At 44.5% G+C, this 71,647-nt stretch overlaps 1 protein-coding gene across 2 annotated transcripts; it reads left to right on the top strand.

Moving 5' to 3' along the window:
* The first annotated feature begins 43,343 nt into the window (after positions 1-43,343).
* TMPRSS13 (transmembrane serine protease 13) lies at positions 43,344-70,148 on the top strand. Of its 2 annotated transcripts, XM_090266011.1 has the most exons (14): positions 43,344-43,515; positions 54,282-54,486; positions 54,804-54,908; positions 57,370-57,408; positions 57,507-57,629; positions 58,450-58,579; positions 60,409-60,501; positions 61,450-61,493; positions 62,807-62,969; positions 63,874-64,046; positions 66,210-66,308; positions 67,485-67,627; positions 67,780-67,932; positions 68,579-70,148. In XM_090266011.1, exons 1-14 carry the CDS (start codon positions 43,495-43,497, stop codon positions 68,603-68,605), a joined length of 1,518 nt encoding a protein of 505 aa, XP_090122137.1. In that variant the 5' UTR covers positions 43,344-43,494; the 3' UTR covers positions 68,606-70,148. The 2 variants fall into 2 exon arrangements, with proteins under 2 accessions (XP_090122137.1, XP_090122138.1); XM_090266012.1 differs by lacking the exon at positions 57,370-57,408.
* The last annotated feature ends 1,499 nt before the right edge of the window (positions 70,149-71,647 follow it).

Here is a 71,647-nt window from a genome sequence, read left to right as displayed (position 1 = left end):
TCAGATAGGGAGAAAAATATACAGTGTGAAGGAAAATCCTTGTCCTTCTAACATTCACTAGAATTGCATTCCCTTTTTTTATATTTTCTTTTTTTTTCCCCCACTAAAATTTTTTTTTGCTTGTTTTTCTATTACATTTGTCGCCCTTTTTTTTCCCTATTTCTTCCCTGCACCCTGCCTACTCTTTCTCCCACAGTCAGTCCCCACCCAGTTGTCCATGTCCATGGGTCATTTATACATGTTCTTTGGCTAGACCCTTCCCCTTCTTTCCCCCTTCTTGTCACTGTCAGTCTACACCTTGTTTACATACCTCTGGTTCAATTTTGCTCATTTGCTTGTGTTGTTCATTAGTCTCCTGTAATAGGTGATAGCATAAGGTATTTTTCTTTCATTGCCTGGCTTATTTCACTAAGCATAATTCTCTCTAGTTCCATCCATGTTGTTGCAAGTGGTAGAAGTTCCTTCTTTCTTTCTGCTATGTAGTATTCCATTGTGTAAATGTACCACAATTTTTTGATCCACTCATCTACAGACGGGCATTTAGGTTGTTTCCAGCACTTGGCTATTGTAAATAGTGCAGCTATGAACATAGGGGTGCATAGGTTGTTTTGAATTGGTGTTTCAGGATTCTTTGAATATAATCCTAGCAATGGAATTGCTGGTTCAAAAGGCAGTTCCATTTTTAGTTTTTTGAGGAAATTCCAAACTGTTTTCTGTAGGGAACTGCTCCTCGTGGTTTAGGAAATTGTAGCCCCAGCCTGAGCATGACTGCTGCCAGCATTCTGGCTGTGCTTGTCTTTAAGTCTCAACATAAGGCTGTGTATGAAACATGACTGAAAACCACTCAGAGGGTTGCCATGGGAATTGAATTTAAAGAATGCTTATTATGCTCTAGAACTTGCTCTGCTTTCTTTATCATTAATGTAGCATAAACAATCTCTAGCAAGGAATGTATGAAACCTTGCACCTACTTCCAGGATGGCATCAAGATGTTTGATAGATCCTGACACAGACTGGTCACTGTACCCTCTGTACTGGTACATGTAATCTGTTACTGTCAACTGTAATCCTAATGCCTCCAAACTATTGATAATTCATGAATCTTGACCTTGTATCTTTCATGTGTATCCTCCTCAATAAAAGGCATGAGGGAAGAAGGTCTAATTGCTGTTCTCCACTAGAGAGGCAGCCACCTTCCTTCCCCCAGACATAATGAAATGTCCTGGGTAAAAGTTTGTTCTGCCATGGTCACGAAGATTCTGCTGGACAGATCAGCTTCCAACTCATCCTAGAGTGTGTGAGGCACCTCTGCCTCATCTGGCACCCAGACAAGGGGCAGGCACTTAAGAGAAGTGACACCTGGAAAGGCTGTGGGGACAATAGCCAGACCACAGAAAACCACACTGCACGGATTGGAATTTTGGCGCCTCGCCCAGGGTAAGTGGTGCAGCCCTCAGGTTCTTTCTGGAAAAAGGTGCCTGTGTGGTTTAGTTTGGGAAGGGAGGATTTCTTTCTGCTACTCTCTCTGGCAGGGGTTTTTGGTTTTGCCTTTCTCTCCTCTCATTCAAAGGACCATTTTGGCTTCTCTTGTTCAATAAATTGCCACAAAATTGCGGGCACGGGTCGAGCAGTTAAAAGCCGATAAGGCGCTCACCGCTTGAAGTCTCCCATGACACGATAAGCTGGTACATGAACCGGGTTAGAGCACTAGGCACCTGCCAGTGCAAGTCAAAGTCCGTGCAACATCAGGAACATAGTCAGTCACAAGCACTCACTGTCCAACCCTGTGGCGTTTCCCACCAATTAGGATTTTATCAGAACAAGAAAAGCTTTAGGCCAGAAATAGGACTTATATGAGAGCTCTGGCAATGACCGAGCTCCAAAACTAAGAGGCACTTTCTCCCTCTGGCCTGAATTCTCGGGTGTCCCTACATGAGTTGGGACCTAGCAGAGGTGTCTGGGGTCATCCCCTGAGACATGTAGGGGCCTCATAGAAAATTCCCTTCACAGTAATACAATTCTTGGCTCGTCCGGGGACATGCAAAATAAGAACTGGTCATTCAACACTCTGAGTCCTTCCAGTTGTTTTAGACAACTGGGAGAAAAACTGAGACACATAAGAGAGGTTGGGATGACCAAGGCGTGACACCCTTGGGAGCCCTCCTCACCAGCAGCACACTTTGACCCACTACACAAATTAATCCCTAATTTATTTAGGAATATTACTGGTCCACTTTGAACAAGATGCAGAAAAAGGTGAAAATCAAAACCAACAAAAAAACACCCACTTGCCATGAAATAATGGGGTCAGGGCTAACTAAAGAACAAGAGCTTTATTTTCAGTTGTTACGGCAACTGGTAAAAGGAACTGAATGTCAAATTAAGGAAAACTATCTAATTAACTTAGTATATTTCACAAAAAAAAGGGAGGGGGAGTATGAAGTTCTCTCCAAAGAATCTAACTAATTTAGCAACCTAATTAGACTTAAGTTTTAAAAAACTTATTGTGTTTCTTGTAGAATGTTGAATCAAGAGAATTGTGTATGTTGCAGTAAGTCCAAGTAAGTCATAGATAGACTATGTAAGTTGAAAAAGAATTGTGTAGGGAAAAGGAAAGAAAAAATAAAGTGAGGAAAAAGAAAGAAAAAAGAAGGCATAAAGAAAGGAGATTGTGTATGACATGGAAAGAAAGGACATTCAAGTAGTAACTCAAGAATAGAGGTGAAAGTAAAAAAGAAATAAGAAGGAAAGTAAGCATATAAGCCTTTAAAACATTGTAAATTTTAAACCTAAAAGCTGCAGTCCCAAGAACAAGCTGTGCCAAGCTTGCTGCCTCCCCTGCCTTCTCTAGCCTCTATGAAAACTTTCAAGGTCATTAGATGCAGTAATCACCAAAATAAAATTGTTTCTCTTTCTCTAGCTTCAAAGCAGGAACAGGAGGGCACTCTACACTCCCAATACCCTCCCAGAATATAGCTGTCACTGTTTAACCCCTTAATTACAGAAATAGGCTTGTCTCTGCTTTACATGCAAAAAGTCCTAGGTTTATAACATCATCAAAAATGCTATCATTCCAACAAAGGCCCTGTGACTGGGTATCTCCACAGTCTTACAGACTCAGAGTCCAGTTTGTAAGTTATTATGTAAATTAACCATTTTGTACAAGTTTACTGATGACAGGTTTATCTATCTGCCTGACAAGCTCCTAGATCCACAACAACCAGGGGACCATATCTTACTGAAGACCTAGAAGACTCAAGGCCCTAAACAGCTGCTAACTAAACAATAGACTGGTCCCTATGACGTCCTGCTGCAAACCCATATTAATCAGGAAATCCTAGCCCAACTCTCAGTCATGAAATCAACCTTACTGTGACTGGGGGAATGACAAAATGCACTGGTCACCTGACAACAGCTTGCCTACTACCCTAGATTCTTAAGACTATATGTTACCCCCCTAAAATGGAACTCTAGTCAGCATTCTTGCGCTGACAATACAACATCATCTATAGAATACCTTTCCCACCATCCTAAAAAGCCAAATTGATTGGCTACAATTTGAACTTCATCAGCAATTTACATACACTAAACAGCTTGCTAAACAAAAAGTGTTTCAAACCCTAAGTGATAACCTCCAATAGCTTAACCCTAAGAATTGGTTTTAAGAACAAAACTTATGTATATAAATAATGGGAGCAGCTGAATGTTTCTTAATCATTGCTATACTCTGTGTCCTCCAATGTATCTGCAAGTTATTTACCCATAATCGTATCCAAGAAAAGCAAGTAGCAAGCTTCACAGGCCTATCTATTATAGGCATCACAAAAAACAAAAAAAGGGGGGGATGTAGGGAATCACTACTCGTGGTTTAGGGAATTATAGCCTATAATATAAATGAGGAATTATAGCATGACTTCTGCTGGCATTCCGGCTTTGCTTGTCTTTAAGTCTCAACATAAGGCTGTGTATGAAACATGACTGAAAACCACTCAGAGGGTTGCCATGGGAATTGAATTTAAAGAATGCTTATTATGCTCTAGAACTTGCTCTGCTTTCTTTATCATTAATGTAGCATAAACAATCTCTAGCAAGGAATGTATGAAACCTTGCACCTTCTGCCAGTGTGACATCAAGATGTTTGAGGGACCCTGACACAGACTGGTCATTGTACCCTCTGTACTAGTACATGTAATCTGTTACTGTCAACTGTAATCCTAATGCCTCCAAACTATTGATGATTCATGAATCTTGACCTTGTATCTCTCATGTGTATCCTCCTCAATAAAAGGCATGAGGGAAGAGGGTCTAATTTCTGTTCTCCACTAGAGAGGCAGCCACCTTCCTTCCCCCAGACATAATGAAATGTCCTGGGTAAAAGTTTGTTCATTGGTCATAATAAAGTGTCCTGGGTAAAAGTTTGTTCCGCCATGGTCACAAAGGCTCTGGTGGACAGAGCAGCTTCCAGCTGAGCCTAGAGTGTGTGAGGCACATCCACCTCAGTTTTCCATTCTGGCTGCACCAGTATGCATTCCCACCAGCAGTGCACCAGAGATCCCTTTTCTCCACATCCTCACCAGCAAAAGTTATTTGTTGATTTGTTGATGATGACTATTCTGACTGGTGTGAGGTGGTATCTCATTGTGGTTTTTATTTGCATCTCTCTGATGGCTAGTGATGTTGAGCATTCTTTAAAATGTCTATGGACCCTCTGTATGTCCTCTTTGGAGAAGTGTTTGTTCAGGTATTTTGCCCATTTTTTAATTGGGTTGTCTGTCTTCTTGGTGTTGAGTCATATATGTTCTTTGTATATTTTGGAGATCAATCCCTTGTCTGAGGTATCATTGGCAAATATATTTTCCCATATGGTTGGTTTCCTTTGCATCTTGCTGATGTTTTCTTTTGCTGAGCAGAAACTCTTTAGTTTGATGTAGTCCCATTTGTTTATTCTTTCCTTTATTTCCATTGCCTTAGGAGATATATCAGTGAAAATGTTGCTACGTGGGATATCTGAAATTTTCCTGCCTATGTTTTCCTCTAGAACTTTCATGGTGCCACAGCTTACATTTAAGTCTTTGATCCATCTTGAGTTTATTCTCATGTATGGTGTAAGTTGGTGATCTAGCTTCATTTTTTTGCATGTCCCTGTCCAGTTCTCCCAACACCGTTTGTTGAAGAGGCTCTTTTCACTCCATTTTATGTTTCTTCCCGCTTTGTCAAATATTAGTTGACGAATATTAGTTGTCAAATATTAGTTGATGATATAGACCTGGGTTTATTTCTGGGCTCTCTATTCTGTTCCATTGGTCTCTATGTCTGCTCTTATGCCAGTACCAGACTGTTCTGATTACCGTGGACTTGTAGTATAGTTTGATATCAGGTATTGTGATTCCTCCTATTGTGTTCTTCTTTCTCAAGATTGCTGTGGCTATTTGAGCTCTTTTTTGGTTCCATATGAATTTTTGGAGTATTTGTTCTAGGTGAAATATGTCATTGGTATTTAATAGGGATTGCATAGGATCTATAAATTGTTTTGGGTGATATGGACATTTTAGTGATGTAGATTCTTCCCATCCATGAACATGGTATACGTTTCCATTTATTTGTATCTTCCTTAATTTTTTTCTTTAGTTTTATGTAGTTTTCTGAGTACAGGTCTTTTACCTCCTTGGTTAAGTTTATTCCTAGGTACTTTATTTTTCTTGTTGCCATGGTAAATGGGATGTTTCTACCTCTGATATTTTATTGTTGGTGTAAAGAAATGCCTTCAATTTCTGAATATTGACATTGTACCCTGCTATTTTGCCGAATTCACTTATTAGGTCGAGTAGATTTTTCGTGGAGTCTATAGGGTTTTCTATGTACACTATCATGTCGTCTGCAAATAATGACAGTTTTACTTCCTCTTATCTAATTTGGATGCCTTTTATTTCTCTTTCTTGTCCGATTGCTGTGGCTAGAACTTCCAACACTATGTTGAATAGGAGTGGAGAGAGTGGACATCCTTGTCTTGTTCCTGGCCTCAGGGGGAGTGCTTTCAGTTTTTACCCTTTGAGTGTGATGATGGCTTCAGGTTTCTCATATATGGCCTTTATTATGTTGAGGTATGCTCCCTCTATTCCCATTTTGCTGAGTGTTTTCATCATAAATGGGTGTTGTACTTTATCAAATGCTTTTTCTGCATCTATTGATATTACCATGTGGTTATTTTCTTTCAATTTGTTTATGTGGTGTATTACATTTATGGATTTGCAAATATTAAACCATCCTTGCATCCCTGGAATGAATCACACTTGATCATGGTGTATAATCTTTCTAATGTGTTGTTGGATCTGGTTTGCCAATATTTTGTTGAGGATTTTAGCATCTATGTTCATCAGCGATATTGGCCAGTAGTTTTTTTTCTTTGTTGTATCTTCACCTGGTTTTGGACTTAGGGTAATACTGGCTTCATAGAAAGAGTTTGGGAGTTTGCCCTCTTCTTGGATTTCTTGGAATAGTCTGAGAAGGATAGGAGTTATTTCTTTCCTAAATGTTTTGTAAAATTCACCTGTGAAGCCATCTGGTCCAGGGCTTTTGTGTGCCAGGAGTTTTTTGATTACTGCTTCAATTTCACTGGTTGTTATTGGTTTATTCAGGCTTTCTGCTTCTTCTTGTTTCGGTTTTGGAAGATTATATGTTTCCAGAAATTTGTCCATTTCATCTAGGTTGTCAAATTTCTTGTGATACAGTTGTTCATAATAACTTCTTACAATCTTTTGTATTTCTGTGGTGTCAGTTGTGATTTCTCCTCTTTCATTTCTGATTTTATTTATTTGGGTCCTCTCTCTTTTTTTCTTGATGAGCCTGGTTAAAGGCTTGTCAATTTTGTTTATCTTTTCAAAGAACCAGCTCCTACTTTTGTTGATCTTTTGAATTGTTTGTTTGGTCTCTATGTCATTTAATTCTGCTCTGATCTTAATGATTTTTTTCCTTCTCGCTCTGGGCTTTGCTTATTGTTCTTCTTGTTCTTGTAGCTGTAGGGTTAAATTTTTCATTAGAGATTCTTGTATCTATTTTAGGTAGGCCTATATTTCTATGAACTTTCTTCTCAGGACTGCTTTCGCTGTATCTCATAGGTTTGGGGTTGTTGTGTGTTCATTATCATTAGTTTCCAGAAACTTTTTGATTTCTTCTTTGATGTCATTGTTAACCCATTCATTATTTAATAACATATTATTCATTCTCCATGAGTTTGAATGGTTTTTTTAGTTTTTTTCCTTGAAGTTAATTTCCAATTTTAAGCCATTGTGATCTAAGAAGATGCTTGATATAGTTTCAATTTTCTTGAATTTGTTGAGGCTTGTTTTGTGTCTGCCATGTGATCTATCTTTGAAAATGTTCCATGTGCACTTGAAAAGAATGTATATTTTGCTTCTTTGGGGTGAAAATTTCTATATATAGCAACTAAGTCCATTTCATCTAGAGTGTTTTTCATTACCTCAATATCTTTGGTGTTTCTTTGCTTTGAAGACCTGTCCATTGTTGACAATGGGGTGTTAAAGTCCCCTACTATGAGTGTGTTGTTGTCTATATCCTTCCTGAAGTCTTTCAGAATTGTCCTTACATGTTTGGGTGCTCCTATGTTGGGTGCATATATGTTTATAAGGGTTATATTTTGTTGGTGGATTTTTCCCTTAAGTATAATGTAATGTCCTTCTTTGTCTCTTTTTATGGCCCTTGCTGTGAAATCTGTTTTGTCTGGTATAAGTATTGCTACCCTAGCTTTTTTTAATGTTTATTTGCTTGATATACATTTTTCCATCCCTTCACTTTCAGTCTCTGTAAATCTTTTGTTTTGAGGTGTGTCTCTTGCAGACAGCATATATGTAGGTCATGTTTTTGTATCCATTCTGCTACCCTATGTCTTTTAATTGGAGCATTTAATCTGTTTACGTTTAAGGTTATTATTGATAGGTATTTATTCATTTCCCTTTGTACTTGTGTTCCTCTCCTTTTTTTTTTTTCTTTTTCTTAAAGCATTCCCTTTAGCATCCCTTGCAATGCTGGTTTGGTGGAGATGTATTCTTTTAGTCTTCCTTTGTCTGAGAAACTCCTTATTTCAACTTCCATTTTGAACGAGAGCCTTGCTGGGTAGAGTAGTCTTGGTTGTAGTCCTTTGTTTTTCATTGCTTGAAATATTTTTGACCATTCCCTTCTGGCTTGTAGTGTTTCTGTTGAGAAGTCAGTTGATAGCCTTATTGGAGCTCCATTGTATGTTATTTGCTGTTTTTCTCTTGCTGCTTTTAGGATTCTTGCTTTGTCTTTGAATGTTGCCATTTTAATAATGATGTGCCTTGGAGTGGGCCTTTTTGGGTTCATCTTCATTGAGACTCTCTGTGCCTCCTGGATTTGCATGATTTTTTCTCTCACCAGGTTAGGAAAATTTTCTGTCATTTTTCAATCAAGTTTTCTATCCCTTTTCCCTCTTCTTCTCCTTCTTGTATCCCTATGATTGTAATGTTGTTTTGTCTCTTATTGTCCTGCAGTTCTCTTAAACTCTCTTTGTTCTTTTTAAATCTGTTTTCATTTTGTTTATTGTCTGGGAATTTTTTTCTACATTGTCTTCTAACTCACTGATCTGATCTTCTTCTTCGTTTAGCCTGCTTTTGATTGATTCTAGTGTGTTCTTCAATTCAGAAATTGTATTCTGTATTTCTTCCTGGTTCTGATTAATAGTTTCTATGTCCTTTTTTATCCTGGTGTAGTTCTCCATAAGTTCCTTGTAGCTTCCCTGCAATTCTTTTTAGTTTCATTGGAGTTGTTGGTAATTTCTTTGGAGTGTGTTGTAGTTTTCTTTGCTAGGTCATTGAGCTTCTTTATAACCATTTTTTTGAATTCCATGTCTGATAGTTGGCTTATGTCTATCCCATCTATCTCTCTTTCTGGGGATTCCTCTTTTCCTTTCATTGGGAGGTTGTTTCTGTGTCTCCCCATGTTGAATTCTTCTTGTTTCTTTTTGTTTATTAGATCTGTCTGCTTTGATTTCCCGCTTTCGTGATATGAGATTCTTTATAGGAGACCTGGGGGATTCAGTGGTGTAGTCTCTTTGAGCTTCTGAGCCTGATGCTCTTGTGTTGCCCTTTATGCCATTTCTTTAAGCTGTCTGGTTGTATTTCGGTTACTCTTTGGTGGATCCTTTTCTCTAGTTAGTTGATTGAGAGTCACTCTGTCCACCTTGTCTTGAGTTCTTTTGTAGAGGTGCTGTTAAAACATAAGCACACAACCCAACAGGAAATCCACATTCTCCAAAATATTCCCCAACCTCAATCGCACTATCAGCAGCAAACAAGCCAGTATTAATATAAATGTAGAGAGATTAAGACTCTTATATTATAGGAGAAACAGATAGGAGTTGTTTTAAATGAAAGAAATATGATTTTTGAGAGGGAAGGTGATAGAATAATATTAGCAAATAGCGTCAAGGCTATGCAAGACAACAAGTAATATTTACACTCTATGTTTAAAAAGGAAGGGAAGAATGCAGAATTAAGTGAGAAAGTGGAAGTGTATAGTATTAGGTTTATATAGCAGTTATATGCTATATATTTAGTGTGAGAGGGATGATAAACAAAACAGACAAATAAACGAAAATTAAAGCAGAAGGATATGAGGGATAGAAGGTAGGAAACAAATTAAAGAAAGAGTTTTTAAAAAAATTTAAATAGAGAGAAAAGAAATAGAGAAAAAAAGGGGAAGGGAAGAAAAAAGGAAGGGGAAGAAAAAGAGAGAGGGGATAAATAAATAAATAATTTTTTTAAATTTTAAAAAATAGAAAGAAAGAAAGAAAGAAAGAAAGAAAGAAAGAAAGAAAGAAAGAAAGAGAAATGAAAGAGGGAGAGAAAGAAAAGAAGGGGAAGGGAGGAAAGAAAAAGAAAAAAAAGAAAGGAAAGGGAAGGAAAAGGGGGGGTGAGAAAGTTCTTATTTAGTTCAACTTTTAGGCGCAGTCTCCTTTTATTCTGGATCTGTCCCTGGTCAAAATTTCATGGGTTTCAAATCTTTTCTGGTTGGTTGGCTGGCTGTGGGAGATCCAGCTTGATTCTGGTGTTGCTAGTCTTTTACTCGTGGGCGTACCACTGCTCTGCTGCGAGCCGCGTTTAGTTGTCCCTTCCTGCAGCACCCTCAGCCCCCCTCAGGCTTGTCTAGCAATGTTTCTCTGCTGTTGGGCCAGTGTGTACCTGCCAGTAATCTCTGCTCTGCTTCCAGTCATGTCTCTATTCCCGAGCTACAGCATCCGCTTGCATCCCTGCCTATATGCCTACATGCCACCTGCCTGCCTGGGGTCCCCACTGAGTCTGCAGATCTGCAGCAGCTTTCCTGTATGGGCCCCTCTCCTTGCCTCAGAACTGCCCCTTTGTTCGGTAGGGCTCTGGGGCGATCACTCAAAGCACCAGGGCGTGCACCACCTGCCAACCTAGGAGTCCCCATCGATTCTGCAGTTCCGCCATAGCTTTCCCATGTGGGCCCCTCTCCTTGCCTCAGAACTGTCCCGTTGTTCAGTAGGGCCCTGGCGTGAGTGCTGCGTGTGCCCAGAGCTCAGAGCTTTCAGAGATGCAGCCAAGGAGGTCCCCACCTAGACTCAGTTCATACAGTTTCTCCCAGCCTGGGTTGTTCACTGTCCTCCCACACCTCCGGCCTTTTCAGCAAACCCTCTTGCTGACTCCCTGTGAGACTTCGTTGGTCTGTGCGCCCCTAGCAGGGGGAAGCTTCCAAGCAGCTCCTGGCTAAGGAGCCGGTCAGCAGCTGCCCACCTGGGGTGTGGTACGGCAGACACACCAGTCCTGGAGGCCCAGCAACTCAGCCTGGTGTGCGCAGCTGAACTTTCCTCCCTCCTTCCTGCTGCTCCCACACTTCCTTCCCTGTTTGCGCTGTCTGAAATCCACACTCACTCACTCCTCTCCATGTTTGCACCCGAAGTCCTTCCATGATGGGAGCGAGCAGATAAGACCGCTACCTATTCCGCTGCCATCTTCTCTCCTCCCTCATGACTTTTTAAGATGTGTGACTGTGCTTTCTGCCGGCCTGCTGCTGCCATCGCTGCTGCTGCTGCTGCCGCTGCCGCCACCACCACCACCACACCGTGTCTTCTCCGCCCCGGTTCCACCCCTCCTACCTATGTGGATGAGTATTTCTTCTTTATATTTTTATTTGTTGGACTTCCATGCAGCTCAGTTTTCTGGAACTTCTGGTTGTCTCTAGTTTTGAGGTAGTTGTATTTCTTTTTAGTTGTGGAGGGAGATGCAGTGTGTCTGTCTAGGCCTTCATCTTGGCCGGAAGTCTCCTCTTTACAATTTTTTATGTATGCATATATAGCTATAAACTTCCCACTTAGAACTGTTTTTGCTGCATTACACAAGTTTTGGTATATTGTGATTTTTCATTTTCATTCGTCTCAAGGTACTTTTTATTTTTATTTTTTTATTTTTATTTTTGATCCACTGGTTGTTTAGGAGTGTTAATTTTTATTTATTCATGAGTTTTCCTCTTGTTATTGATTACTAGTTTATACCATTGTGTCAGAGAAGATACTTGGTATAATCTTCCTGAATTTTCTAAGACATTCTTTGTGGTCTAACATATGGCCTATACTATAAAATGTTCCTTGTGCACTTGAGAAGAATAGGTATTCTTCAGTGTCAGAAAGGATGTTCCAGATATGGCTATCAGGTCCATTTGACCTCAAGTTTTGTTCAAATCCACTGTTTCCTTAATGATTCTCTGTCTGGATGATCTATTCATTGTTGAAAGTGGTGTAATAAAGTCCTTAATTATTATTGCATTGGTCTTTATTTCCCCTTTTAGTTCTGTTAGTGTTGGCTTTATATATTTAGGTGCTTTGATGCTGGATGCATGAATGTTTATAATTGTTATATCTTCTTGGTGGATTGACTCTTTTATCACTATTTAAGGACCTCCTTTGACTCTTTTAAAACCATTTTTAGTTTAAATTATATTTTTTCTGATATAAATATAGCTACAAAACCTTTATTTGGTGGCCACTGCTTGAATTAGATTTTCACATTCCTTCACACTTAGTCTGTGTGTATCTTTAAAGCTAAAGTCTCTTGTAGGCAGCATATTATTGAATCTTGTTCTTTAAATACGTTAAGCCATTCTAACTTTTTATTGGAGAATTTAATCCATTACATTTAAAGTATGCACAATTATTGATGAGCAAGGACTTACTATTGCCCTTTTGTTAGTTGTTTTATAAATTCATTATTTTTTGCTTCATGTTCTACTGTTTTCTTTTGTGATTGAATGACTTTTATTATCACTATGCTTTGACTTCTTTCATGTTTCTTTGTGTAACTACTACATGTTTTTCCCCTGTGGTTACCATGAGGCTAACATAAAATATTTTAAAATTATCATACCTTATTTTAAACTGATAACAACTTGACTTTCCAAAACTTTACACTTTTACTTCTCCTCCCTCTCAAATTTTAGGTTATTGATGTTACAATTTATATATTATTTACATTGTGTATCTAATAACAGATTACTGTGGTTATGGTTATTTTTAAATAATTTTTATTTTTCAATTAGTTATGGTTATTTAAGCTTTTTTCAGTTACAGTTGACATTTACTATTATGTTTGTTTCAGGTGTACAACATTGTGGTTATGATAGGGGAACTTGAGTGTTATATTTTAGCTTTAGTTATAGTTGATAGGCTTAAGTGATTGATGCATGTGGAAAGATGTTGTTCAAGGAACTGGAATTCATTACCTACATGACTGTAGGAGGCAGACAAGCAATTCAGTCCTTATGCCCCAGGTGTTCTGCAAGCAATGGAGATGGTATCTGGCCATTATGTTCTAGGAAGGGAACATCTGTGTGATGCAGATAAAGAATTGTTGATCAGTAGATAAAGAAATACTAGGAAAATCACTCAGATTGCAAGTCTTATCTCATTAAGGTTTTCCCAAACCCTTATCTACCATTTTCTTCTCTTTATAAAAAGGTCAGCTTGAGATGGGATTTTAAGATGTTTTTTAGGGTACATAACCTGCTGTCTTCTCAGATCTTTGGCGTCTGAATAAAGCACCCATAAAGATTCAATCCTTGTCTCTACTTATTGGTTCTGCATGAATGCCAACATTTCTGGTTTCAGTTAGACATTTACATAACTTATAAAGTGATCCCCTTGATGAATCTAGTACCCACTTGACACTATACATAGTTATTACAATATTATTGACTATGTTTCCAAAGTTGTATTTTATATTCCTGTGACTATTTTGTAACTGCCAATTTGTACTTAATTCTTTCATCTTTTTTACCCAGTCCCCCAAACTTTCTTCTACCTGGCAACCATCAGTTTGTTCTCTGTATCTATGAGTTTGTTTCTGTTTTGCTTAATCATTTATTATGTTTTTTTAGAGTCCTCATATAAGTGAAATCATGTGGTATTTGTCTTTTTATGTCTGACTTATTTCACTTAGCATAGTACCTACTAGGGCCATCCATGTTATCACAACTAGTAAGATTTTGTCCTTTTTTGGGTTTCAGTAATATTCTATTGTATATATGTACCATCTCTTATTTATCTCATTTGTCTAATTGTTAATTGATGGACACTTAAGTTGCTTCCATATTTTGGCTATTATAAATAATGCAACAATAAACATGGAGGTGCATACATGTGTTTTGAATTTCTTTGCATAAATAGCCAGAAGTAGGATTGCTGGATCATATGGTAGTTCTATTTTTAATTTTTTGAGGAACCTCCGTATTGTTTATTGTAGTGACTATACCAGTTTACACTCCCACTAACAGTGCACAAAGATTTTCTTTCCTCCACATCCTCACCAACACTTGTTTGTTGTTAGATGATAGTCATTCTACCAGGTGTAAGTTGATATCTTATTGTGGTTTTAACTTGCATTTTTCTGATGATTAGTGATGTAGAACAACTTTTCATGTCTATTGGCCATATGTATGTTTTCTTTGGTGAAGTGTCTATTCAGGTCCTTTACCATTTTTAAATTGGATTGTTTGCTTTTTTTGGTGTTGAGTTGTATGAGTTCTTTATATAATTTGGATTTTAACTCTTTGTTGGATGTATCATTGACAAATATCTTCTTCTATTCAGTTGGTTGTCTCTTCATTTTTTTGATGGTTTTCTTAGTGGTCTCATTTGTTTATTTTTCTTTGTTTCCCTTGCCCAAGGAGATATATCAAAAAAAAATTACTAAGAATGATGTTAAAGAGTTTACTGCCTATGTTTTCTTCTAGGAGTTTTACAGTTTCAGGTCTTACATTTAACTTTTTTAATTCATTTTGAGTTTATTCTTATATATGGTGTAGGAAGGTAGTCTAGTTTCATTTTTTTGCATGTATCTGTCCAATTTTACCAATACCATTTATTGAAGAGATTGTTTTTACCCCATGGTATATGCGTGCCTGTTTGTCATAATTAATTGACCATATAGGTGTTGGTTTATTTCCTCCAGTGTTGTTCTTTTTTTCTCAAGGTTGTTGTGGGTATTTGGAGTCTTTTGTGATGCATATAAATTTTTGGTTTATTTTCTCTTGTTCTGTAAAAAAATCCATTGGTGTGTTGATAGAGATTGCATTGAATCTATAGATTGCTTTGGGTAGTATGAACATTTTAATAATATTAATTGTTATTATCCATAAGCATAATACAAGCTTCCATTTATTTGCATATTCTTCATTTTTTTCAATGTCCTATAGTTTTCTGAGTACACATCTTTTACCTCCTTGGTTAAATTTATTTCTAGGTATTTTATTTATTTATTTATTTATTTATTTATTTATTTTTCTGCTTGAGCCTCTGTCTTGGCCTTTTTTTTTCTTCTGTATATTTTATTGATTATGCTGTTACAATTATCCCAATTTCTTTTTCCTTTGCTCCCCTCTACTCAGCAACCTCCCCTCCCTTCAGCAGTTACCCCCTACTTAGTCCATGTCCATGAATCATGCATAAAGCTCTTCTCAACACCCCCCCATCCATTATGCAACCTCCTACTATGCTTCTTCTTTTCTGTACCCCATTTCCCTTCCTCTCCCCCTTCCCCCTCCCAGCTGACCTCCCCCCAACACACTCCCCATACCTATGATTCTATTCCCACTTTGGTTGTCTGCTTAGTTTGCCTTTGTTTCCATTCCCTTGCTTCTGTTGTTGATAGTTGTGATACTGTTTTCACTTTAATGTTCATAGTTTTGATCTTTTTCTTAAATAAATCCCTTTAATATTTCATATAATAATGGTTTGGTGATGATGAACTCCTTCAGCTTTACTTTGTCTGGGAAGCACCTTCTCCGCCCTTCCATTGTGAATGATAACTTTGCTGGATAGAGTAATCTTGGTTGTAGGTTCTTGCTTTTCATCACTTTGAATATTTCCTGCCAGTCCCTTCTTGCCTGCAAAGTTTCTTTTGAGAAATCAGCTGACAGTCTTATAGGTATCCCTTTGTAGGTAATTCTCCTCTTCTCTCTTGCTGCTTTTAAGATTCTCTCTTTATCATTAACCTTTGGCATTTTGATTATGACATGTCTTGGTGTGGTCTTCCCTGGGTCTAGTTTGTTTGGGACTGTCTGTGCTTTCTGGACCCATATGTCCATTTCCTTTCCCAAATTAGGAAAGTTTTCCTTCATTATTTTTTTGCATAATTTTTCAATTTCTTGCTCTCCCTCTTCACCTTTTGGCAACCCTATGATTTGGATGTTGGCACATTTAAAGATATCCTAGAGGTTTCTAAGCCTTTCTCTCTCTCTCTCCTTTTTTTTTTTTTTTTGATTCTCGTTTCCTCCTTCTGTACTGGTTGACTGCTTGTTTCTTCCTTGTGTTCCAATTTGTTGATCTAAACCCTGGTTTCCCTTCCTTCACCACTTGTTACTTGTTTTGTATAGATTTTCTTTCATTTCAGCCAGGACAGCCTTCATTCTTTCCCTGTCCTGTATAACTTTTTCTGTCAAGTCTGTGAGCATATTTATCACCAGTGCCTTAAACTATGCATGTGTTAAGTTCTCTTATCTCCTCATCTGTTAGGTGCACTATCTGCTTGTTGCTTAGTTGTGTCACTGGTACCTTGATCTGCCCCCCCCCCTTTCTGGTCCATACTTCTTGTGTCCTCATCTTGACAGCTTTCTGTCTTTGCCTCTGATTTGGATATGGCTGTCACACCTGTTATGTTATAGGAGGCGGATCCTTAGGTATTCATTATTCATTAGTTCTGGATCCAGTTTCACCATGTTTTAGAGCTGTATGTGAGGGAGGGGTCTGAGAGGGAAGAGTGCTGGATGCTGCTGCTTTTCCAGGCACTTCCCCCCATTCCCATATTAAGCAAGCTGCCTCCTTTTCAAGACTGGTAGCTTCTTCCTCTGCACTAACCCCCACTGGCTTTCAAAGTCAGAAGCAATGTGGCTCTATTTTCCCTGGCGCTGGAACCACAAGCTATGTGGTCTGGTCTGGGGCTGGGATCTGCCTGGTTTGGGGCTGAAATCGCTTCTCAGGTTTAAACTGTATGACTGTGTTTTTCACTATGGCTACTGCTAGCTGCACCCACCAGCCTGCTCCTGCTAGCGCACCACCTCTAACCATGCTGCCTGCCAAGCACCACCCCTGCAACCACTGCTCCACTCCTCTTTCTCTCTGTCCTGGCTCCGCCCCTCCTGCCTTTCTGGCTGATTTTTTCTTCTTTATTTTTTGCATAACTTCCCTGGATTTTCTGGATTTTTCTGGGGTTTTTTAGTTTTTAAGTGGTTGTAAATTCCTTCTTAGTTGTGAGGAGACACAGTGTGTGTATTTACACCTCCATCTTGGCCGGAAGTCCTATTTTGTTATTTTTGATACAATTGTAAATGGGATCATTTTCTTAATTTCTTTTTCTTATAATTCATTATTTGTGTGTAAAAGTGCAATCTACTTCTGAATATTGATTTTGTATCCTGCTACTTTATGAAATTTATTTATCAGTTCTAATATGTTTTAGTTGGAATTCTGTAGGGTTCTCTATACATTCTATCATGTCATCTGCAAATAATGACAGTTTTACTTCTTCCTTTCCAGTTTGGATGCCTTCCTTTCTTTTTGTTTTCTAATTGTTGTGATTAGGACATCTGAAATTACGTTGAATAAAAGTGGTGATAGTGGATATCCTTGACTTACTTATCTTAAGGAAGATACCTTTAGCTTTTCCCCATTGAGTATGATGCTAGCTGTGAGTCTGTCATATATGGCCTTTATTATGTTGAGATATGTTCCCTCTAGTCCCACTTTGCTGAAAGTTTTTAACTTAAATGGATGCTGAATTTTGTCAAAGGCATGCAATTTTTTAAAACAGCTATTGATACATCACTGTTGTGTGTAAAGTTTTCTTCTTTTTAAGAGAATATCTTAGAGGAAATTTTCAGAACTAGGATTATTAAGGCATAAACATACTAATGGTCTTTAATGTGTATTAAGGCTAGGGTTTTACACCCTGACCAGGCCCTCCCTCCCTAGCTCACTTAACATATTTAATTATGTTGAAGACTAGTTTTACTTGGGATCATCAACTGAGGGTTACAATTATGTCCTTTCTATGGCCAGCCCCCACAAGGGAACAAATGGGTCTCAGTGGCCTCTCCCCAAGTCCTGGATGGGTAGCATATTTCTGGGACTCCTCTTTTATTTTTCTCCTCTCTTATAGTTAAACCATTGTCTGCCTTATTTAGTACTTGAAGGACACCTTGCAGAAAGGCAGTTCTTCCAATTCATCTTTGTGCTCCAGAAGCGAGCACAGAGCCTGGCACTTATTGGTACCCAATGAAGAGTTGTTGAATAAATAAAATGACCATCTGCTATGTAGGAGGTACTCCTCTAAGTTTGTTCACATACATTATCTAACCTAACAGCCCTAGCAATCCTGAGAGGTTGGCTTTATTATCCCTATTTTGCAGATGGGTAATTTGAGATTCAAAGAAGTAAGAAACTTGCCTGAAATCACACAGCTAATACAGTTGCAAAGTCAAGATTTGACTACGGACAAAATATTTGTTTTCATTAACATTGGAATGTTATACATTGCTCACACTATTGTTGTTGTTTTTAAAAAGTAAATAGTGCTGTCTGTGTTAGGGTTGAATAGAGACATTGAACTTCAAAGGGGAGGCATGTGGGAGACGGACAGGGCTCTCTCCCCCTTTCTCTCTCACTATCCCTGTCCCTATCTCTAGCTCAGTCTTTGAGTCTTATAGATGCCAGTGAGCTGCAAAAATAATGATTGCCCTTACAATACAAGAATTCTTAAAGAGAGGGGTTAGGGTTAGGGTCAGGTTTAGGGCTACAGATTATTGGCATCAGGATTCCCTGCACCATGTATGAAAATGCAGATTCCTTGGTATGCCCAGAGATATTAAAGTAGACTTTCAAAGAGTCAAATTCAGTTGAATCTGCATTTTAACAATTTCACTAGGTGAGTCTCATGATACCCTCAAGTTTGAGAACCATTGCCTTAGAAGGAAAGGGTCCATGGTCAGAGCTGCAGGCCCAGCAGGAAGGATTATAATCATGGACAGGTGTTCTCTGTTCATATTTGAGTCACTTAGGTGCACTGGGACTATCCAGCAAGACAGAGAGGGCTCTGGGCCTAACACATGTGGTGGTGTTACAACTCTGAAACACAGAGTCACTCTGCTATGATATGACCAAATCAGTAGTCCCATCTGGTACCAGTTACCAATCAGACTACCACTGGACAACATACCAGGGAAGTGGCCCTGAAGCACAAGTCTATTTCTTTGCTTTTTCTTCATGTTCATAGGAATGTTCTTTGAACTTCAGTTGGCTTTTCAGGCCAGAGGTTTTAAGGGTAGAAACAGAGGTAGAGTAGGAAGTAAGGGGATGATGGGGGAGGCACTTTATAACTTATTAAGAGAGAAACTAGGTGGGGCCCCATGTTTTATCAAGAAACCACTGAAGACGATGTCAACTGTGCTTTTCAGTTAAAAAGACCCTGGGGGTTGATTAATTTTTGCCTCCAACTTTTCTCTACTTTCAGATTTTCTTTAACAAACATGGAATAATAATAGCTATTATTATGTCATCACATGGCAGACATTGTTCTAAGCATTTATATGAATAAACTCCTCCTCACAATCACCTTATAATGGAGGTACTATTTTAAACCCCCCCTTTTACAGATGAGTAAACTGAGGCACGGAGATGTTAAGTAATTTTGCCAAGGCTACATAGCTAGTAAGTGACAGGGGCAGAATCCAACCTGGGCAGTTTGACATTTGACACTGTGTGCTTAGCCTTCATATCCTACTGCATATGAAGTTCGCCATGTAAAAAGACAAGCATTAAAAAATACCTTAACACCTAATTACTCAGAGTGCCATGGTGTGCTCCATTTCATGTGGTGAAGTGCTAACATCAGCATTAACCATGTACTTGCTTGGGACCAACTAACTTTCCTTCATTGATTCATTTAATTTTTATGACACTCTAGAGTTGTGCTACTCCCCACCAATGCTTACCAAGCACCTGAAATCTGGTTAGTCTGAATTGAGATGTGCTGTATTTATAGAACATATGCTAGGTTTCAAAAACTTTGTATTAAAAATATAAAACGTCCCCTTAATTTTTTTATTGATTACATGTCAAAATGATAATATTTTGGCTATCTTTGGTTAAATAAATACATTATTAAAACCAATTCCATCTGTTTCTTTTTGCTTTTTATATTGTGGGTACTGAATTTTAAAAAATTACATATATGTGGCTTGCATTTGTGGCTTATATTATATTTCTTTAATTTATTGGGTGGGTATTACAATTGTCTCACTTTTCCAATGAAGAAACTAAAGGTTAAGTAATTTGTCAGGATTATATAGTTAGAAAGTGGAGGAGACAGGATTGACATTTAGGATGCGGCTTCTCACTACACTGCCTTCCTTTCTGCCTCCCTAGGGTCTCTAACCTGTACTGATCAGATACCTATGGGACTTGCATGGATTCACTGTTTTCTTCCTTTTGCTTTTCAAGGTATATTGTAATAGCATCCATGAATAACTGAAAAGTTCTTGTTTATTTTGTTTTGGAGGTTCATCTGCTTAAAATATTTTTAAAAATTAGTTATTGTGCTTTTTTTGCTTGATGCAAATTATTTCTTCAGGACATTATCACCTCAGAGAATTCACAAAATCAAGGCTCTGGGTTATACAAGCTGAGAAACAGACCACTGACTGAGGTTAAATCACTAATATAATATGCTGACCAGCTAGCCACTTTCCTCAGTGGCATCTATATCAGTTTCTCAACCTTGGCACTGGTGACATTTTGGTCTGCACAATTCTTTGTTGTTGGGCCTGTCCTGTAGAATGTTTAGCAGGACCTTGGCCTTTACCCAGTGGATGCCAGTAGCACCCCACCCCCACATCAGTTGTGACAACCAGGAGTATCTCTAGAGATAGTCAAATGTGCAGCAGATGAGAACCACTGCAGCAGTTGAAGCTTATTTCAAATTCAACAGACAAACTGCTATAGGGGATTCAGAAGAGGGAGGAATTGCTTGTGTCTATGTGTGTCTGAATGTTGGGCACATGAGCAGGAGAAGCATTCATTTTTTAATTCATTCATGTGTGTCATGTTACAGGGTTAGTCAGACCTGAATTCAGATTCTGCCTCCCCCACTTATTAGTTGTGTCATCTTCAGCAAGTTACTCAGCTTCTCTTGCCTTAATTTCCTCATCTATTGTATAACGTGGAAATAGCAGTGGTACCCAGGTGCAAAGATAAACTGAGGTGTTGGAAGTAAATAATGGTGGGGTACGTGGTGCCGAGAAGCAGCTTATAAGTGTGCAATAAATGTTGGGAATTATATCCTCAAAGTCAGCCATGACCTCCCTGCCCCCTTGGGATGTAGTTAAGATAAGCTTGAGCCCCAGATCCCAGGCCTGGTCTGGTCAGCAAGAATTCCCAGGGGGACCTGTGAGCTCATCTCGTCTTTACCTCAGGGCTTCTGTTTTCAGACATTTGTTTTCTGTTCTGCTCCACGCTTGGCAATCTCAGTTCTTCCCTGATTTCCACCAAAACCAAAACAGAAACAAAAGCAAAAAGTGAAAAAAGTACCCTTGCAAAAAAAGTCTGAGTGTGATCAATTTACTGAAAACGAGGGGCCACAATTACCCTTCATTGCACACACAGCTGAACTTGTACATGGATATTCCTGTCCTTTGCAGTCACGTTGGTCACCTTGTTTTCAGGGTCCCTTTTTGATGCTTTGCCTCAACAGCAAAGGGCCATTTCTCTGACTCCTTTATTGCTGTCCTTCTCACTGTCCATACTCTGCTCCCTCTCTTTGTGTCTCCTCCTCACCATTTGGGTCTTGACTCACATGGCAGGTTCTTGGAGAAGTCACCCCCACACAATTTTATACAGGTCCCTCACTTCTTTTCCACCAGCCACTCCTTATTACTTCATATCACGTTATTTTCTAACACTCGTCTAGTTGTTTATTGCCTGTCTCTCTTCACTGGAATGTAAACTTCACAGGGGCAGGGCCCTTGTCTATGTGTCCACACAGTGCTCTTGTCCGGAACTGACCTTAGCTGTCCTGGAGCCTGTCATCCCTTGATAAGGTTTGGTCTGTAAATGGCATCAATTTAAACTTACCCCAACCCCCACCACCAAATCTCTTGCTCATGTTGTTATTGGCCAATGTAACTGCCCACTTGATTCCTCCCTACTGACTCTATATTTTCTGTAAAGTGTGCTACGTGCACAGCCTTTGGTAGGTGGCACTTTAAGCAGCAAAGAGACTGGGGTGTTTTCTGGTGGGGTACAAAAAGGAGCAGCACAAATAGGATGTAAAACCTAGAGTGGCGAGCGAGAGTTTTGACACTAGAAGAAGAAAGAATGCAGATCTAGAGGTAACACTGGGAAACATAAGTCTCCCTCCATAATCCTTGTAGGTGTGCAGAGTGACTCTGGTTCCCTCCATACAGGGGTGGGGAAGCACAGGGTAACCTCAGACAGCTGGATGCTTTCAGGACATCTGTGAAACTGACATGATAGTGACATTTTCCATTAAGAGGATGCTCAGCATGAAAGCCTTACAGGAGGAGTACGGGAGGAGGCTTGGGAGAGGGTTGATTCTATTATTTTGGGGAACTGGAAGCATGGGGTCCCAGCCTGGGGATTTTGAAGCCCGTCTGAGTGCAGCAGAGGTGGAGTGAGCAGGAGAGCCTTCCCTAGAGATGTCACCAGGTGGTGCCCTAAGCCAAATACTGGATGGCTAAGTGAGCAAAGTCAGAGGTTGTTCTCCAGGCCACGTCCCAGGAAATGACTCATCAGGATGACTTCATCAGTTGGGTGTTCTTTATTAGGTTCAGTGGGGTGGGACCCAGGACGACTATACCACCTCATTATATCTGAAGTGATAGGTGCAGTTGGGGGTGGTCTTCCTGATTCATTCGTTCATTCTACATTTATCAACATTCTAATGAGGACCTACAGGGCACAAGGCTTTTGAATCTGGTCCAAAAGGACATTGCAGGCATTTCCTCACAGATACCCTTGCCATGTTCCTTTTTGAGTTTGGGTAGTGAGACAGAGGATGGGAGTGAGGGCCAAAGGTTGGTATCTGATCATGAAAAATGGGGGCTGTGGATGACACAATAGAGGATATGCAGCCCAACCCAACCCACAGTTCTGTCTTATACTCTCCCTCCTCTGAAATTGGGCACCATTTATTGACTGTACCACATCTTTGGCATTTATTACAAACGACCTTATAGTCGGGTAAGCTTTTTCGAAGTATAAATGTCTTATCTGTCCAACAGCTGAATGGTAAAACATGCTAAGCCAGGAATTATGTCTTATTCATCTCTATTATCTCATCTACCCCCAGCCACTGTTCCCCCAGCACTCAGCACAATGACTGAAACAGAGGGATGTTCAATAGAGATCTGATGCTGATGATAAATCTATGAGCCATCTGCAGTGAGGTACTAGGAATGTGACAGAAGCCCTTCCTGGCAAACCCTGAATGTCACAGGTATTAATAAAATGTCAAAGGTCACCAGTTCTGGAAGGTGCATCGACTGGACATGAGGATGATCAGCAGCTCTGCTTTCAGAAGCATCATGTCTCAGGAAGCAGGTAGCAAGGAGAGGCCTATCAGCAAGGCTATCACCGCCCTGATTATTCCTATGCCTCTCTAGTTGACCCTTTGAACAACTCAGGTTTTAACTGCATGGGTCCACATATAAGCAGATTTTTTCAATAAATACCTTTTCTGTTTTTGATTGGGAGTCCATGGATGTGGAGGGCCAGCTGTGTGGATTGACCTATGCTGTTTTATATAGAGGACTTGAGCATCTGTGGATTTTGGTACCCACTGGAGGGAGGCCCCGGAACCAGTCTGCCACAGATACTGAAGGATAACTAGGTTTTTGTTGAGTCAAACATTATATGTGGATTTTTTTTATTGCAAAGTGGGTCAGTGCTTCTAACCCCCATGTTGTTCAAGGTTCAACTGTATATTTCAGATGAATATGGATTACATTTATCATAGTGTGGGCCCCACTAGGCAAGGATTTAACTTCTACTTGTTTGAAATCTCCTGGTGATGAAAGGATACAAGTCAGTGTTGTCCCCTGGGCACAATAATAGGTGATGATATTCAATATTCATTCATTCATTGATTCATGCACTTACTCATTTGTTGAACACCTACTATGTGCCAAATATAGGCTAGCTACTAAGTACTGAGATGCAATAATAAACTGAAAGAGATATGACCCTGTTTTCACTGAGTTTAAAATCTTGACAAATATCAGTCAACTTATCACACAAATACAAAATTACTACTGTGATAACTGCTCTAGAGCAAGGTAACTGGTGACCTGAAAGCTTGTCCTTGGGGAATTTAGTCAGGGAAGAAGCCCCCCCTTCACACCACAGAGGCAGGAAGCCAGCATGGAAACATGTCTGAGCAAAGTTAGATGTGGCCCCTATTGAGACCACCTGCTTCCACATGACTCTGTCCCCTCAGAGGCTAGTTGACTGACTGCTTTGTATTTGAACCTAGGGGAATGTCCTGTCCTGCGGGAGAGCTGGAAACAAAAGCTGTAACATATGGTAGGTTTGATCAAATAGCAAGATACCCAGCTGGTTATTCAAGATTCAGTGATCACATATGCTAGCACTTTAATTGTAAAGAGCTATTTAAAATAGGGAGATGAACATTTTAGTACGATAAGCAACTTATCTTGGTTTACCCAGGACTTTTCCAGTTTTGGCACTGAAAATCCCATGTTCTGGGACTGTCCTGAGTTTTCAACTGACAGTCCTACATCCTGGGAATCCCCAGAGTCCTGGCAAATGAGGATGGTCACTCATCCTAATTTTGGCCTCTGCCCAACTTTTCAGCTTCCCCCTCTGTAAGATGAAGAAGTTGTACTAAAACAGCAGTGCTCAGGCCTGGCTGCTAATTAGAATCATCAAGGATGCTCCTTAAAAATACCAATGTCCAAGCTCTAATTCAGAGGTTTTGTTGGGGTGAGACCCAGGTTCAGTGTTGCTGACATAAGACCTGGATTGAGAACCATTGCTCTAGACAGTTTAAAGTTTTTCTGGCGTTCTGATTCTCATCTATGGAGAATTAGTTATACTGGGGCTCATTATTTAATTTATCCCCAAGCTCCAAGTGCTGGCTCGTGTTGCTGTTATTCCTATTGATGACAGTAGACTACCTTCCTCTTCTGCCTTCCTCTTTCTCTCCTTTGCCACTCTTTTAGTCTTTCTACTTCTCACTGCCTGGGCTCCTAATTCTGTTCAACCTTGCTCCCTAGGCCTGCATATCCCTTCTTCTGTCCACCTCTGAAAAGCTGAAAGATATCTCTAGGTTTAAATGTCCCCTTCGCTGGGGCCAGAGCCAGGTGTTGTGCCCAGGAGACTCTCCTTCTCCCTCTTCTAAGTGAAGACCATTTTCAGTGTGTGCCTCCTTCCAGTTGGGTCCTAGGCATAACCCAGCCCAGGGGCCATGTGGCTGCCTTGAGGCCCTAATTTCTATTTGGGGGTCAGAGGCCAGTACATAACTTTCTGCTTCAGACATGAGCATACTCTGTGGGTACAGATATACACAGTCAATTGAGTTTTTGACCAAGGTGCTAAGCATTTGAGAGAGGTAAGATAGTCTTTTTAACAAATAATGCTAGAAAAATCAGACATCCACAATGAAAAAAAATGGACTTTGACCTAACTTACCTCACACAACATAAAAATATTAACTTGAAATGGATTATAGATCTAAATGTCAAAGCTAAAACTATAAGTATTCTAGAACAAAATAGAAAAATCCCTTGGGTTAGGCAAAGATTTTTAGATAAGTCATGAATAACACAAACCATAAAGGAAAAAATTGATGTATTAGATTCATCAAAAATAAAAACTTCTCCTCTTGAAAAGACACTGGTAAGAATATAAAAAGCTAAGATACAGATTAGAGAAAAAGTTTGAAAACATATTTAGAGTGTGCAAAATATATTCAGAGTATATAGAGAACTCTTACAGCCCAATAATAGACAAACAACTCGATAAAAATGTGAGGGAGACAAAAAGATTTGAACAAATATTTTATGGAACAAGATATGGAAATGGCCAATAAGTATATGAAGAGATGCTCAACATCAGTAGATACCAGAGAAATGCAACTTGAAACCACATTGAAATATCACAGCACCTCCACTAGAATAGCTATTAGGATAGCTAAAATTTAAAAAGACTGACAATAGCAAATGTTGGTGAGGATGCAGAGCAGCTGGAACTCTCATTCACTGCTGGTGGGGGTGCTAATAGTACAGCCACGTTGGGAAACAGTTTAGTATTTCTTATGTAGTTAAACATAAATTTACCATATAATCCAGCAATTCCACTCTTATATAGTTCCTCAAAAGAAATGTAAACATATCCATACAAAATGTACATGAATATTCATAGAAGCTTTTAATTCGTAGTAGACCCAAATTGAAAATAATCAAATGTCAATCATCTGGTAAAGGGACAAATTGTGGCATATCATACAGGGTAGGGCAAAAGTAGGTTTATGGTTGTGAATATGTGAAACACAGAGTTTTTTCTTGTATTATTTATTAATTGTTGTATTATTTTTCCCATGAACAACCACAAACCTACTTTTGCCCCACCCTGAATGAGGTTGTCAGGGGATGGGGACATGGACAGAGAATTGACTGAGAAAAGGCATAAGCGAAACTTTGGGGAGATGGAAATATTGTATATTTTCATTACAGCCATGGCTATGAAACGATAATAACTTTAAAAAGGTAAAGTTTATTGTATATAAATTATACTTCACTAAATCTATTTTTTAAAGAAGAATCAGATCATGCCACTACTCCCAGCATTTACTTAAGAGGACCCAATGGCTTTTCAGTGCACTTAGAATAAAATTCAGACCCCTGTCTGTGGTCTACAGAGCCCTAGGACCACTCCTCCTTGCTCATTCTGCACCCACAATGCTGCCGCCTTTTCTGTTCTTGAAACTTGCTTAGCTCTTCAACCTAGAATACTTTCTCTGATTCTTTGCCTGAGTAGCTCTTTCTCATTATCCAGGGCCTTCCCTTTCTGCCCCATCCAAAGCCACCCTTCATCTTGCCCCCTTTCATTGCCATGTGTAATAACTTTGCTCACTTACTTTTATTTCCTTACTGCCTGTCTTCCTTATTAGAAGCCCCATGAGGACAGTACCTTATCTGTTTTGTTCACTAGAATTTGTTTAGATTTTTTCACCAGTGTTGTTAGGAATCCTTAGTACCTAGCTAAAGCCTGGCACATAGGAAATTATTTGTGGAAAATTTTCTTAAAAGATTAAACATAGAGTTGTATCATATGACCCAGCAATTCCACTTACAGGTATATACACAAGAAATTAAAAACACATGTCCACACAAAAACTTGACTATAAATTTTAGTTCATAGCAGCACTATTCATAACAGTCAAAAAGTGGAGACAACCCAAATGCCCATCAACTGACAAATGGATAAATTGAATACGGTTTAAGCATGCAATGGAATAATATTCCACAACAAAAAGGAATGAGGTATTGATACAAGTGACAGCATGAACGAACCTTGAAAATAGTATGTGTGAGAGAAGCTAGTCACAAAAGACTACATAATGTAAAATGTCCAGAATAGGCAGATCTATTGAGAAAGAAAGTTGATTAGTGATTACTTACGACTTGGGTTGGGGGGAGTTGGGGAGAAATGGAGGGTGCTGCAGATGAGTTGGTTGTTTCTTTTGGGGGTGATTTACAAATGTTCTAAAATTGATTATGGTGATGGTTGCATAACTCTTAGTATACTGAAAACAATTTAATTATATCGTTTAGGTGGGTGAATTGTATGGGATGTGAATTTATATCCTAATAAAGCTGTTAAATTTGTGTGTGTGTGTAAAATGAATGAATAAATCTGCTCCTTCTGATAGCCTCCTGGCTCTTAGAGGAAGCCAATCAGGTAAAATGTGCCTTGTGAGCTGGTCACTGGGCCAGTGTGTCTGGACTGAATACTATTCTTGAAATGCACAATTGATGCAGGCAAGTCATACTGTCTGTGCACATGTCCCATCCCCTGCTGGGATTCCATGTCCATGGAGCCTCCATGGGTGCTGTGGTAGACCTCCTGGGAAAGGTGCCCTGGAAAGCAAGACAGGGTCTAGGCCTGGGAGGGAATCCTGGTAATTTTCTCTCCATCTCTTTCTGCAGCTAGAGTAAAGCATTCTCTTAGTCAGCTGGGCTCTGTCACCCCACCCCAGGTAATCACCCCTCATTAGCCCCTCTGCATGTGTCATCTGCACATGTGCATAATTAAACTGAACTTAGGGCCAGGGACTTGGGCTGTGTTGCATCACATCAGCCTTGTCCCCAGTGCAGACTGGGGGAACTGGATCTTCCAGACACTTGGGCTGAGCAGAAAGCCAGGACACCCAGCACTGAGAGGAGTGGGTGGCATTGGCACAGGAGGGCTCTCTGGTCTTCCTCACTCCTCACACCAGAACTGGAACCCAGAGCAGGCGGGGCCAGGATGGTTCCAGCTGGGGCTGAGGACAACTGGCTGGTTAACCTTGTGGTTAGCCTTGAAGCTTTGAACTTGGTATGCCAGGGCTGTGTTTTGGTATTGAACCAAGGAAGCCTTGGGCAGCATTCAGACTCCGACGTATGGGCTGAGGCCTGGGAGGAAAGGCCAAGGGCAGGAAGCAGGGCTTTAGAATTCCACCTCTCAAATCTCTGCCACAAGATGCCAGAGGGTTACCCTGCAATCAGAATTTAAATGAATAGTTCAGAAAAGAGGATCTCTGGGTTCCAGTCCTGATGCTCTGCGAGTCTGAAGGGAAACACCCAGGAGCACTTGTCTATGTGATGGCTCAGCTCAGTCCGTACTCACAAAACCCTGTTCATAGTAATTTGTCTTTCTGATCGGGAGATCAATTTAATTAGTAAGTAACTCCTAATCGACACATAGTAGAGATTCAGTGAAGACTTATTAACTGACTAACTGATTGCTTAGACTTGTGCTATTGTGAAGGGATGCAAAAAAAATATATCAATTAGTGAGTACTTATTGAGTGCATTTTATGAGCAAAGTATTGGCCTATCTTAGGAGACCAGACTTCCTTGAATTTTTAGTTTTAGCAATTAATTCAGCTAAAATAATACGGTCCAAATTGAAACACATTGTGAAATAATAAGAAATACATATAGAGGTCCCTGCCCCCAGTTCTTCAAACAGGAGAGCTAGGAGAAACTTCTGTTCTAATGGTTAGTCTTTGCAGTTCCTGATAAAGAGGTCTGAAATATGGAGTTTGCTGGATGACAGGTATGTTTCATCCCAATTAAGTGACTCTGCATGGGATCCTGGATGGGGCTGGCCACCAGAAAGACCAAACCATGATTAGAAGCTTGGAATTTTCAGCCCCACCTCCTATACTCTAGGGAAATGGAGTTAATTGATCATTACAAAGCCTCCATAAAAATCCCGATATCATGGAGTTCCAGGAGGTTCAGGTGGTGAACACATCCACATACAGGGGTGGGGAAGGGGTGATGCACTTCAGATCCACGGAGACAGAAGCTCCTGTGCTTGGGACCCTCTCAGACCTTGCTCTGTGTATCTCTCCATCTGGCTGTTGATTTGTATCGTTTTCCACATCCTTTAATAAACTGGTAAATGTATTTCCCTGAGTTCTGTGAGCTGTTCTAGCAAATTATCAAATCCAAGCAGGAGGAGGTCATTGGAATATTTGATCCTAAGAGAGGGAGGTCTCATGGGAATTTGAACAGAAGTTGTAGGTAACCTGTGGACCAGCTACACGTGATTAGTACCTAAAGTAGGAAACAGTCTCATGTGTCTGAGCCCTTAACCTGTGGGATCCGCCACTATCTCCAGGTAACTAATGTTAGAATAAAGTTAAAATGTGGGACATTCAGCTGGTATAACAGAGAATTGCTTGGAGGGGGAAGACCCACACACCAGAGGTCAGAAGTGTTGCGAGTGTGGTAGTGGTGTGAGAACACCAACTTCCCCAACACATGCATCTTGATTCAGCTAGAGAGCAGCCAGTTTGCCATATTTGTTTTAGGCTTTCTGAACATGCTGAAAATTTCCAATATCCAAGGCTATTGGGAAAAAAATGTGATAAACAGAAAAGTTGTATGACAGCATACACTACCATTTTATCAAGTGTTGTCTCATTTAATTCTTATGACCCCATGGGATAACAATGGAATATTATAACCCATGGGATGCGTATTATTAGTCTCTCTCTTTCACAGATGAAGAAGCAGATTCCAGATAGTAAACTTATAAATAATGTAACCAGAATTCCAACCTAGGGTGTTATTTTTTTTCACCGTAGTCTAGCTTACATTATTTTTTTAAGTCTATTATATTGATTATGTTGTTACAGTAGTTCCAATTTTTCCCCCTTTGCTCCCCTCTGCCCAGTATCCCCCTTCCCTCCAGCAATCCAGCCCCCTTTAGTTCATGTCCATGGGTCATGCATATAAGTTCTTTGGCATCACCCTTTTCTATATTATTCTTAACTTCCTCCTGTCTATTTTGTACCAACCAATTATGCTTCTTAATCCCTGCACCGTTTCCCCATTTCTCCCCCCACCCCCTTCCAGCTGACAAACGCTCCAAATCATCCCCATATCTATGATTCTGTTCCCCTTCTGGTTTGCTTAGTTGGATTTTGTTTTTATTTTTTAGATTCAGTTGTTGATAGTTGTGAGTTTGTTGTCATTTCAGTGTTCACAGTTTTGATCTTCTTTCTCTTAAGTAAGTCCCTGACATTTCATATAATAATGGCTTGGTAATGATGAACTCTTTTAGCTTTACCTTGTCTGGGAAGCCCTTCATCTGCCCTTCCATTCTAAATAATAGCTTTGCTGGATAGAGCAATCTTGGCTGTAGGTCCTTGCTTTTTATCACTTTGAATACCTCTTGCCAGTCTCTTCTTGCCTACAAAGTGTCCTTTGAGAAATCAACTGATAGTCTTATAGGCACCCCCTTGTAGGCAACTCTCTGCTTCTCTCTTGCTTCTTTTAGGATTCTCCCTTTATCTTTCACCTTTGGCATTTTAATCATGATGTGTCTTTGTGTGGTCCCCTCTGGGTCCAGCTCACCCGGGACCCTCCGTGCTTCCTGGACTTCTATGTCCATTCCCTTCACAAAATTTGGGGAAATAATGTCCTCCATTATTTCTTCACATGAGTTCCCAATTTCTTGTGCTTCCTCTTCTCCTGGCATCCCTATGATTCGGATGTTGGCATGCTTAGAGTTGTCCCAGAGTTTCCCAAACCTCTCCTCATTTTTTCCAATCCTGTCTCCTCACTCTGCACTGGTTGACTGTTTTTTTTTATTTCTTACGTTTCAAATCATTGACTTCAACCCATTTCCTTCCCTTCACCATTGGTTTTGTGTGGATGTTCCTTCGTTTCACTTAGCATAACCTTCACTTCTTCTCTTATGTGTTTGCCATACTCAAGCATATCTGTCAAGCCTGTGAGCATCTTTACCACCAGTGTTTGGAATTCTGTGTCTGTTAGGCTGGCTATCTACTCATCACTCAGTTCTCCCACTGGAACGCTGATCCACTCCTTTCTTTGGGTCATACTTCTCTGTCTCCCCATCCTGACAGGCTCCTGTTGTTTGTTTGCCTCCACATCCCAGGTAGAGCTGTTGTTCCTGTTACATCTTTAAGGGGCGGAGTCTTAGGTTTCCCATCAGTACAGGACGACCTGTTTCACAATGTTGTGGCACTGTATGTGGGGGAGGAGTCTGAGAGAGAACAATGCTGCTTGCCCAGCACTCACACCTTTTCCAGGAACTACTCCCACTTCCATATAGGACTGATGCCTCTCTAGCTGCTGCCCTGGCTGTCGTTCCCAGAGTGGGTGGATCTGCAGATGTCCTAGGACTGTGGGGGCCCTTTAAGCTAGCGAACTCTGCTGAGAGACTGGCAGTTTCTTCCTCTGCCCCAACCCCACTGGTTTGCACAGTCAAAAGCAATGAGGCTTGATTTTTCCCGGTGCTGGGACCATGAGCTGTGTGGTTTGGTGAGGAGCTGGCAAAGCTCCCCAGGTGTCCCTCCCGACTTTTGAAAATGTGTAACTGTGCTTTCCACTGGCCTGCTGCTGCCACTGCTGCTGCCACTACCGCTGCCACCACACTGCGTCCTCTCTGCCCCGGCTCTGCCCCTGCTACCTATCTGGATGAGTATTTCTTCTTTATATCTTTGTTTGTTGAACTTCCATGCAGCTTGATTTTCCGGAACTTCTGGTTGTCTCTAGTTTTGAGGTAGTTGCATTCTTTCTTAGTTGTGGAGGGAGACGCGGTGTACCTGTCTAGGCCTCCAGCTTGGCTGGAAGTCTCTAGCCCAGGTTCTTAACCATTATGTTATATTGCCTTATAGATAAGGAGCTAGCAGCTTAGAACAGTAAACCAACCACAGAGAAAATTGTAAGCTTCACTACACAAAGAATTGTCAAGTACTACTCTCCAAAAATCTCTGAGTGGACAGACCTTATTCAAAGCTTTATGAATCCTCAGGAAGACAGAAAGAACACAAATATATTCTCATATGAAGTTGCTATCGAATTAGGAGACTGTAGAGAGGGGTATAGAGCAGCATTAAAAGCAGTTTCATAAGTCAAACAGATTTGGACACAAACCCCGTTTTCAGCACTTACTACATATGCAGTCTTGGGCAAATTACTTAATCTATTCATAAGATGGTGTGGCAATTAAGTAAGACACTGCACATCAAGAGGGTTCAATATAAATTGGCTGTTCTTTTCTGGTAGCAAACTTTTTAGGTGATGAGGGCAAGGACAGGGGAATGAGGCTCCTCATAGAAGAATAAAATCCATGAGGATAGGCACAATGTTGGGCTGTCCCTGCTCTATTTTAGTTGCTTACTTGGAACACAATAGACACATAGTAAATAATTATTTACAGATGTATGAAAATTAAGCAAGATTTCAGGGGCTGAGGGAATAGGCTTTGATTTGGTAAATGGAAGGGAACACAGTAAAATGATTCATGCATTCCCTGGCTGGTGTGGCTCAGTGGATTGAGCATCAGCCTGCGAACCTAGTGTCGCTGGTTCGAATCCCGGTCAGGGTACATAACTAAGTTGCACATCAGGTCCCCAGTTGGGGGCGCGAGTGAGAGGCAACCATACAATGATGTTTCTCTCCCTTTCTTTCTCCTTTCCCCTTTCTCTAAAAACAAATAAACAAACAAACAAACAACAAAATAAATTAATTAAAAGAAAATAAAGATCCATGCAGTAGCCTTAGGGTTGTCAATCCTGAACCTTCTGTGTGGATTCAAGGGATCTATGAGGAGTTATTACAGTTTATGCAGTCTACTAGTGGGTAGTCCAAAGGGTGGTCACAGCCCCAAAGACCATGAAATCTGGATGTTTTCAGGGAGGATTTTAGAAATCAGCTGGAAACCTTGTCTTGCTCTGTGTACTCTTCTTCACTCAGTGTTCTGTGACTAAGAGTGATCCATCAGAAACTACTAGAGGCAGAGGCAAACAAACACAGGAGCCTGTCAGAATGAGGAGACAGAGAAGTATGGCCCAAAAGGGGGAATGGATCAAGGTTCCAGTGGGAGAACTAAGTGACAAGGGGATAGCCAGCCTAACAGATGAGGAGATAGACAACCTAACAGATACAGAATTCAAAACACTGGTGGTAAAGATGCTCACAGGCTTGACAGATATGCTTGAGTACAGCATATGCATAAGGGAAGAAGTGAAAGCTATGCTAAGTGAAAGGAAGGAAAATCCACACAAGACCAATGGTGAAGGGAAGGAAACTGGGGTTCAAATCAATGATTTGGAACATAAGGAAGAAAAGAATAGTCAACCAGTGCAGAATGAGGAAGCAAGAATTGAAAAAAATGAGGAAAACTTCCCAAATTTCGTGAAGGAGATGGACATACAGATTCAGGAATCACGGAGGGTTCCAGGTGAGCTGGACCCAGAGGGGACCACACCAGGACGCATCATGATTGAGATGCCAAAGGCGAAAGATAAAGACAGAGTCCTGGGGGCAGCAAGAAAGGTGGAGAGTTGCCTAAAGGGGCGTACCTATAGGACTATCAGATGATTTTTTAGAGGACACTTTGCAGGCAGGAAGGGACTGGCAAGCAGTATTCAATGTGATGAAAAGCAACCTACATCCAAGATTACTCTATCTAGCAAAGCTATCATTTGGAATGAAAGAGCAGATGGAGTGCTTCCCAGACAAGGTGAAACTAAAGGAGTTCATCATCACCAAGCCATTATTATATGAAACGTCAAAGGGACTTACTTAAGAAAAAGAAGATCAAAACTGTGAACACTGAAATGACAACAAACTCACAACTATCAACAACTGAATCTAAAAAATAAAAACAAAATCCAACTGAGCAAACCAGAATAGGAACAGAATCATAGGTATGGGGATCATTTGGAGGGTTATCAGCTGGGAGGGGAGAGGGGGTGAAATGGGGATATGGTGCAGGGACCAAGAAGCATAATCGGTTGGCATAAAATAGACAGGGGGATGTTAAGAATAATATAGGAAAGGGTGAAGCCAAAGAACTTATATGCATGACCCATGGACATGAACTAAAGGGGGTTGGATTGCTGGAGGGAAGGGGGATACTGGGCAGAGGCAAGCAAAGGGGAAAAAAATTGGAACTACTGTAACAACATAATCAATAAAATATACTTAAAAAAAAAAAAGAACTACTAGAAACATCAGGGCCCTTCAGTATGGAAAAACTAAAGCTGAGAAGAAAAACAATGTGAACCTATAACACCCAGGAAGCTGAAATGAATTCTGATGTGTTAGCAAAGGACATGAGGTCAAATTGTAGGAAGAACTGTTTGCCGAGTTTCAAGCATATAGTAATAATGTCCAATGTCCTTGAAGTACTTCATAGTTTCCCAAGAGGCAGTTTACGATATTTCGTTTCTAATGGGCAGGCAGAGGAGATTTTATGGTTGCTGGGTCACAGCTGAGAGGACTAAAGAGAAGTAATTAGCCAAGCAAGGCTCCACTTCTGGGGAGCAGCCAAGCCAGGGCTGCACCTGGGTCAACATGCATTGTCCCTAAGAAATACTGTATTGCTGAGGCTTTTGGGAAGTGCACAGTCTTGAGGTACTTCAACTGCAGCCAGGATCAGCCAACCACAGCCCTGGGAGTTGGAGACTCTCTGAGCTTTCCCAATCTTTTCACCTGTCTTGTTTACCTTGAAGGGTTGGTTGTCTTAAGGGCTAGATGAGATCAACAAAAAGAAAGTGCTTTGCAAATGTGAGTATTCAGAGTCTTAATATCCATGTGCATAGAAAAAAAAAATCATGTTCCTTTAGATTAACTTGTTCTTAATTGAAAAGCCTTTTGAGCTGAAAGAGCAGAAGGGCTCATGTTTTTCTTTCCAAACTCTGAATAAACTACAGGAGAATGGAATGATGTAGTTGCATGGTCAAATATCTAAACAAGATTTAAAGTCTAGATAATTTTATATTTTTTTTAAGTGATTCACATCCAAAAAGCAAAAAATTCAAAATGCACAACATTTTTCTTTCACTGAGCAAATAGTATAAACATCTGCTTTTGGTGACAGTTGGCAAAACTCACTGTGATTAATCTGGGGGCCAACAGAGGTTCACCTTCTGTGACTTCACACCTATCACCTGCTCTGATAAAAACACACCTAAAGCAGCTGAAAAAACAAAACTAGGACAGCATTGCATCAAAATAAAAATATTTCTTTTAAAAGTCTCTGAATTGTAAAAAATATGGATAAAGGTTCTAACAAGAATGTACAAATTTAACATTTTGAAGTTTATTATGAAAACAGCATATTGATAGTCAAGAAAATTTGCAAATATACTGACCCCTTATACCCCTCTGTTACAACTGACACTATCACAATAAGAACATATATATGGAGGCAGAAAACGTGGAAGAAGTTTATTTCTTTGAGTCTTTGTTTCTTTGTAGCAAAATGGGATAATAATAACTGTATGCAATTGTGTTCTGAGGACAAAGTGAAATAATAGATATGCAAGTGCTTTTAAAATGTGAATTATTATTTCCTGATATTCTTTTTACTTTTAACCATGAAAAAAATTTTATTTTCTCCTCATAATTTTTTTATTGCACATCACACTTGTTTTTGCTCTCTCTCTCTCTCTGGTTCCTGACTATCCTTCTTTTCCTGTGTTTCTGGGACACCTTTGAGGACATTTCCTTCTTTCACAAACTGTGTCTGTTTCCCTCTGTCAGATTCTGTTTCCCAGTCCTTTGACAAGGAGCTTTAGACTGCCTGATCACCTTTTTTGACTCTTCTCTCTGGCTAAATCTCTCCATTGAGAGACCTTTAAGCTCTCAGAGTTGAAAGGGACCTCACTCTGCAGAGAGGAGAAAGCGTGGCCCCAGGTCCCTCGGTGAAGGTGCGGCCTCAGAAGTAACAGAGCCACACAAAAGCCCACACACGTCTCGGCCCAGGGCTTTCTCCACCAAACTGTCGGTGAAGAACTCTTCTCTTTGGGCTTTGAATGAAAGCATGTATCTTAACACTCTCCATGCCTCCTCAGGCAAATTTAGAAATTATAATCGTATCATAATGGCTAGTATTTATTGATAGGCACTACATGCCATGTCCTGTGCCAAAGGTTTTATACAAATGATTCCACTGAATGGGTATAAATACCCTACTTGAGAGACATCATTATTCCCATTTTATGGATGAGGAAACAGATTCTGAGATGGTAAGTAACTTCCCAAGGACAGAGAGGTAGTATCTGGAAGAGCTATGATTCATAACTGTGTGATATAAAAATCTGTCTATAAACCACTCAGCACTCACTGCTCTGGATGTTCCTCCTGGGCCTATTGAGCTCCTCTGACAGCCCCAGCGTGCCAGGCTGTCTCACTGTCTGTCTTTTTAGTACCTTCTAGAACAGCCTCCTTGGAGGAATCAGAGAGTAAAGATGTTCCTGCCTGAATGTGAGGGTCTCATGGTCACAGTGGCGAGCTTCTTCTTCATCCTCACTGTGTGACTGTGGACTCCAGCTGTGTGCAGGTGGACTTATGTTTGTCTCTGCTGGGCTTTAGCCCCGGCTGCCTGTCAGTGTCACTGGTCTGTCTGCCACTCCTCCAGTCCTGGGAGGAAATTAGCAGCAGCCCAATGGGTAGCTCCAGTGAATATCTAGTCAGCTGTGTCTGAAGGAGTGGCCGTGTAAAGATGGCTGTGAGGCTCTGGACCCATGCTTCCGCTAGGGACATGGTCCTGTGGATCTTGTTTTGGAGAAATCCACAGAGGTGATGGAACTTAAAATTGCCTCACACCATGAGCAAATGAAGGAACTGGGTGTGTTCAGGTGGGAAAAGCACCGAGTCTGAGGGTCACCAAATTGTTGCCTCGAGTGTGAGAAGGGCTATCATGTGGAAGTGGGATTTAACTTTCTCAGTGTGTTCTACAGAGGGGAATTAGGGACTATAGGAACATGAGTGTGGATGAATCACAAGGAAGAACAGATGTGTCAAATTCTTCTTTGGAAACAGATGGCGCCTCAACAGAATAGATGGTGGTATTTACCCCCTGGAACCATCTGGGCATAGCTGAACAGCTACCAGGTAGGGGTGTCTTGGAGATGTCTTGGCTGCTCTGGCTTGGGGGCCCAGGAGGGCAGGGCCATACTTCTTTATTGCCCGCTGCCACCATTCAGTGGGATGGGGGCCAGCATATGTTGTGTGTGCCAGAGTTTCTTACCTAGTTTATCTTGTCTAATTATGAAATTAAGAAAAAAGAATTTAATCCTTGCCTAAGGAATATGTCCACTGATTCTGGAGAGAGAATAAGAGGGAGAGACAGAGACAGAGACAGAGACATTGATGTGATAGGGAAACATCAATTGGTTGCCTCCTGCACATGCACCCACCAGGGACTGAACTTACAACCTAGGCATATGCCCTGACTGGGAATCAAACCTGTGACCCCCTTCCGGCCAAGATGGAGGTTTAGACGGACATGCTCGGCCTCCCTCTACAACTAGAGAGGAATACAACTACTTCAAAACAAAAGGTAACTAGAAATTCCAGAAAATAAAACTACACGGAAGCCCAACGTATGAAGTTATAAACCAGCGGCGCTCTTTGGACAGGTAAGAGGAGTGAAGGGGGGCAGTGCTGTTTGTGGTCGCACCAGGGACAGCGGCAGGGAGAACAATCCCAGTGGCAGGGAGGACAATCCCGGCTGCAGTCAAACCCCGGCGGCTCGCGACCCCAATGGTGGGAGAAGCAGCCACCACATCGCCTCGAACAGTGAGGCCCAGGGGGCGGGAGGACGGATCCCGGCCTCCTAGTGGAATAACGGCAGGAATCCATCTTGGACCCCCCACCCCCACACAAAGCGCCACAGGGCTGCGAAATAGGTTGCAGATCAGCGCCGGTCACTGGGTTGTGACGAGTACACAGGCACTGCCCCCTATAGCTGGCCCAAGAAAACAAAACGCATCTGTCAAAATGAGGCAGACAACTATAGAAATCCCGGTGGCGCAGCTCACCAGGCAACAGATGAAGAATCTGACAGATGAACAAATAAGAAACCTGTCAGAGGCTCAGTTAAGGGCCATTGTTATCAGGTGGCTTACAGAATTAACAAAAGATCTGGAAAAAGATGAGAAAGAATCGAATAACACTCATACTGAAAGGAACAAAACCACATACGAGACAGATGGTGAGGAAATAAAATCCAGAGTTCAAATCAACAAACCAGAACACAAAGAAGGAACAAACAGTCAACCAGTGCAGAGAGAAAAAATGGGAAGCAAGGAAAATGACGAGAGGATCAGAAACCTCTGGGACAGCTATAAAAGGCCCAAAATAAGAATCATTGGTTTGCCAGAGGGCGAAGAAGATGTACTAGAAATTGAAAAATTAAGTGAAACTATAATAAAGGAGAACTTCCCAGACTTGGGGAAGGAAATAGACTTACAGGTCCAGGAAGCACAGAGAGTTCCAAAACAACTGGACCCAGGGAGAACCACTCCAAGACACATTATAATCAAAATGTCAAAAGTTAAAGATAAAGAGAGAATCTTAAAAGCAGCAAGAGAGAAGAAAAGAATCATGTACAAAGGGGTCCCAATTAGACTATCAGCTGACTTCTCAAGGGAGACCCTGCAGGCAAGAAGGGATGGTAAGAAATATTCAAAGTAATGAAAATCCAAAACCTACAACCACGAATACTCTATCCAGCGAAATTGTCATTCAGAATAGAAGGGCAGAGAAAGTGTTTCCAGGACAAAATAAAACTGAAAGAGTTCATTAGATCCAAACCACTGTTATATGAGATGTTAAAGGGACTGGTTTAGGAAAAGGAGGATCAAAACTATGAACACTAAAATGAAAACTGCATCACAAGAAACAACAACAAAAGCTAGGGAATTGAAACGAAGGCAAACTAAACAGGCAACGAGAGTGGAAAAGAACTATAGGTATGGGGAGCATATTGGGGGAAGGTCAGCAGGGAGGGGGAAGGGGGAGAGGGAGGGAGATGATATAGGAATTAAGGAGCATGGTAGGAGGGAATGGAATAGACAGAGAGATTGAGAAGAACTATACGCACAACTAATGGACATGGTCTAAAAGGGGGGGGACAACTGGAGGGAGGGGGGCCACCGGGTGGAGGGGAGCAGAGGGAAGGGAAATTGGGACAAATGTAACATTATAATCAATAAAACACATTAAAAAAATAAACGAAATAAAAAACCTGTGACCCTTCGATGCACAGGACAATGCTCCAACCACTGAGCCACACCAGCCGGGACAGGGCTAATCATAGATTTTTAATGATGTGAAAGAACAATGACAATTACGGGGAGAAGAGCAGGCTTTGTCCCTCTTTTTCCCTCTCAGTCCTGAATAAGACACAAAGGGAAGTGAACTTGATGACAGGGAAACACTGCCTCCTGTGTTAAGGGTTCTAGACTCCTTGAGGGACAGACCTGCTGTGGGGTCATCAGCTGATCCTTTGGTCAACCTCAAGTTCCCCACCCAGATTTATTTTCTGGTTTCCCTCCTGGACCTTCCCCCTGTCACCATTACCCAGCCAAGAGGCCCCATATCTGCTGAAAATACTGAGTCTCACACTTGCCCCACTAGCAGAGTCCCAGCCTTAAGATGGGCTGAGAGGCCAGCTGGGCACCAGATTCCATTTAAGCTCATGGGCTGTTTTCTCCTGGCTTAAAAATATAATACCTCCACCCTATCTGGCCTCCTCTTACAATTCCAGGAGCACCCTTGACCGACGACCTGGTGTGGGTCTGAGTCAGTGGCCCTGATGCTCTGGGCATATAAGGGAAGCACTGGGCTTGGGGTGGGTGAGGGGAGTAGGGGTCTGGCCAGGGAGTCTCTCCTGGTAACTCTTCCTTGAGGGTGGATTCAGTCTCTCTCTGCTCTGGCCTCTAAGTATGTGATCTGTGTCATGGCTCCTCAGGTCTGGAGGGAAGCTCCTCTGTTGTGCTCTGAATGATGAAGACTCTCAGAAGTGGGGTACAAAGGAGAAAGGGTACTCAGGGGTTCCACAGAGGGAGTTGGGGAAGTACTTTGGGAGTGAAACTTAGGAAGGAGGACCTTGGGGAAAAAGAGCACCAATAACAAGGTGGGAATAGAATGGCCAAGAGCCCTGTGTCGCAGTCTGTAGTCCCAGGAAGGGGATCCCAAAGTGGTGGCAGCTGGCGCAGCCATGAAAGCAGAGAGCTGGGGGTTTAGTCTCAAACAGTAGTGAGATTCCTGTTCCTCCTTACTCTCTTCACCTAGCTGTCTGAGGCATGTGCTCATTTACATGGCTGATGTAAAATTTCTTCCACCTCAGGTGGAGGTGACTGAGAGGTGGGAAGTGACCAGGGTATGAATGGGCCTGATGACTGGCCTGGGGTTCCCACTTGGTGAGGTAAAAGGTAGAGAGAATGAGCACTTGGGTCTAGTGGCTGCTGCTAGCCTCTGGGTGGGGAGTAGTGGGTCAGGTTGCTGGAAGAAGGAGGGCAGGGAATGGGCTGAAGGGGAGGGAAGCCAAGGGAAGAGGGTTGGTCACAGGGAGGCAGGGAAGGTGTGGATGGGATCTCTCTCCTTCCAAAGAGACAGGAAAGAGCAGAGCCAGGCCATGATCAGGTGCAGAAGTCAAGGCAGGGGCAAACCTCTGTTAGAGGAAGAACCCAGGTCTCGTGCCATCCCAGTACCTTCTTTTCTGGAAAATAGAAAAGCTGCCAGCAAAGAATTTCATGCCTCAGTGTCCCCTCCATTCCCAACACACATACAGTTGACCTTTGAACAACATGAACCTGAGCTGAGCCAGCCCACTTATATGCAGATATTTAAAAGTAAATGCGCACAGTACTGTAAATGTATTTTCTCCTCCTTGTGATTTTCTTAATAACATTGTTTTCTCTACCTTGCTTTATTACAATAATACAAAATAATACATATAACATATAAAATCTTTGTTAATCAACTGTTTATGTTATGGGTAAGGCTTCTAGTCAACAGTAAGCTATTAGTAGTTAAGTTTTTGGGGGAGTCCGAAGTTATATTTGGATTTTCAACCGTGTGGGGCATTGGTAACCTAATACCTGCATTGTTTAAGGGTCCACTGTGCTTTGTGTTCTCCCAGGGCAAAGTCCCTGCTTTGCTGTTCTTTGCTATCCTTTGCCCACCGAAGCTACTGTGAAGTCTGGTGCTGAGCAGTCATGTTGTTTTTTGAACTGAACCAATGGCAGACAGGAATTTCAAATGGGTCAGATGGCCTGGTCAGCAAGGACTCTGGGTTGAGCCAACTTGTGTTTCTGATGGAAGCCAAGGAACAGAAAGAACAAGAAATAAAACTGACATTTCTTCAAAGCCTGTCCACTGTCAGACACGCTCTGGTTTGATGTGTCATCACCGCTGTCGACCCAGTGAATCTGAAGACCAAGTTCACATCGCTGGCAGTTACTTCAGAACCAGGGTTTCCATCTCCGCTGACAGGCCTGGCACTCCAAGCCTGACCTCTTTTTAGAGGTCAGGGAGACCTTCATGGAATGAAACTAAGGGTGACCCTGGGAGGCCACGGCCCTGCCTAGAGACCAGTGGGGCTGCCCAGGTCTGGCCTGTGGAAACCAAGTCTCAGTGACAGCCTGGTAGCTCCCTTGTAGCTGTGCGCTGTGAGCCTCCCTAGGAAAGACGGAAGAGGAGGAACAGGACAGATCTCCAACTTCTTCTCAGGATGAGATGAGAAGGAGGGGTTCCTCTGCTGACAATGGAGCAGGAAGAGGATGTGGCCTGTGGCTCAGTTCTGCTGTCTTGGAAAGCTAGAAAACTGACACCCCAAAATAACCCAAGATTGGAAAACCCTGGTGTCCTTACCCGGTTCCTCAAGAAGTTCTGTCTTTGGATTAGATTTCCCCCAAGATACCCTGAACTGGAATTGACAGCTTCTGTTCTGAGCTAAAAAATGTCTGTTTTCTCACATGTAAATGGGGAGAATAGTAGTCATTTCCTTTAAGCCTTTGTTTAAATGTTACCTCAGTGAGGCCCTCCCTGACCTTTGTTTCTAATTGTAACTCCCTTACCACCAGCCCCGTTGATCCCTTCTCTGCTTTTCTCTGCAGCACCGCTCACTTTCTCGTATACTGTGCTCCCTACCTACATATATTTTTGTGTGCCTCACTGCTAGCACCAGAGGGCAGGGGTCTTTGCCTGTTTTGTTTACTGAGTCCTCAGCACCTAGAACAGGGCCAGGCCTATCAGAAGCACTCCATAGACAGTTGTTGAATGAGAGTGAAGGATGGATGGATGGCATTGCTCTATGTAAAGTATTCAGTAGGACACTAGCACCCCACTATCATGGCTGCAGCTGCTGTTTGCCAGATGTGATCTTAGCAGATTGCTTTAACCACCAGTGCTCTCTGAGCTCCCTTCAATCTCCAAAAAATCTGCAGTTCTCTTATCTTTACACCCGCAAATACTCAGTGAGGCAGGTTTTCCCACTGCTCACCTCACAGTTCTCAGCAGCAGCTCTGCCAGGTTTGGAGGTGCTGAGCACCCCTCTTGTAGCAGTTCTTCTGGTTCTTCTGACTCTGGGAATCAAAGTGGGGCAAGGTGTGGAATCATGAGTCAGCCAATATTTCTTGGAACAGTTTCCATTCAGATATTTATAGGTTTTATTTTAATTGGCTTTAAAGTGTTGTTTCATAGCATTTTATCGTTTCAATAGACACAATTCATTATGTATGTAATTAGAGGTTGTTTAATTTAAATTTGTTAAGAATTTTTATAGAAATAAAATTCAGAAAAAAAAATTACCAGTCCACATGCCCTGATTTGGGATGTGGACACATGGTCCTTGGAAATGAAGGTTCACACTGTCCTGCCCTGGCTGGTACTTTGGTCCCTGGCCTTGGACACCCCCTATGGGGACAGAGTCATACATTAGGTGCCTGAGAGCACCTGTTTTAGGGGCTCAGGTTCACTGGGCTTAGACTGTTTTCACAGGGCCTGGGCCCTTTCTCTCAATATCTCCCTCTGAAAAGGGCATTCTGGAACCCTGGGTCTCCCCATAGCTGACTGACTTTGTGGGGGCAGTTTCAGGAGTAAAGTTTACACTCATTTGGTATTCGCTGAGTAACTGGGATGGCCTCAGAAGAGGGGGAGGGGTGAGGGACAGGTCTGGCTAGTTCTGCCCTGTTGTTTATACTTGGGATTACCTCACACATCCCAACCTCCCAACCCGCATCCCCACCCCTTCTAGTGGGGATTGGCCCTCGGCCCTCCAGCCCCTTCTTCCCCACATGACTGGGAAGCCGGGGGCCAACATGGATCTTCCCATTGATATCAGCTGAGTCTGGAAGCCTCACCCCTTAGGAGACCATGGAAAGGGACAGCATCCCGGTGAGTGGCCCTGGGCCATGGGCCAGAACCTCCTGGCACTGAGGAAGCAGGGATGGGGCTGGGAGATAGGTGGGGTATTGCTCCCTGTGTGCCTCAGGTTTGGGGGAAAATTGGATGTGCCTTTTATACTTTGAAGTTACTTGGGATCAAGATTGCTTGGCCTCCTTTTATCGTGGTTCCTGGGGGGGGGGGGGGGGGGGACTCTTCTAGCAAGGAAAGAGAAGCTGATAGCATTTGGGGTCTGGTCAGGAAGCACCCCAGGCCTGTGTGGCTGAATACCAAGCTTCCGCTCTGTGTCCTGTGAGCACCCCAGCCAGAACACTGATGCTGTTAGAGGTCACCTTTGCCTGTTTGAGAATCATGGAACCTTAGCATTTTAACTGGGCTTCTAGGTTATCTTGGCTGTGTGCTCACTAGACTCATAAACCATTCTTAAAAATGTCACTATGTGCATTTAAGAGCAAGGGGACTTTTCAGCCTCCCTTGGTCACTTATTTTTGGGCTTAATAACCTTCATGTTTGGAAAGTGCCTCCTTGCACCTAGCCACAATGCCTTCTGCTACAATCCAGGTTCCTGTCCTCCTCTTCTGCTCATGGTGGTAGTAGAGAGCAGCTGAAGGTCCTCTGTGGAAAATGCAGTCATATACACATGAAGGCTTCCAAAGATTTTAACTGTGCCTCAGCTTTCTTTTCTTGGGGGACATTCCTATTGGGTCCTAACTTCTTCTTAGTCTCATTTTCTACTCCTCTTCATCTCTCTTGCTCTTTTCTGAAGTGGTAGAATCTGGGACTCTGGGAAGAACGGGCAATGCTGGGTTTGAGAAGGATCAGCTCAGCCTATGTTCTGGCTTGTGGTCCGTTCTGAACCCTAGATGTGTTTCTGCAACCTTTACCATCATCTCCCCCACCATTTCCCAGCCTTTATCCTCTGCCCCCCTGCTCTGGTCTCATGGTTCATGTCTCCACCCACCAAAGTCATTTGACCCTAGGCCTCCGGGGCTCATTGTAGCCTCTAGTAAGCAAAAAAAGTGATGTACAGAGAGAATGGAGTTTTGCCTGGGGCATGAGGACACTGAACCCAGAGTCACAGTGGTGTTGCTTGGTAACTTGCTGGGAGTCTAACTGTGATAGTCTCTAAACACAAAGAGTAAGAAGGGCTGAGCTATCTGAAGGGTGGTGGGGCCATTTCCTGGAGTAGGGTGATAGACAGATATCAGCCTAGGAAGCACCTCTGCCCAGAATAAGGGGCCAATATGGAAGGACACTGGTGGGACACAGGGTGAAGAGCAGTCTTTTCATTATTGGTAGAATAAGTTTCAAATTGTGTGGTAGGTGCCATGTTCATTCTGGGAGACTGTCCTAACTTATATCAGAATGAAAGAAGTGAACCACTACTTCCTTATTTAAGATTCTTAAGTTAACTGCCTTGTTTAGGGTAGAACTGCTAAAATAGTGAGCCTGGGATGGGGGCAGGGAGAGCTGCCCCTATCATATAGGCAGCGGGTTTCTTAAAATTGATGAAATAGAATAGGAGCCGACTGAGAGAAACACTAAGGCCACGCTTTCTTAAAGGCTTCATTGTTCTTCAGCTCCATAAAGTTATGAAGAAGATGGTGGCCCAGTGAAGCACATGTGTGAGCAGGTTGAGTCTCTAGGAGGATCTTGGGAAAGAGGTGGAGAAGGATTTTGGCTTCTCTGTATTCAAAAGAGGAGCTGCAGCATGTGGTGGGCAGAACACTGACCAAGTTCCAGGCTACCCATGACTTTGAGCATCTGTAAAATAGAACAAAAATTATGTCTACTTGAAGGAGTCTTAGAATGGGCTCCTTTAGAATAACATCTGCCATAAATAGAGGTAGAGACAGAGATAGACTCATGGAGTTAAGTATTGTTGTTATCATCATCTATGGTCTAGCTTTGGCTCTAAAAATTCGCACAAGTATCTTCTCCTCTCCATGCCTAAGTTCTTCCAACTACCAAATCAGAGGGTTGGGCAAATTACCCCTGGAAGCCCCTTTGTGGTGCCATGATAGTCTCTGAAATTATATAGAATGACATTACAGGCGAACCACACTGGATATGCATATTTGTCATTGAAAAATAGTGTGTGTTTTGTGTTTTTTTTTTTTTTCAAAATGAGTCATATTCTTCATACTTAAAGATATGCAATGCTTATTAAAGAAAGACTGAAGTAGACTCACTGATAAAAGCAACAATCCTTTGCAGACTTAATTTTCTAATACTGGGTCTTCTTAAAGTGGAACAAGTTCTCGGCCAGCCCAAGACCACAGATGCTGTGGATGGGAGAATGGCTGGAGACCACCGGATTAGTTCAGACCAGGCATCCTCTCCAGAGAGGGCTGGGCAGGTTCCCAAAATGGCAGACCAGTAGGCTCAGGTTACTCTCCCATCCCCCAGATCTCATAGTGCAGGTGCCTTTAGGGCCCATGGCACCGGCCCTTTGCTCCTGCAGTCAAGCAGCTCTCTCCTGAAACCTCTATTTCATGCTGTCATTGGTGCTAAGCAGACTTCTACCTGGGTTATTCCTGCGTTGTTCTGTGACTAGGCAAACGTGAGTGTGAATGTGTGGGAGTGTGTGTTTGCGGCTCAGGTTAGTGTGAATGTGTGGGAGAGCGTGTTTGGGGCTCTAGGCTGGGGTGCTAGGCAGGAAGGCTGCCTGATGTAACAATAGCCACTTAGCTTAAGTGTTTTGTTTTGGCAAAACAGCTTCCTCTTGTACAATAACAATGTGAAACTGGAAAAGTTGGCATTTGTGCTACCTGTCACCACCAGAACCAATAAGCAGAGACAGGGATTGAATCTTTATGGGTGCTTTATTCAGATGGCCAGTGATCTGAGAAGACGGCAGGTTATATAACCTAAAAGACAGTCTTACATTTCCTTTCAACCCAGCTTCTTTTTATGAGGAGGGAAAAAGTGTAGGTAAGGGATTTGGAACTCAGGAAAGAGGTTAATCAGATTAAGAGTTGCATTCTGGCAGTTTCCCTAGCATCCTTTCATCTGTTGACCTGTGATTCTTTATCAGTGTCTTTATGGGATGTCTCTCCCTGGAACAGAATGGCTCAGATACCATCTTGATTGCTTGCAGTCCCCCTGGGGCACAAAGGTCAAATTGCTTGTGGTCTCCTGGAGTCAGGGTGGGTAATATCTTCAGTTCCTGAAACTATAGCTTTTTACATTCATTCATTACTAAGCTTATCAACTACTACCTAAAACTTAAATTTTCCAACTGTTGAGTTCCCCCATCGAATGGAAGTGGACTATGCCCAGCCAGATGTGCAAGGTGCTTGGTGGGGGACATGATGGAAGCCAGTCCAGGAACCCTGGACTCTGGGCTTTGCCAGCCAAGTGGAGGCCTTGGCAGCACTAGGTGGAAACTGGATCACCTGATAGGGAAGCTGTACCAGTACTGTCCAGTGAGCCCCCAGAATATGCCTGCATTTGCAGAGGGGACACATGGGGAGAAATTGAGGCAGTAATTTTCTAGGCAGTCAAATGTTATTTGCTTGGCAACAGTGACCCATAATATTCTTTAAACTATTTAATGAATAAATAAATAATGAATGAATGAATGAATGAATGAATAAATGGACGAACAAGAAGGTGTTTTGATTCTGGTCTAACAAGACTCCAAGGCTTTTTCATGTGTATAGCAAGCATCATAAACTATAAATAACTTGAACACTCATCCAGGCCAGCAATTTTCAAGTCCTTTGTAGCAATAGGCTTTTTTGTTGAAAATGAAATCTTATGTGGAGCCAATTACATACAACTGAAAAGTGAATCTTCTTTGTTTGAAGTGGGGTGATGGACTGGGAGCCCAGTACCTACTAATCTGGTCTCCCAGGCATCTCCATGGAACCTCTAGTTCACTGTGGGACCCAGTTGTCCACCACCTCATCTTATAGATTAAGGAGCTGAGAGGAATGTGACTATCCCTTGGGTCACACAGGTGGGTAGGAGCAGAAGCAAGATGCCCTGTGTCTCCCATACCTGGAACAAGAGAGGTCTTGTGGCTCTGACTGCTTAGTCTGCAGACCAGTTTGATTCTAGACTGACCAAGATCTCTGAGGATAACATTGCATGTGCTGGTGGCTGGGTGGGAGGAGGTGCTGGGCATCTGCCTGTGTTCTGAGGGGAGCTCATATTTATGGGGTTCCTCTGGGTTAGGGAAGGAGAGAGCAGGAGGGAGCCCTGTGTAGTTGCAGGTAAAATGAAGCCTGGATTGAGCAGTGAGAATGGGGGAAAAGCCATGATCTACTCCCCAATGTAGACCATTTCCATGGAGGTCAGTTTAGCCTAGGCCAGTCCACAGCGAAATGGGTTCAGGACTCCCCTGCCTTGGTCCAGGGGATCCCCAGGCTCCCAACAGGCAAGGGGGGCTTGTTAAGTCCCATCAAAGGAAACTCCTGAGCTCTCCTGGTAATCCCTAGTGCTTCCAGTGGGAATTGGGGCCATCTCTTCCTGCCTAACCCAGAGTGCGAGGGTGTCGGCCTGCGGGCCTGCTTGTATGCATCTCTTTGAACATCCTCAAAACTCAGGGCACTGGGAGAGAGAAGCTGCCACAAGGGCCTAGGTCAGTGAGGGACTGTTGCTCTCAGAGTCTGATCCACTTACCTGGCAGTGGGAGAGCACAGTGAGGTGTGGTGGCCCAAGGACAGGAGCCAGGAGATCAGGGTACTAGTCCTGGCACTGCCTACAGCTAGCTGTGTGACCTTAGCTCACATTGCCTTTCTGGGTCTTAATTGTCTCATCAGTAGGATGAAGATTTGGACTAGAGAGTTTCCAAGATTCTTCAAGCTCTGACAGCTTGTGCCCAGCTTGCCCTGGGGTGGGGCTTTATGAAGGGAGACCCAGACAGCTTGGGCTGGGCTTGAATGTACTCTGAGGACCTACCCTCGGGCCGTGAAGATGTGTTGAAGTTGCTGCTGCAGGTGAACATTCTTCAGCTGCAGCACGAGACCTTTTTATTCGGTACTGCCTGTGGTTGGAGAACGGTCTCTATGGAAAGCCCAGGACTAAATCCATGGCCGTGGCCACATATGAAGCAGTCCATGAGGTGGCTGTGACATCACCCAGCACAGTCTCTCCTCCATGGCATTGCTGGCTGGGCCTGCAGGAGATCCAGAGGGGCCAAAGTGTTTGTTGACTTACTCCCATCTGCCACCAGGTAAGGACCCATGGGGCAGTCTGCCACAGGAAATCATAAAAATGTCCCATTCACCTCGGAGTGGGGAATCTGCCCCTGGAAGCTGTGACATAGAGAGCAGTGAACTATGTACATGGGGCCTTGGGTTTTCATCCCTATTTTTCACTGAGATATAACTGAGTGACTTCAGATAAAGCACACAAATGTCTTGGGCCTCTACTTCCTTGTCTGTAAAATGGAAGTAATAATCTTTATTGACTCCTGTCCAGGGGAAGTTCTTGGAAAGAGCCCCAGCGCTGGGAACTGCTCTTATTAGCCCTCTCCCTGTCTTCCTGTGGACCCCTGCCCTGCTACCTCCCAGCCATGCCACTTCCTGCCCCAGATCATCTTGAGGGGGCTGGATGGGTTATGAGTAGGGACCCGTGGGAGCTGCAGAGGCACAATGACAGCCTGGGGGTAGGCCTGGTTCCTCACATGATGAGGGCTCATGACTGTACCACCCTAAGGGGTAACCACAGAGACCACCCAGGGTGGGTGAGAGGACAGACAGGGCCCAGGGAGAATGATTGGCAATGCTAGGCCCAGGAACTAGCCCAGAGTCACCTCCACTCCAGCTCTTCCCTGTTCACCGGCAAGCTGAGGAACCTCTGGGCTGCAGGCAGGTGGTGGGGAACCGGAGGGCCTGACCCAGGAGTTGGTCATTTGAGTACCATTCCTGGGTCTTCTGCTCACTGGCAAAGGCTTGGAAGTGGGCTGATTCTGGTCTGGGGTCTGCCCCTTGTATCTTGTGACCCTGAGCAAGACATTTGCTCCCCACCCTCTTCCCCTTATGCTCAAGGTGTCTGCTGAGGGTGTGGTCAGGCCTCTGGGAGGGAGGCTGGAATATCAGCATTGCACTCGAAGAATTGAGGAAAGGAAATGAGTTACTGCTGTTGTAGGTTAGACATCAGGAAGAACTTCCAGCAGGGTGGGGTGGCAGGTTGTGAAATGGGTCAAGAAGGATGGCTGTGGTATCTCCTATTCTGTGGTCCCAGAAAAGGAGAGTTCTTCCTAGCTACTGCAATGGTTTGAGTTGAGGTTCAAAGTTGGGGGAATGGAACAGATGGCCGCACTCTGGAGTCTGTTTTCCTCTGGTCTTGGGTCAGCCCTTCCATCCTGCTGTCCCTGCTAGAGTTTGTATTTCCCCACATGGGCAGTTCTCATGTGGGACTTGGGGGGAGTCCCAGATTCTCTTTTTGCCCTGGTCTGTGGGGCCAGAAACACCCCCACTTGCCTCTCACCAGCTCTGATACCACCATGCAGCTCTACTGAGCCAGGGCCTCCAGCACTTTTGGCTCTTTCTTGGCTATTGCCCTTCCTATCTCCACACTCCACACTTCCCAACCTTGGAAGACTTTATAACGGGCTACTGAAGCTCAGAGCCAGCAGTTTTAAAGAGCCTAGCTAGAGACCACTCACCACTGCTTCTGGGTCTCTGGGCACTGAGCTCAAGATCGGTCCCATTTTACATGTCCCACCTCTCTCCATACTCAGAGAAGAGTGACTCAAGTGGAGGTCATGCCTGGACCCCAGGGCTCACCTCCCCAGGCCTCTCCTTGCAGGCCAAGGTCATGGGTGGGCAGTTGGGATGTACACACAAGTAGAGTAAGCAAGCACAGCTCAGGAAGTCCCTCTCTGCCTTTCTGGCTGCTCCTCCTTCCCACTCTGCCCCTTTCTCTCTGGTCTAACTCCTTCCCGCTGTTCCAGCCTCCTCCCGCGCTTCTCATACATTTTCCTCTGGGCCCCTGCCTGCCTCTCAGTCCTCTCTCAGGCTGGCTGCTTTGTTCCTGCCCATAATAATTGGGTAACAAGACCAGGGTCACTGGGTCCTGATCAGGTGGAGACAGCCTGAGCTCCTGACTGGGAATCAGAAGATTGGGATAGGGTCCCTACAAGATCACCAAAAAATTTAGGGGCTTTAGGCATGCTCTTTAGTTCCTCTTAACCCCGGTTTCCTCATGTATAAGCTAAGGGTAATAATTCTTGTCCAGCTTGCTAACTAGGAGCCTTGTGAAAATCAAATTAAATAATGGGTTTGAAAGCTCTTGGCAAATTGTAAGCTCTAAAGAAATAAAGGAGGTGCTGTGGGCCTGTTTGGATACTGTTGGTCCGGACTCTACTTGCTCCTAGGAGGTCTGCTTAGAATCCAAGCCCTGGCATTTGCCTGAGATGTGAACTTGGGCATGTTCGTAACTGTCTTGGACCTCAGTTTCAAATCTCTGTAATGAAACTTAAAATACCGACCACAAAGAGCTGTTATGGGGTTGAAATGGGATCAAGTGAAGTGCCTGATGAGCTGTATCTTCACGGTGGTGATACACATTTATAAACCAGTCACCTTCCATGTTATCTGGAGGAAGGAGGCAGGACTAGTTCCATTTTATACGTGTGAACTTACTTGCCCTAAGGTAACCCAATGAGAAATGGATGAAGTCATATTTAAACATGTATTTTTCCATTTCTAGCCCAGCATCTTTAACAAACAAATACAAACAGTTGCCATCACAGCTAACAGTCACCAAGTCCTTACTTTACATGTACCATCCATCACTGCTATGCTGTGAAACAGGGTGACTGGCTCACTGTAGAGATAAGGAAACCGAGGTGTAAGGAGGTTATGTCACTTGCCCAGAGTCACCAGCTGGCTTAGACAGTGCTTGATGACTACGACACTGCTGCTTCCATCCACCAGATCTTGCCTGGTCCTGGCAGGTCACAGGACCCAACTCTGGTTCTCACTGGCAAGTTCAACAAGACCAAGATCCCCGTGGGAACCCCCAGTCCCACTCCTCGCGCTCTGTGGTGCTCCCACCCTGTAAGAGCCTCAGCCCAAGTTCTCAGCCATGGCATAAATGCAGAACAAGCACTTGCATGTGGGTTCAGAGAGAAGACTATACCAGGTGGCTCTTGCTGCCCACCTGAGAAGGCAGAGCATTCGGACACACACGGGCTTGGGCCAGATTCCTGACTATGTGATTCTGAGCAATCTAAGCTCTTAAGTTAGGTTTGCTCTTCTGTAGAAATGTGCTTCTGAAAGTGTCAACCTCTCAGGGATAGAGTGAGGACTTCATGAGTCCAGAGACATGGACATTCATTGTAAACTGTGAAGTGCTACACTTACTATGAGCTATTATCCAATAATAATCTCCTCCCTGAGGCTGGGGAGGACTTTGAGAACGTAACAGGGACAAAGTCAGGCCAGTCGAGTGCCACAGTGCCAGGGTCCTGGACAGATGCCCAGGCTCGGGCCCCCACTGGTGGGAAAGCCAGGGCTTGTCCCTCTCGCTGAAGGATTTCAGTATGGCCTGTGTCCAGTACCCCCTTTTCTCCCTAAGATGCGCTCACACTAACCTTCAGCCCTTTGGTCATGCATGTCCCATGGCTGTTCAATCTCAGCACAGGTGGTGCTGTATGCCAGTGCAAAGAGGGAGAGGAATGACTCATTCCTGCCCGGCTGCCGTGTGCCAGGCATAGGCAAGCACTTCCTGTTTATTTCCTGAAGGCCTTAGGATTGTTAGTCCTATTCTAAAGATTAAGAAAAAGAAAAAGGAAAGTTATATGGCTTTCCCAAGGTCACACTGCTAGGCCTAGGGTTGGGACCCAGGTCTGCCTGCCTCCAATGCTGTGAACTGAGGCACCCTCTTCTTCAACATAGCCTCACTATCTCTCCTTGCCCCACCCCAGTCCTATTCCCCTTGAGGCTTCCAGGGGCTAATCTGTTTCATTTTGTGGAAATCTAGACAATGTGGTGAGGGAGAAATCTGAGCTCTGGTTCAGCAGTGGCGAGCAGCTGCCCTTCAGGTCTCTGAACAAACATAAGTGTGCCCTGCCCAGCTGGCAGGGGCATCCACTGATCAGCCCCAGTGACTCCCTGGGAGAGTTGCTCCTGGACCCCACCTCTGGTAAGCAGAGTGGGGTTAGTGACTGGGGTTCCTCCTTGAATTCACCCCACAGACTCCAGAAAAATGAGGAAGTGACCAAATCAGTTACTTCTGACTCTTAGAAGAGGGAATTAAACAAAACAAACACCTGCCTAGTAGGGATGACGATGTTGACTTAGGCTGGGTGTTTTAATGAGGACTTTTTAGTAACTGGTCTGTTTAGTGATAATGTCAAATGCTTTTAAACACAGTGGAAGGTGAGGGAGGGAAGCAGAGGGGCCAGAGATCCAGATCCTGTGTCCCCCATGAACCCCTGCAGACTGTGCCCCCATTGCAGGGTCCCCTAGCACAGGTATGCCCCATCACCACCACCATTTCTGCTGCTCCCAGGAGGCCCGCCCTCTGAGCAGCCAGTCAGCGTTCAGCAGAAATTATAATGAGGGTCAGATGTAGCCCCTGGGCCAGGACAGTTCCCAGCTTCCCCTGCTGCTCTGGGGACTTCTAGAGGGTACTTAAGAGGCGAAGATGGTGTGAAGGAGGATGGAGAAATCTCTGTAAGGAGCCAGAGGGAGGTAAGAAGATGCCTGAACTGGTGACAGGGACTGGGGATCTTACAGACTAGGGCTTCACAGCCAGCAGAGCCTGCTCAAGACTGCTCACTGGCCCGACTGCCCACTGGCTCCCTCTTCCAGATTTAGACTACCCAAAGGCTCAGGGTCACCAGGAGGCAACAGGACTGGCACTCACTGATGATGCAGCTGCCACATTATCATACATCCCACCCATAAGAGGAGGTCTAGTGGTTAGAGCATGGCCTCCAGAACCTGACTTCTGGGGCTCGAATCTTGGCTCTGCTAGCTTAATCAAGTTGCTTACTCTCTCTGCCCCTGTTTCCCTCTGTGCAAAATGGGGATAATGAGAATTCCTACCTCATATGTTGTTCTCTATGACTATACTTGAAAGTACTAAATATAAATTAATATAATAAGTACTAATATAAATTAAAGATCTTGTCTAAGGATAGTGGAATCATACCCCTGTCCACACCTTCCTCCTTCCTGCATCTTGCCTTTCCAGTTTTCCTGATGCACTGGGACATGCATGTGTGCCTGTGTGAGTGTGCACATGTGTGTACATATGTGTGCTTGTGTGAATTGGGGGTTACCAAGGATGGTGGGGTACAAGGCAAGTCAGGGCTTTTCTTAAGCAACACTTTTTACACTTTTTGATGACAGATCATAGTAAGACCAATATCTTATAAGCTAACACATATACACAAAAGAAAGGGGCTGGAAGGGAAGAGTGCAGAAAGGATGGTTACCTCCCCCATGGGGTACCACATCTCTTTGAGCAACCTTCAGAATCAGGAGCCAGTCCAGCATCCTCTTCTTTGAGGGTCTTTAGACATGTGTAGCCAAAGCAGGTGCCCCCAAGCCCCAGGCAGATGGCTTCCTGCTCTCTGCCCACCTCTGTAGGTCCCTATGACAGGGAGAGACTATAGAGAATTGGGGACAGCAGGCTCTTTGAACTTCATTCAGTACTTGTACGCTCTTGTCTTCTCCAGTGCTCACCACCTAGCGCTGGCCTCAGAACATTTCTCTCCTAGCTCAGAAGGGCTGACAGCTGGGTGGGCTGGCAGGGGTGCAGCCTAAGGGATGTCATCACTCTGCTCTCAGAATGCTTCACCAGCAAGGATGTCTCCAGCCCGGGCAACAGCTTCCAGGTCATCATCCGGCAGGTCATCGTCTGCCAGGTCAGCCTCCACAACATCCTGTCCAACAAGGGTATACCTTGTTAGAGCAACACCGGTGAGGGCCACACCTGTCCGGACAGCTCCTGCCACATCAACACCAGGCACCAGGGCCACTGGAGAGACCACAGGTGAGGGGGATCCTGCAGGGAAGGCAAGAGGAGCAGGGAGCAGTTCATGGGTGGGGAGAGCCTTGGCATTGGCACTCTCTGCTCCTCCTCTGCCCTCTGGACCATGATGTGTAGGAAGGACAGGGAATGGTCAGGGGAGGTAAAGGTAGGCATTGGGGAAAGTGGGGGAGGGGCTAAGAAACCAGACCAACAGAACAGGTGTCATTTTGGAGGCTGCACAGTCTGGGTCAGGATGCAGATCTTGAGGGCACAGGCTCCTCATCAGGCCACACAGGGCAGGACCCCACTCCCACAGCCTCACCGTCCTCCGCTCCTAGGTGTCAGCTTGCCCAAGTTCACCTGGCAGGAGGGCCAGAAGCGGCTGCCGCTCATCGGATGCGTCCTCCTCCTCATTGCCTTGGTGGTGTCGCTCATCATCCTCTGTGAGTTTCACGGAGGGAGAAGGGGTGGTTCTGGTCACTGCTGGTGTGGCATGGGGTCTAGGGTTGGGGCACAGAGCAGGAAGACAGAAGGTGACTGCAGCAAATGACCTTGGACCCCGAGGTTCCCATGAAGCAAGGGATTAAGAGTGTGAGAGGCCAGCGAAGCCTGGGCTTGAGTCCCATCTGTGCCTCTTACTGTGCAGCTGACCTGAGCAGAGCAGTTTACCACTCAGAGCTCAGTTTCTGCATTTTCAAATGAGATTAAATTCATTTATTCATTCACTTATTCATCCACTCAAACTTACTATGTGCCGAATAAATCTCATTAAGACTTCACAGGGTTATGAGGAATAAATGAAATAATGGCACAATGCCTGGCACAAAATTCCACTCTAGAAATGTTGGTTATTTAAACAAACAAACAAACATAAAAATCTTGATTAGAAAAAGTTTCTCAGGAATTTTCTATCAGTGAGATAAATTGTTCAAAGATTCAGGCACCCATAATTTTCTCCCCTCTCTTTGAAAAAGATACTCAGGACGTGTCCCTGGGCTCTCTGTCAGGAAGCCCACTGTAAACCGAGTTCAGTGGGAGGGAGCCAAAGGGGAACACATCATACCACCTGTCCTCAGGGATATTACAGTCTCTTGGGGGACATAGCTGAAATAAAAGAAAGCCAAGTGCATCTGGGTGGGACCACTGGGCAGAGGTGACAGCTGTGTGGCCTGAGGAGGCAGAGGCTCATGAAGGTCATTAAGCCAGACAAGGACCTGGAAGACTGGAGAGCATTTGGTTCCAGGCATCTCAGTGGGAGGAGCAAATGCAGGAAATGTGGGGCAGGTGGGCAGGGTGGGGTGGGGAGAGAAGAGGGACCTGCTAACCATTTGGGGACCTGGAGGCTGCTTGTTTGCTTGGGTGCGCATGGCCAGGCTGTAGAGAGCTGCAAATGCAGGGCTTAGGACTCTGTCAAAGAGTCAGTACATTGTGTAGAGTGCAGTGTGGGTGATGCTATAGAAACACCTGGCAGCAGGACTGTTTGAGAAAGAGTGTTGTGCTAGAGGAGGTCGTGTGCTGGTTAAGAACACAGCTTTAGTACCACACAGAGCTGCTGAACACCCAGCTCTCCTGCTGCTTACCAGCTGTGGCACCTTAGCAAGTTCATCAGTTTCCTGAGCCTCCCTTCCACACTCGCCCGACAAGGTGAAGACCTTACTGTCGCCATGCATGTAAAGGTCTGCCACATGGTGTCCATGTAGACCTCCTTCAGGACTCACTGCCCTGCCCTCCCTCCCTCCCCCACCCAGGGAACCCTCTAGAGAAAGGCCCGCAGTCCATTGAGAGCAGTGGGAAATAAACTGGGGGGTGAGGTGGCATCTGAGGGCAGGATTCCTGACTAGTTGTAGCTCTCAGCATGGTTCCCAACATGTCCTGAAGGCCTCTGGCCTTTATACCTCCCAGCACCAGGGAGTTGGTCACTGAGTAGCTACATGAGAGGGTCAGGACTAGAGTTCCAGCCCTGACTCCCAATCCAGAACTCTCCCCACTATACATCAAGGTGATTGCGACAGGTTCAGTGTGTCATTGCTGGGGTGGCCAGGGCACAGAGGATTGGGGCACATCCAGGAGATTAAGAGTAATTAGTGTCTGAACCTGGAAGAAGCAGTCACACAAATGTGATCTTCACCTTGGGTGTTAGAGAGAATAGTGGGGCCAGAGGGAGAAGTGGAGGGTCAGGGTCAGGGATCAGTTTAGTGGACAGGCAGGGTGAGGAGTCAGAACTCAGGTTTCTTTGGCATCCAAGGGGAAGTGTCTCCAGGCAGGAAGAATGACAGTTCCTAGTCTGGTAAGAATAGGTGTTAGACACACAGGGAGTCATGAGGCTGATTTTCACAGATGGTTTTGTAAAGCTTGTACATTTGGGCATCAGCCATCTAGAGTCGCTTTTTGAGTGGGAAGATATTTAAAAGCATGAAGACAAGTAATGGGGCAAAACCCAAGTATAGGAGACACCCCTTGTTTAGGGGAGGGAAGGGGAAGAAAATCCAGGAACTTCTGAGGCTGGAAGGACCATCTTGGAGAAAATAGGACAGGGAGGGGTTGCAGGTATATGACTGTAGATTTAGACATTTCTCTGCTGTCACCCTGCAGAGCACAGAGACAAATGGAGGCCAGATGGGTTCTGAGAAAGCGGCCTCTGGGATACTGGAAAAGGTAGTTTCTCTGGTCACCACTCTGGCCAGATGTAGGGCAGGGGAACTTGAGCTCCTGAAGTAGTATCACCTCTACACCTCCCTCCTTCTCTCTCTCTCTCTCTCTCTCTCTCTCTCTCTCTCTCTCTCTCTCTCTCTCTCTCCTTCTCTTTCTCTGGGTGGCTGCTCGAGTCTGCCTGGTGCTGCCCTGCTTGCAGGAGCTTTCTGACGCATTCCGGAGCATTCCTGAGCAGCCTTTTTCTCCATACAGATGGGGGACGAGAGCCCCAGAGTCCAAGAGGGATTGCAGGTCGGTGTCTCAGAACCCCCAGGGCCTTGGGCTGCTCAGTATCTTGTGTCTCTGGGGCCAGCAGCGATGCAGCTAGCTGTCTGCTTCATCTTTTCCAGTCTACTTCTGGCGGGGCCACACAGGGATCAAGTACAAGGAGCCAATAGAGAGCTGCCATGTGCAAGCTGTGCGCTGTGATGGGGTAGCGGACTGCAGGCTGAAGAGCGATGAGCTGGGCTGTGGTAAGCAGGCTGGGCGTTGGGGGGGGGGGTGCACATGTGTGTGCATGTGCACGTGTGTATCCTGGTGACTGCAAACTCCAATGAGAGGCAATAGACCGAGAATCAAAGGATCTGGGTTCTAGCATGGAAGCCTTGTGTTTAAATCTGGGAGTACTGTGTGACTTGGGTAAATCACTTAGCTTCTGTGGGCTTCAGTCTATGAGACCCTCCTCTTTGCCTAGCATGTGACCTCTGATTTACACCCTTACAGTTTCATGAAGGTCAGTTTGTAAATGGCTAGCCTAGATAAGCACAAAGATGTCACTGAGCCCTGCTTCTAAGTGGTTGTCACAGATGCTGTTTATGGATGGCCCTGATGTGAGTGCCTGTGGGTGCATGTCCCACTCATTCTCCTGTGCATTTACATTTGTCCTGGCCCATGGCTGCATCTTTCTGTTACTGAGCCGGTCTAGTGAGAGCTCAGTCAGATCGTAGACCTTATTCTCCTGTCACTCTCTCATTTGGGCATGTCACTGCCCTCTAAGGGTGACAGTTTCTGGCAGTGCCTGCCCCTTCTCCCAGGAATGGTCCCCTGGATCCTGTTGGATGGAGAGCTCTCTGCCCTGCTCCAGCCCTTTGCCTAGGCTCTGCCCCTACTGAGTGTCTTAGGCTTCTAAACACTGGCTGATGATCACCTCAGGGCCAACCTTCAGGGTATTTCCCAGGCCTCAGCGAGGAGCCTCAGGACAGGAGCCTCCCAGAGCCTTACTCAATTCATTCTCCCAAAACTTGAGCTTCCTGCAAGCTAAGGACCTGCTCTGCCCCTTTGCTTGTTCTTCAGTGAGGTTTGACTGGGACAAGTCTCTGCTTAAAGTCTACTCTGGATCATTCCATCAGTGGAGTCCCATCTGCAGTGACAGCTGGAACAACTCCTACTCAGTGAAGACCTGCCAGCAGCTGGGTTTTGAGAGGTAAGACTTCCCCCAGGGTTCTGGCTTCCGGGATGTCACAGGCTCATTGCAGAAACCTCATATTAAAAAGATTCTTGGGGATCAGAGTTGAGGTCACTAGCTCAGGACACTCTTGAGTTATTCAAAGCAACAGTGTGTCTGGGGTCTCACAAGTCTGAGGCAAGCTATTGCCATGAGACCAAAGTAATTTTATAGATCTGCAACAGGATCACACTACCAAATGTTTCTCTACATCAAAGTACCCTCATGCCCTTTATCACATTTAATGGTCACGGTAGCCCTTTGCAGTGGATAGGCATTTAGGCAGGTCTTGTTTTCTCACTTCTGGGAACTAGAAGCTCAGGCTATGCAAACCCTTGAGTGGACTTTGAGAGGTAGCAGTTGTGGCTTGAGCTAGAATTCATCAAATGGAAACAAAGTGGGCAGGGGTGGCCAGATAAAGGTCTAAGAATCTTTGGCTCTAACGATTTTAAACAAAGAAGGTGATGCTGATAGGTGGAAGAGGGATAGGTGAATGATGAAGGAGTCCCAATTTGCAGGCCACATATTCACCTCCATTCTCCCTCTTGATCTGTGTTTTCAAGCCAAATAGTTTGGGGGTTCATCAATGTGTATGAGATTGTGGGGAGAAGGTTTAGGATCTCACTGTGGGCTCTTTGTAGAAGAAGCTCCAAGCAAATCAGGTTGAGGGGCTAGAACTTAGAACCAGTTCTCTATCCCCGCTCCAGTCTCAGAGTTCCTATCTGTGAAAGGGGAATCTGGGTGGCCTAGTCAAAAGAGCATGGACGTTTTTTATCATTTAGTAATGTGACATTATGCAAGTCTGAACCTCTCTTGGGCTTCAGTAGATAGTTTCATTTATTCAAAGAACATTCATTGAGCTTTTAATATATGGCACCAGACACAAAGGAACAAGACTAGATCCTGCACTTAGGGAACCTCCAACATGGCACATGCAAGAGAAGCTTAAACCAATGATTGCAGCACGATGTCATGTGTAATGACAGAATATGGGAGAAGTTCTATGGGCACAATGGAGAGTGTGGCTGACTGCACTTGAAGGACAGCAGAGAACAAAGGAGCTCCTAGTAGATGGACAGCATGCACAAGGGTGTGCTCTCGTGCAAGGATGTACCACACTCTAGAAATGCACACAAGTGTCATGTGCATAGTGGTCCATGGATCATTCACATCACAGTGAGCTGGGGTTTTGTTCAAATGCATCCAAATTCAGAATCTCTGGTATTATGACTTAGAACCTGCTTAGCAAACACCCTGAGGTGATTCTTATCATTGTGGTCTGAGATCCAGCAAGTGAGTAAAAGGTTCTCAAACTTTAATGTGCAAACCTCATGTTAATGAGGGTCTATAAGATACAGACTCTGGTTCAACAGGTCCAGGGCGCTGCTGCTTTTGCTGGTCCATGGATCACAGTTTGGACAAAAAAGGGCTAGATTAGTGCTTCTCAAACTTGAGTGTACATCTGAATTATCTGGAGAGTCTATTAAAACACAGAACCAGACTTCCTGATACAATTGGTCTGGGGTAGGGCCCAAGAATTTACATTTCTGACAAATTCCCAGGTGGTGCTACTGCTGCCAGGTCTTGGTGAGGACCACATTTTGAGAACTAACTGGACTAACACATAGGTCTGTGGGGGGCAGTGGGGGGCAGTGGGGGTTATGAAGGTGAGGCCAGACCTTATGGGGCCTTGACAGTCTCTGGCCCTTGTCAGCAGGGCTGGCAGGACTCTGATGCCAGCTGGGGAAATGGGGATGGGCTGTCTCAAGGGTGCTCATTCTCTCCCCATTCCCCATCTTCCTTCACAGTGCTTACCGGACGACGGAGGTGGCCTATAGGGATGTGGCCAGCAGTTTCTCAGTCTCTGAGTACAACTCCACCATCCAGGAAAGCCTCTACAGGTGTGGCGGAGCAGGCCAGGCTGCCTGTCTATGAGTAGGGGAATAAGGGAGCTAGGGGGTTTTGAAGTCGGGGAGTCCCTCTCCCTTGGCCTTTCTGGGACCCAGCCTCCAGGAGTCCATTGTGAATGTCAGGAGCATCTTGGAAACAGAGCTCATTCACAACCTGCTTCCTGACTTCTTATCGAGGCTTGGTACAGAAAATACCTTGGGGTCAGGGGTGTTCCCAAGAGTTTACCTGGTGCCAGAGATAATTAATAAATTTGGGGGACATCAGTCAGACATGTGTTTAGAGTGAGCACTGCTGCAAGTAGTGGGCTTGGGGTGGGGAGGAAGAGCAGTAGCAGGGGAGTGCCAGGTGCCTGTGGTCAGGGAAAGAGTCCCATCTGGGAGGTACCAGCCTCTTCCTCAGCCTCCTCATCACATGTCATCTTTGCACCACAGCCCTGCCCTTGTTTCAGCCCCACTGAGGGGGAAGTTGTGGGGAGGGCCCCACGAGCTAGCAGTGTTTACCTTGGGAAACAAGAGGAACAAGGCTCTGAGAGAAGAGGGGATGGGAGGCAAGGGAAATGAATTAGTTGCATCTTGGACACCTGCTTCATGCCAGCTGATTTGCATGCAACGTTGCTGGTGAGCATCAAGGAACTCTGTCAGTGGTTAGTTGTTGAAAGATGCAGGAACAACAGTCACGAGTTCAAAGGATGTGAATTGGGACAATGTGTGTCATCTGTCTCTAGAAAGTGAGGGGTAGAGATGGTTTGCACTGAGCTATTTCTATTCCTGGAGAAAGCACTGGAAGGGCCTGCACCCACTAGAACGGAGAAGGTCAGAAGTTCCATTTTCTTGAGCAAAAGAAATGGGATAGGAACTGAGCAGGATTCAGTGAGGAAAGGCTTCTTAGAGGAAGTGGCTAATGTACCCTTCTCCTACCTTCTGCCTTTCCTCCTTCAGGTCTGAATGCCCTTCCCAGCGGTATGTCTCTCTCCAGTGTTCCCGTAAGAAGATACTCTTCTTCCTGAATTGTGGCCTGTGTGGGGTGGGAATCGGGGGTAGAGGGGTGGGACCTCTCTGGGGGAGATGGCTGGCCATGGAGGTCCACCAGGAAGAAGGGCTTAGCCATCAGGCCTGTTTCAGGTCCAGAGTTCCTGTAAGGCTCTGGGGTAGTTCCAGTATAGCATTTTCTTTTCTCCTGACCACTCAGCCCAGCAACTCCACTCAAACCAAAAAAGCCATTCAAGTCTTCTGGATTCTGGGCAGGGGGCAGAGGACTGGGAGAGCATGTCTGGGCCCACTTAAAACTCCTATGTCAATAGACAAAGAATTGGATCTACAGTTAACATTTACTGGGCATATTCTCTGTGCAAAACACTGTGCCTATCTTTTTACAAACATGATTAAGTTTAATTCTCACAAGACAGGCACTGTTATTGTGCACTACTTGAAAGGAGACTGAAATGATTACTTTGCTTTAGGTCAGACATCTGGTAGGTGAGGAGCTAGTATTTGACTGAGAGTCTGATCCTTAAGCTCAAGCTGTTAATTGGTCCACAAGTGTGCTGTGTTCTCAGTAATAACCAGGTGGGGGTGCTCCTCTGAGCAGGCCAAGCACATGGTGCTATGGATGGAGTGCCCACCCCTCTAGACTACCTCTGGTTCCTCACTCTTTACCCTTTCAAAGAGAAAAGAACACACATCTAAACAGACTCCAAGGGCTGCTCTCCTTGTCCATGATTTGGGGGGAATGAGTCACTCTGGGAAATGCTTGCAAATGTGCCCTGGAATGAATGGTCCCCAATAGCACTAAATAACCCATTAGGGAACCATGTGGGCACAAACCCACCTGTGCATCATGGGCAGTTTATTTCTCAGATTTTTTGGAGATAATAGAGATCCCCTCACAGTGCCTATGAATTCAGGGTCATGGTAGAGTTAGTTGATCTGCTTTCCTGAGCTCCTGACAGCAGTCCTGAGATTTACCATAGTAAACCTAATGCCTGGCACAATACCGGGCACTTAGTAAGCATTCATCAAATTTTTGAAACAATGGATGAGTAAGAGGAAAGAGGAAACTGCCCATGAGCAAACTTCCCACTGGATGATCCTGGAAAGCTAGCCACCATGTAGGACCTCTGGGGGATCTGCTTTGGAGGAAAAAGCTATGCTATACCAGAATACGTGAGCAAAGTGGCATCCATGGTGGGTGGGTGCCCTCAGGACCGGGCTGCCTGAGCCTGCCCGGGGCCCAGGGAGCATGGTTGGGCTCTGAGAGAAGCAGAATTCATGGTTCATCTTTTCTGATTCCCCCCAGACTGTGGACTGAGGGCCATGACAGGGCGGATCGTGGGAGGGGCACTGGCCCCTGAGAGCAAATGGCCTTGGCAAGTCAGTCTGCACTACAGCACCACCCACATTTGTGGGGGCACACTGATCGACGCCCAGTGGGTGCTCACTGCTGCCCACTGCTTCTTTGTGTAAGTGCCTGAGGGGCCAGGGGATGAGTTGCTGCTGGGGTTTCAGATCCCCAGGAAGGGCTGATGGCAGACTGGCCTCCTTCTCTTCCATGAAGGAGGGCTTGGTGTGAGCCCCCACTCCTCTCTGCAGTAGGCCAGGTGGCTCTGGCCATGATTTGCAGTAGGCACTTGGTCCTGGGAGTGTGAGTTGGCAGTACTTGTTCTGAGCTAGGCCCAGAATGAGAAAATGCTCTTGTTTGATGGTCCCTAGGGAAAGTTAGGCAGGCAGGAGGAAGGACCTGGGAGCCTGCCCCTGCAAAACAAGCTGAAGTAAAGAGGCATTGGGTTTGTTGCTGCTGGTTTCTGTACCTGAAATCTACGGGAGAGGAGCTGAGAAATCAGGACCAGAGTCCCAGGAATTGAGGGATAGGAATTGTGGGAGGGGTGACAGTGCAGCCAGCTTCTGAGTCACCAGCAAGGCTTGTCCCCTTGAGCTGGTGGGCAGGAAAGGACTCTGCAGAACAGGACTCAGGGGCATGGGCTTGCCCAGGAATGAGTCTTCAGTGGCTCACTTTGTCCTGTCTAAAATTCTGTTTCTGCTGAGGATAATAATACTGAGATGTGTACTGCCCACCTTATTTGATCTTGGGCGGCATACAGAGGAGGCAGTGGAGTGAATGTTCACAGAGATTCCACTCCCCTTTCCATTGTAAGGTGCAGAGCAGCCGGTTTAGAACGGCTTTTTCGAGGCAGGGGATTGTTTTGGATCAATGGGGTAAGATAGAGGGCTCCCTTGGAATGTCATTTCATCCATCCCCCTGCCTCTGAACTGATGCTTAGAGGGCGGCTCCCTGTTTGTAGCACATGCTGCCAGTAGGCTCTTCCAGGCAGATAACTGCATCACGCTCTCCTGTGGCTCCTGCAGGACCCGGGAAAAGATCCTGGAGGGCTGGAAGGTATACGCGGGCACCAACAACCTGCACCAGCTGCCTGAGGCAGCTTCCATCTCCCAAATCATCATCAATGGCAACTACACTGATGAGCAGGATGACTATGACATTGCCCTTGTGCGCCTCTCCAAGCCTCTGACCCTGTCTGGTGAGTGAATCAATTCCTGTCACACCCATTCTGGCTCATCCTGGCAGCCCTTGGGGCCTAGCCCTTGCACTTGGTAGCATCTGTCAAGCCATCGTGGGGTTCCAGAGCTTCAGTAGGGCAGGAGTCAGAGTCAGAGACCACTTAATGAAACACCTCTATTTTATAATTAGGGAAACTCAGGCCCAAAGGTTAGAAATATTGTCCCAAATGACATAACTTACATTGCAAGTTGGTGACAGAGGTAGGGCTTGGAAAAAATATGATCAATATAAATAGATCAGATTTTTTCACTGGTATTCATTGAGCGCTTAACAAGGGCCAGACACTGTGGTAGGCATATTACATCTATGATTTCATTTACTCTTCACAACCAATCCTGTGGAACAGGTACTATTATTAGCTTCAGTTTATGTAAGAGGAAATGGAGCTTTAGAGAGAATCACCGGAGGCCACAGAGTAATGAGTGGCAACTCCAGGATGGGATCCAGGTCAGTACAATTCCCAAACAAGGCTCCTCCCATTTCGGTCTTGCTAACCTGCAGTGGAGAACACAGGACAGGCACATTCAAACAACCAACAGCTGGGAGGTTGGAACTAAGGACCAAATGAGGTTGCACAGAGGAACCACTGCCAAAGTTCTCAGGAGGAGCCCAAAGAAGGCTTCATTAATTAATTCATTCACTCATTTGTTCACTTACCAAATATTGAGTGTCTAATTTTTAGTGCGCTCTGGAGTTCCGATTGCAAGGACACACAAAGAGAGCCAGTGGAGGCCAATGATGAAATGTTGGGGGAACCCTGGTGGCTCAGATGGGGGCTTGAAAGAGAGTCTTTCCTGAGGCAGTATAGCGAAACTGGAAGGCTCTCTGGTTAGTCCAGCCTTTCTTATGCTCTGGGCCTATCAGCTAGTGTTTCCTGCCATCTTAATTATGGAGGTGGTGTCAGTGAGTCAGAGTAGTTAGTTAGCTCCTCAGCCTGGGGTGAGGAGGAGGAAACCTTGGCAGAACTTAGTTGGACAGGGCTGTCCCAGAACTACGCCCACCAGTGGGCAAGACTTCTGTCCTCCTCCTGCTCCCTGTAGCCTTGCCTGTGGAGCCTAGGACTGTAAAGTGAGGGGTGCTCCCTGCCCCTGGCCTGCCCCACATGCACACATGAAAGGCAGGATCAGAAAAGGCCTTTCTAAAACTTGTGAAAACTCACTGGTAAATTTAAGAAATAAATAATCTCATTAATTAAAAAATAATGAAATATATAACAGTTGCACATTTTTAAGACTGTCAAAAAATAGGGATAAAATCTTTTAAGGAAGTATGTTTTGCATTTTTTATTAATAATCAATACTATTCCTTCACTTATTTTTGTTTGTTTACTCTCTAACAGACAAGTGTGTTAGATACCAATGCTTAAAGCCCAATTTATAGGAAAATTCAATATTCATTCTCCCTCCTTCTTCTCTCTCCCTCTGTCTTTCAAAGTTTGTTGAGTGTAGGTGCAGGAAGCTGCAGTGAGCAAACAAACAATTGAGAGCACTGCAAACATTTTATCTATCAATTAACATTTTCTTTTTGCAAATGGGCTTTGGTAGTCAATGCCCTTGTCCATCTAGGAGCACCAGTCCTCAGAGAACGTATGAAGTGGCACACAACAGCAGCAGCACCTTCTAATGGTCTCTGAGCACGGGAGTGAGTGAGCATCGATTCCGTGATGTGCTTTGAGAAATGTGCTCTTCCTGCTGGGTGAGCTTTAGGCCCCCTGGCCACCCAGCAGGTGCCCTCCCCAGACCAGGCTAAACAGTTCACTGAGACACCATGGCCATAACACCTGGGACGTAGCCTAATGGACAGGCAGGGGAGAGGTGCAGTCAGGAGAGCCATTCTTGGGGGCTCAGTCACCCAGTATCAATTTGGTACAGGGGAGCTTCCAAGGCATGAGCATCTGCCCATATGGCACTCACTGAAAGCAGAATGTTTCGAAACTCTGGTAGCATTCTGAAGGCTGGAGGGTCAAGATAGAGTGATTGGTCAGTTCGAGGCACTATAAGATTCAGAACTACTCTCAGGGTAAGGAGGGGGCTTCCAGGACATTGGTACTCCTATCCTTCCACTACCCTCACCAAAACCTCTAGCCTCATGACTTCACTGATATCTTGAGGTCTTATTGCAGCTCACATCCACCCTGCCTGCCTCCCCATGCATGGACAGACCTTTGGCCTCAATGAGACCTGCTGGATCACAGGCTTTGGCAAGACCAAGGAGACAGATGGTAAGAATCAGAGGTACTAGACTGTGTGTACGTGTGTGTGTGCGCCTGTGTTCATGTGTGTCTGTGTGGAGTGTGTGGGAGTGATGTGTTGGGGTAGATAGGTAAGGGCCTATCTAATGAGGGCTTGGGTATATAACTTCATGCGCCTGGGTGTGAATGTGTGTATATATATATACTGCATATGTGTCAAAGCAGTCATTGTGACAATGCCTTCCAGCCAAGTCCACCAGGAAAATCTCTATAATTAACAAGTTGGGTTCATTGTTCACTCACTACACCGAGGGAGAACACAGGCCATGGAGAATCATGGCACATTTCAATAAGAGATGTTAGAAAAAACTCAACACAGGACATGGGTGGCTTAGGGGGCTTCAAAGAAGTGGAACATTTCTTTAGATTAGATGCTTTCAGGGAGCAAGATAATTCTATGATTGGGTCCCTAAATAATCTCACCTAGAACTTATGAATAGGCTGGGTCTACAGCTGACGTTGGTGAAGAAGCAGCAGCCACCCCTATTGGCTGGGAGGGGTGTTTGGTATTGTTGTGGGTTGCATGGTGACCTACCTTGTTTTCATCTATGCTTAACCAGATTATGAAGTGGTTTTGTTTTGCCTCAGTTCATCACAGTCACAGAGTTGCCTTGTCTGACGTTGGCTCTGTAGGATTATTTATATGTGGCAGGAGAGTGCCATTGCCTGTCTGGCCCACTGGGAGACTCAGGCCAAGGTCCCCTGCTCAGTGCAACGAAGTGCTGACACTGGCCTGGGAGCAGTGGCTCCATCAGGAACTAGTTGTGTGACTGTGGGCAAGTCATTCCTGCAGCCTTGAACTTCTCCATCTGTAAATGGATTAATTATACCCCTTTAGGGTACATAGTTACTAGAAGTAAATGAAATAACATTGGATCATGTTTGGAATGCAGAAAAGCATTGTGCAACATGCAAGGTAGCCTGATAGGCTGTGAGTTTGTCTGTGTCTGTGTTACATGTAGTAAGCTGTGTCTGTTGTGAGAGTGTGTGTGTTTATATATCCTGGGTGGCCAACTACAGAAACGATGCCTTCTACTCTAAGGGGCTGTGAGTCTGGATCCTAGGATGGGCGGCTAGAAGGCTGTAAAGCTGACCAGGGTCTTAATCCTTTCCTACCCTCTCTGTCCTTTCCACACCTCACTGAAGAGAAGACATCCCCCTTCCTCCGGGAAGTTCAGGTCAGCCTCATAGATTTTAGGAAGTGCAACGACTACTTGGTCTATGACAGTTACCTTACCCCAAGGATGATGTGTGCCGGGGACCTTCGGGGAGGCAGAGACTCCTGCCAGGTGAGGCTGCTTTGGGGTGAGTTTAGGCTCTGGGACCCCAAGGGAGTGGGGGAAGGCTGAGCTGTTGGGGTCAGAGTGGGAATCAGGGGCATACATTTCCTGCTCAAGGACCACTTCTCCCATCTTGCTGATGTGCGTGCTCTGCCCTGTAGGGAGACAGTGGGGGACCCCTGGTCTGTGAGCAGAACAACCGCTGGTACCTGGCAGGAGTCACCAGCTGGGGAACAGGCTGCGGCCAGAGAAACAAACCTGGTGTGTACACCAAAGTTACAGAACTCCTACCCTGGATATACAGCAAGATGGAGGTAAGAGTCTGCATAGGGCACTGACCAAACACGTGGGGAACTCCCAAAGGAGGCGTGCCTGGAAGAAGGTCCAGGATTTCCTCAGGGTCTCAACAGGGCTTCCCTCACAGCCTCCTGTTCCAGAGTGTTCACAAAGTGCAGAAGACCAGGACAGGACAGGAGTCAAATATTGGGCCAACCCCAGCTTCCTGTGTTTCTTCCCTTCCTCTTTCTTTGGCAGAACAGAGATCAGAGGGTTGCAAAGAGATGGGCCTGAGTGGGTGCTGTGACTCCTGTCACAGTAATGGCTGAGTTGTGAATTCAACAAGCCACTGACAGTAGGAAGCCTCTCCTCCTTGGTAGGAAGTGATTCCATGGGGAAGTGGGTGTCAGGAAATGGAGATTCACCCGACCTCTGCTGACCTAATTCAGTCCCTACCTTCCCTGGGCCTGCTGTCTAAGCTCTAAAGCAGGAATGCTATGTCCTTTCCTTCTTTTCCCGGCCAAGGACACAACAGTGGAGAGCTCAGATGTGGACATGGGAAGGCTGCCAGGTCTCTCAGAACCTGCTTCCATCATTTTCTCTTTGCTGCCCCTCTTTTCTGCCCCACCTTCATATCTAGTTTCTGGGCCGTGCTCACTGTGTTCTCCCTGTTCTCTTCCTCAGAGTGAAGTACACCACCGGAAATCTTAAGCAGCTGTCCTGCTCTACCTCACAGCACTGACTGCTGTAAAGACTCTGGCCAAAGTGGCTGGGCCATTTGCAACACCATCTGGGCTATAGGCTACCAGACACCTTCATTACTGCCACCTCCACTGTCTGCTGCCTCAAAGAATATGCAATGTGCACATGCATGTGTGTGTGCGTGCATGTGTGTGTGTGAGAGAGAGAGAGAGAGAAAGAGAGAGATTGTTCTCCCAAGGTCTTCAGAAACCAGGAGCACTATCAGCTCTTTTCAAACTCCAGTCTAGTAGTAATAATCTGGAGACAGCAGTTCGGACACCATAGAGCTATCTGTAGGTGTGTTCATAATGGATGGAGGAGAGCCCAAGGAAGAGCCTGGTAGGTCACATCAAGAATTCTTGCTCCTCTGACTCTGACTTGGAGACTAGCCCAGAACGGGCAGCCACCCAGCAGCCGTGGTGACACCAATGCTGTCCATGGATGGTAACAGGTTTCGTTGGAGTGCCTGGACTGTCCCTAGTAGGAAGATAACCCTGCTGGCATTACAAGCATCCTGTTCTCTCCCACCTCCTGCTGGTGCTATGGACATGGAGAGGTAGCTGTGCTGTAACTGGCTGTGCTGACAGCTGTGAACAGGGCTCATTGTTCCTGTTTGGTCACAGGCTATTGGGGGTGTATTTTATTTCATTTTATTTTTATATTTAAGAAACAGAGTAGATGTATATTTAAAGATTCTCCAAAGCTTCCTGGAGCCAGGAGAGCTAGCATCAGTCACCCCAAGAACTCAGAGGGATGCATGGGGGCTGTGCCACTCTGGAGTCCTTTGGGATGCTCCTGACCTCAAGCGAATGAACTGGCTGCTCTGAGATACTCAGAGAGGTGAATCCTCATTTGGACTAGTGGACAAATGAAGAACAGAGAGAGCTACAGTTGTTGCTGTATTCAAGGGCTACAATGGGAATGAAGAAATGCTTTTCCTTGTGCCCCCAGAGGCTGGAAAGTCCAGGTGGACTATCATCCTTCATCCTCAGTGCTGTCTTGGAGTGTCTCCTCAGCTTTCTCCATCCACCTTTCAATTTCTCAGTTGTTTCAGCAACATAGCAACAACGTTAAAATTGCCATGGAGAGAAATCTGACACTGTTCTCAAGCCCCCCAAATAGCCCTTCTGAAGGATTCCAGTTTCTCTGCTCCTGCAAGCCATCAGTGTGCCTGCCTTGCACTTCAGCTGAAGGCCTGGACCTTCCACAGCCTTGGCTCCCATTCCTTCCCCAGTCCCATTCTCCTCACTTCACTTGGGCCTATGTGGTGGTGCTATGACTCCCAGAGGCAGGGTCCAAGCAGATCAGTCCAGCCCAGCCCACCTAAGGTAGACAGCCACTTGGGGGGAAGATTGTCCTGGAAGAGCAGGCTGGAGTTGACTAGTGGCTGGAAAGAGTCTGAGGGGCTGGTTACATGTCATAAAGGCTGGAGGTGGAGTAGGGGAAGGGCAACATTGACTTCCACAGCAGCCCGCAGTAACGGTCTTCAGCAATAAAAGTTGTGTGACTTAAATTTTTCACAAAAATTTTGTTGATTGATTTTAGAGATAGAGGAAAGGAGACAGACACACACACACAGAGAAAGACAGAGAAAAACATTGATTTGTTTTTCTACTTATTTGTTGTTCCACAAGAATCATTGGTTGAGTCTTGTATGTGTCCTGACCAGGGATTGAACCTGCAACCTTGGTATATTGAGGCAACATTCTAACCAACTGAGGTACCCAACTGGGGCAAAATTTTTGTCATTGGATGTTCTATTGGTACTTGAAATAGAAAACTAAGATTGTCCATTAAGGTGTTCAGGCATCCTCAGTTTGGGTTCTGAATTTTGGTTACTCTGCTTTGGGTTTTGCTCTTAATCATACACTCATTTATGTATTCATTCACCAACCATATCAGTGCCTAATCAAGCCCCGGGGCTACAAAGACCAAGACAGTGTCCTCTGCTACTCATGGCTGTGGCCCAGTGTGACGGAAGCTGTGACTGAGTTTGGGCACCATGCTTGGAGCATGGATGGAGAAGCCACCAGTTGTACCTAAAGAGGTCAGGGAAGGCTTAACAGAGGCGGTGAGATTTGAAATGAATCTTAAAGAGTAGGTGAGCAGACAAAGCAGATGGGGAAGGCAGAAGATCACTCTAGTGTCTGTCCCTTTTTCTTTTTCTTTCCTTCTTTGTTCTCTACCTCTGACTTTGTCAGCTCAGCAGGAGGCGTGTTTATGAGGAAGCCTCAATCCTTACTGAACGATTTCTAAGAGAGTTCGGTGGGCGGTCTCACTGGCTTCTTCCGAAAGATGTATTCTTTCTTGCTCTGCACTAACTTTCCCTGCATTAATATATTGATCTCAACCATTATGATCCCATTATGAGTGCCCACCACCCTCAGAGCCTACACTCATTCAGGCCTCTGGCCACCAGCACAGAATTCTTCAGGCTGGCCCTCCTGGGCCCGGCCTTTGGACACCTCAAATTTGTTTGCTTTAGTCTCTCATAGCAATGCTAAGGAAAGCCCTTCCTCCAATTATTTTTTTGCTCCATCCAGACAAGAAGGTATAAGGAGGGGGCAGATGCCAGGCTTACTGTATTACCAGTAGGTATAACATGACTCCTGTAATGGATCCCACAATTTCCCACAACCTCAGTGGCTTAACCCAATAAAGTCTATTTCTCATCCACCTAACCATCCAATGAGGGTATCTGACCAGTGGGAAGCTTTCTTCCACCTCGTAACTTTATCAGCTGCTTCTGGCCAGTGGAAAGAGGAAAGAAAACATGAAGAAAGCACATCCACTTCTTAATGTTCTGACCCAGAAGTGACACACATCATTTTCACTCACATTTTAGGGGTGTCATCATATCATACAGCACTACTGAGGTGAAGTGGGACTGGGAAATGCAGCCTTTGGCCAGTTCCCAGGCAAGAGTGAGCCCTCCTTTAGGAGGACACCCAGCTATCCCGAGCCATCAGAGGAAGCTGGTTGTCCCAGAAGGTAGGCCTTGGAGGAGAGAAT

Source organism: Furipterus horrens, unplaced genomic scaffold, assembly GCF_987537825.1.
Source record: "Furipterus horrens unplaced genomic scaffold, mFurHor1.1.pri manual_scaffold_2, whole genome shotgun sequence".
NCBI lineage: Eukaryota > Metazoa > Chordata > Mammalia > Chiroptera > Furipteridae > Furipterus > Furipterus horrens.
The sequence above is the reverse complement of the archived record's forward strand: the minus strand, read 5'-3'. Positions and strand labels throughout refer to the sequence as shown.

Bases quoted from the DNA above. Each gene is read 5' to 3' on its own strand.
- TMPRSS13 (XM_090266011.1), top strand. From the start codon at position 43,495: ATGGAAAGGGACAGCATCCCG. The intron at 54,909-57,369 runs GTGAGTTTCACG...TTCTCCATACAG, and splicing joins GGTGTCGCTCATCATCCTCT to ATGGGGGACGAGAGCCCCAG. The intron at 60,502-61,449 runs GTGTGGCGGAGC...TTCCTCCTTCAG, and splicing joins ATCCAGGAAAGCCTCTACAG to GTCTGAATGCCCTTCCCAGC.